General features: G+C 33.2%; 2 protein-coding genes and 1 pseudogene across 4 annotated transcripts; 2 read left to right on the top strand and 1 right to left on the bottom strand.

Moving 5' to 3' along the window:
• Positions 1–28,104: 28,104 nt before the first annotated feature.
• On the top strand, positions 28,105–30,682 carry LOC120067418 (uncharacterized; annotated as a pseudogene). The gene is made up of 8 exons (XR_016525307.1): positions 28,105–28,131; positions 29,304–29,354; positions 29,448–29,510; positions 29,601–29,666; positions 29,811–29,849; positions 29,931–30,052; positions 30,141–30,266; positions 30,359–30,682. The product of XR_016525307.1 is annotated as an uncharacterized LOC120067418 (transcript).
• A 5,571-nt stretch (positions 30,683–36,253) lies between these two features.
• Positions 36,254–40,598, top strand: LOC120068502 (uncharacterized). Its single transcript, XM_039020292.2, has 12 exons — positions 36,254–36,811; positions 37,252–37,336; positions 38,045–38,096; positions 38,179–38,199; positions 38,286–38,339; positions 38,764–38,814; positions 38,905–38,967; positions 39,065–39,130; positions 39,272–39,310; positions 39,393–39,515; positions 39,639–39,731; positions 40,282–40,598. The coding sequence occupies exons 1-12, from the start codon at positions 36,718–36,720 to the stop codon at positions 40,486–40,488; spliced, it is 948 nt and encodes a 315-aa protein (XP_038876220.1). The 5' UTR covers positions 36,254–36,717; the 3' UTR covers positions 40,489–40,598.
• Positions 40,599–53,206: 12,608 nt separating this feature from the next.
• LOC120092679 (chromogranin (DUF1639)) lies at positions 53,207–54,988 on the bottom strand. 2 transcript variants are annotated; one of them, XR_005486118.2, is made up of 4 exons: positions 53,975–54,988; positions 53,797–53,868; positions 53,566–53,653; positions 53,207–53,261 (listed from the first exon to the last, which is right to left on the bottom strand). XR_005486118.2 is itself a non-coding variant. In XM_039050830.2 (3 exons), the coding sequence occupies exons 1-3, from the start codon at positions 54,635–54,637 to the stop codon at positions 53,648–53,650; spliced, it is 741 nt and encodes a 246-aa protein (XP_038906758.1). In that variant the 5' UTR covers positions 54,638–54,988; the 3' UTR covers positions 53,509–53,647. The 2 variants fall into 2 exon arrangements, 1 of the variants encoding a protein (XP_038906758.1); XM_039050830.2 differs by lacking the exon at positions 53,207–53,261 and having other exon boundaries at positions 53,509–53,653.
• Between the last annotated feature and the right edge of the window lie 17,101 nt (positions 54,989–72,089).

Genomic DNA, 72,089 nt, shown 5'->3' with positions numbered 1-72,089 from the left:
CAATCACCACAAAGCCTTGCAGTAATGCTACGCTCGACCTATGATTTCTTATGATCGCTCTTCTCGACTTGCGTCAACGCAAATTCTGCATAAAAATACAAAAATCAACTGTTGCGACCGCATTGTTGTAAACTTAATGCTTTTTTGACGCAATCTAATATATTTTATCAACGTAAGCCAACATTGTTTAAGAACTTAGCACTATGATAACATGCATTTCTGCCCGTTATCACACCCCCAAATTTAAACAATGTTTGTCCTCAAGCATAAACTAAAGATTTCCTTTAGCAAGTCGACCGCAATTTTCTTTTCCTAGATTTCTCAAGGGTACTTCATTCAAATCCTATATACCAAAGTTTCCTTAAGTCTTATTCAAGTTTACTCTTAAAATATTTCTAAGACCCAGGGACCGCAAGCTTAACCTTCAAAAGGACTTTACTAAATTCTGGGACATCGCATGATTTATTTCAAAAAGAAAACTTTTCCACTGGGGTGTCAAATGATTTTATCCTTGCATATTTCTTGACATTATTATTTTTTTCTAACGTTGAGCTGATCCAAGTGCCTTGCCTTCGTTTTGGCCTGCCCCCACGTGTGTCATGTGGACATCTAACTACAAGCAATGCGATCTTCCTCAAACTAGACTCATACCTACTTGGCAGCGAAGTTGCAGTCATTTATTTATGTGTTGATCCTGGTGACTTACTTTCGTTTTGGCTTGCCCCTACGTGTGTCATGCGGACAACCAACTACGAGTAAGTGCCCTTCACAACTTAACTCTTATCAACATGGGTTCCCCCATTGCGTTGACAGTGGAATTGTTATTCTCAATTTTTTTTCCCAAAATAGCAAGGTCAAAAATAAATACCTCACCCCCAAATTTAAAATGCGGCAATGTCCTCATTGCCTAAAGATTGAAAGAAGTCATGCGATGTTCTTAGAAAGCTTCGTAAAGAGAGTTTGAAAGAAAGCGAGCGGACCCCTAACTTCTAGAAATATTTCATGAGGTGACTATCTTAAAATTAAATTGACTCTAGTATATACGAAAGGAATAGAAGCATGTTTTTCATCATTAAAATAATAATTGGCAAAGAGACAGCATGCGGCGACTCACTAAATTTATCAATATTAAATGATTGTGGTAATCAAAGAGGATGCGGTGATAAAACTTTTAAAACTAAAATGCGATGCGATGGCACAAAATTTGAAATAAACTGAAGGAAGAATACAACCCCCAAATTTGTGCTGTCGCCCGCATTGTGTATTGATGCATCCTTCTTTGCGGTGATCTATCTTCTTTAGATTGCAGTGATGGAATAAGATAAGTTGCTTCTTCGTGTAACGCCTCCGCAATCCAACGCCTCAATCATTGCAAGAAAAACAGAGAGAGGGTCAAATAAGTTTAAACAAAACAACATTCTTTTACCACAATTTTTTTTTTTTTTAGAATAAGAGTAAGAATAGATAAAGACTGAAAAGATATAGTGAAGTGAAAATTCTGAGTAGTAGAGAAGAATTGAAGATTCCATGATTCCCAAAACTTGCTTCCCTGATGAATTTCGATCGTCTAATAGTGCAGAGACCACCTACTTTCTTCTTTATTCAAAGTTTCTCAGTTCCATGGAGTCAACTTGGCGATGCCAACCTTCTTCGTGATACGCTTTTACTCGCTGCCCATTAACTTTAAATACGTTGGCTCCGTCATCATTTGATAATTCAACCACGCCATGCGGAAATATATATCTAACTATGAATGGTCCAGACCAACGTGACTTTAGCTTCCCGGGGAAGAGCCGTAGACATGAGTTGAATAGTAAGACCCTCTGCCCGACTTGGAGGTTCTTACCGCATATGTGTTTGTCGTGCCAGCGCTTAGTGCGCTCCTTGTAAATTTTTGCATTCTCATATGCGTTAATCCTCCATTCTTCTAGCTCGACCAGTTGAATTTTTCGCGCTTCTCCTGCTTTCTTCAAATCAAAGTTTAGTTTCTTCATCACCCACAATGCCTTGTATTCCAGCTCTAGAGGCAAATGACATGCCTTACCAAATACCAACGCATACGGGGACATACCTATGGGTGTTTTAAATGCAGTCCGTTATGCCCACAACGCATCATCGAGCTTTGTTGCCCAATCTTTTCGCAAAGGCCTTACCACCTTCTCAAGTATTAGTTTGATTTCTCGATTAGACACCTCGGCCTGACCATTCGTCTGCGGATGGTATGTGGTGGCCACTTTGTACAGAATGTTATATTTACGCAGCAGCTCCTTGATAGTATGATTGATAAAGTGGGATCCTTCATCACTGATTATGGCACATGGAGTGCCAAAACGAGTGAAAATGTTATTCTTCAAGAATTGAAAGACTACCGTTGCATCGCTTGCGGCACATGCCACTGCCTCTATCCACTTGGATACATAATCGACGGCTAATAAGATATAATGTTTACCATTCGAAGGAGGGAATGGTCCCATAAAGTCAATACCCCATACGTCGAATAACTCAAGCTCCAAGATGATGTTCATCGGCATTGCATGTTTCCATGAAATGTTGTATGTGCACTGGCACCGATCACACTTCATGACGTAGACCGCTGCATCTTTAAACAATGTCGGCCAAAAGAATCCACTCTATAAAACCTTAGCTACGGTGTGCTGTCCTCCAAAGTGCCCACCATATGGTGAGTCATGGCATTGCAATAATTTGAGCAGCATTCGGTACGCATAGTCGCAGAATCTAGTCTGGCCCCCTTTTGTACAGATTTGGCTCATCGTAGAAATATGATCTACATTCATGATTGAGCCTCCTCTGTTGGTGGTAGGTATAATCTTCTAAAAATTGTTCGCAAACCAGATAGTATAATCTTCTGAAAATTGTTCGCAAACCAGATAGTTAACTATGTCAGCATACCAAGGCAATTCTTCAATATGGAACAGCTGCTCATCCGGGAACACCGCACTCACCTCTGATTCATTGCGGTCAATTTCTGGGTTTTCTAATCTAGACAAGTGATCCATAACTTGGTTTCTCCGTCCCCTTTCGATCAATTATTTCTATGTCAAATTCTTAAAGGAGAAGAACCCATCTGATCAACCTCGGCTTTGCGTCCTCTTTTGTCATTAAGTACTTTATCACCGAATGATCATTATGGATGAATACCTTTGTTCCCAGCAGATATGCTCGAAATTTTTCCAACGCAAAAATTACCGCAAGTAGTTCTTTCTCTGTAGTGGTATAATTGGTCTGAGCAGGATTTAGCGTCTTACTCGCATATGCGATGGGATGTAAGATTGTTTTTCTCTTTTGTGCCAAAGCTACTCTCATCGCATACCCGCTTGCATCGCACATTATTTCAAAAGAAAGTGTCTAGTCAGGTGCAATCAACACGGATGCGGTAATCAGCGCATTCTTCAAAATTTTGAATGCGTTGAGGCAATTGTCATCAAAATCAAATTTTCTGTCAACCTTCAACAACGCACTCAGTGGTCGTGCTATTTTCGAAAAGTCTTTGAAAAAGTGTCTGTAGAATCCAACATGCCTCAAGAAACTTCGTACAGCCTTTATGCTTGTTGGAGGTGGAAGTTTTTCAATTGCTTCTATTTTTGCTTTATCCACCTCCAACCCGCCCCAGGAAACCTTGTGCCCCAACACGATACCCTCCTTAACCACAAAATGGCATTTTTCCCAGTTAAGAACCAGATTTGTTTATAACTTGTAGAAATACAAGTTATTTATACTGCTTTATTTATATATTACGGCCAAAAGAAAGGAAAGTTGCGTCAATTGTAGAGAAATTAGCTAAGAAATGCAAGAATTATAAATTGTCATCAATACACCAATTGCGATGGTAGAAAAGAATATTTCAATTCTGTTTTGTAGGAAATCAAGTCACCGCATGCGTTCATGGCTCAAGGTAATCTGAACAATGCATCTACGTCGCATTGCGCCAATCATTCAGAAATGAATAGACGATCAACGCAATGACGGCGCATGCGACAATCGATCATGAGCTAAGCGATCAACGCAACTTCAACCACATGCGATAATAAAAAAAACAACACCGCATGTGGGCAAACAATCAAAGATGCAAAAGAGCAACGCAATTGCGGAGATCCTGACACGTGTACAGCTGGCCGTTGTGCATTTCTGACAGGATTGATCGCATAACAGAAGGAATATTCACTCCACCATTTCCGGAATTGCCATAACAATAAAGTGGGGTCCACACTGTAGAGAGTCAAAGCTGAGCCTATAAATAGCCTCTGAAATTCTATGAGAAGATATACTTAATACGGGCATATTTTGATATTTGTATATTGAGAGAGAGACTGGTCTGAAGAGCCTGATCGGAGAAGATCTGGGAAGATTTAAGAGACAAGGCCAAGAGGTGAGTCTCAGGCAAATCCTTTTTATCCCCGTCGTGAAGCTCTATACCAAGGTCACTCTTACTGGACGAGCAAGCCTGAGAGGGAAGCTCTTCCTTCCATTCACTCCATAGACAAGAAACGTTGATATTGTACCTCTTCATTCTTTTTCTTTCTTAGTCTCTGCGGGAAAGGTGGTAACTGCACTCTCACGGTCCCCTTCTCTGTTGGCTTTGAGGTCGACGCAACTTCTGGCTTTATTGCTTCTTTTTCTCCTTCTTCTTCTTGTGTCACTGCAATTTCAGGTTCCACCACAATGGGAGCAATCTAGCTAGGCTCCTTTCTTTCTCCCTCCACAGTTTTTCCACTTCGCAATGTCACAACCTGACATTGCTCTTTACCTAATCCCCCCGGGTTGCGTGGGAGTTCTATTGAACATGACAGAGCCCCTTGCGGTCTGTTCTTCAGCTCGCTCGCAATCTGACCCATCTGAAATTCTAGATTGCAGATGGACGTAGCCTAACTTTGAAGCACAGTTTCGTTTTTCTCTATATACTACTTCAATAGGCTCTCCAAGGAGGAAGATTGTGGCGGTTGCGAGCTACTGGCGTGATTGCTTGTCTGACCGTTATTGCGTGGGAAGAATCCAAGTGGCCCTTCTTTCTGTGCCACAGGTTGGAAATTCTGCTGCTGATTCTTCCATTTAAAATTGGGGAGGTTCTCGATCCGGGGTTGTAGGTATTCAAAAAGGGATTATTTTTCACAAAGTAAATAGACTGTGGATTCTTTGGGAATTCTTCCATTGCGTGCCCATCACCGCAAGTCGCACATCTTGCGGTGTTTTGACTAATTGTGTTGATTTGCCCATTTTGTGGTGTTGGGCTGCTAATCGCAATTCCCTGAATTAAGTTCATCGTTTCGGTCATCTGATTCTATAATGAAGTAATAGCACCATTACTTGCGTCGTTATCCTTGATTCTCTGTCTCTGATCACTCTCTCTCCAATCCTCGTGGTTTTTAGAGATGCGATCCAAGATGTTCTTAGCTTCGTCATACGTTTTTCCAAGCAGACCACCAGTGGCTGTTGCATTGGCAATGGTCTGCGAAGCAGGATTTAAACTATGATAAAAGATTTTTATCTGAAGGCAGTTTAGCAAACCATTGTGTGGACAGTCCCTGGCCAACCTCTTAAACCTCGCCCAGTCATCACTGAGCGATTCTTCCATGTCTTGTTCAAAATTAGTTAAGAGTTTCCTTCATCTAGCATTCTTAGTCGGTGGAAAGTATTTCTTCATGAACTTCTCTACGACCTGTTCCCATGAAGTGATCTCTCCCGGCTCGAGGGAATACACCCATTCTCTTTCTTGATCACAAAAAGAAAATGGGAAAAATTTAGTCGAACTTCTTCGGCAGAGATGTTCGGGAACACAAAAGTATTGCAGATTTCTATAAAGCTACGGAGGTGGGCATGCGGGTCCTCGCCACGCCAACCTTCAAATTATCCCGCAGTATGGATCATCTGCAGCATCACTAGTTTCATTTCGAATCGGCTTCCATCAAGGGCATACCTCATGATTCCTGGGGAGAAATCATAGAGGTTTGGCGATGCATAGTCCCTAATGGGCCTATTGCGATCGTTTGCCAGTAGGATTGGATTCGCCATGACATTTTTTTTGTTTGGTGCTCCGTTTCCAGGTTGCTCCGCCATCTCTTCTTTATCTGACTGTTGTTGTTGGCGGTCTCTTAATCTTCTTCTAAATGTCCTCTCAAACTTCGGGTCTTAATTCACCAGAGATTGAGAGTCTGCAAAGAAATCAGAAAAATACCGTTAGCACACTATTTTGCCGAAGTCCCAAGCAACGGCGCCAAAAACTTGATGCGTTATTTTATGATGTGGAATTATGGATGAAATGCGATGATGAAAATGCATTGAGCACTCAAGTTTTCTCAGTGGAATCCAAGTGTAAACCCCACTGAGTTTCAGGATCGAACTCAGGGACTAGGGAAAATAGGTTGCGGTGGTAATTTTTAGGAAATCCTTGCGGTAACCGGTAACTCAAATAAGTGTTGGTTTTGTTTGTTGTGGTGATGAAAATAAATAAATGCGGTGGAGTTTGAAAAGAGTTGATAAATGGAAGATACGATGAGTATACGGTGAACGGGTTGAGAAAAGTTTCAGCTAACACTTTCTAGGGCGTTCATGCTATGCGATCATGCAACATGCATACAACAGTAAACCACCTCTCGGTGCGAATGTCACGGCTTCTAAGGCTAGAACGCACGCGATATATGCGATAAGTCTATAGGACCTACACATAAGCCTCTATTCTTATTTATGCGATGACAAAAAGACACACACACAAATAAGGCAACCACATAATATCAATCTTATCTCTAGGATGCATGCAATACAGGTTGGCAAATAGAGCTTATCTCTAAGTCCCTGTCTATTGTTTATGCAGTTCTAATCTTACTCTCTCGAGTCTAGATTCTAACCTAGCTCTCTCGAGTCTTAGGTTCTTTCTTTAGACTCTCTCTCGATTAGCTCTAAAGGGATATTTGGCTCAGCATAACACAAGATAATCGCAAGCAATGAACATCCTAGGTCATGTTAGCTTAGTTCTTCTTAACCCATTCGACAAGTTTAGCTAATCATGCGTGCTAAGAGAGTGAACAGATGTAGAATAAGAATTTCCATTGTATAAATATAAATATGAAGCACAAAATAACAATGCAATAATAGAATAAAGAGCCTAGTAGCAATCTCTTGCTACCCAGGCTTTTACCCTATCTTTCTACTCGTGTTCAAAAGATAATCTCGCTCTCGCAAGAGTCGGCCCACTCTCTGCTTTTACGCCTCTGGGTTCTCTCTCGAGTTTCCTTGAGCGATCTTCCAGTTCCTCTAGTCTTCCCTTGCTCCACCTTAAAAATGAAAAAAAAACTATGGACAAGCCTAAAGCTCCTAATTGGTGAACAGGTGAATTCGCTAACTTGTGGTACCCCTTTTTTGAAGAATGCCTCTAATATTTATAGAGCTTCGGGGTGAAAGCGGCTTCTCTCTTCTGATTACACAAATGGGATGGCTTTAATTCCCTGACTGATGCGTCAAATATTTGTCACTGAAAAGCTAAATGTACTTGTTATCGTTAACGACTGTTAGCTTAATTCGAATTTGACCGTCATCAGCTTTCTGTCCCATTGTGATTAATTATACCTTTCACCCAGATGCGCCCACCAAGTTGCGTCAACTCTATTCGGCAATCCTTCTTGAGCAGATGCAAACACAATCACCACAAAGCCTTGCGGTAATGCTGCGCTCGACCTATGATTTCTTATGATCGCTCTTCTCACCTTGCGTCAACGCAAATTCTGCATAAAAATACAAAAATCAATTGTTTCTATGCGATGAACGCATGCGACCGCAATGTTGTAAACTTAATGCTTTTTGGATGCAATCTAACATATTTTATCAACGCAAGCCAACATTGTTTAAGAACTTAGCACTATGATAATATGCATTTTTGCCCATTATCAAATATCAAGGTGGATGGAGAGAATGTTCATAGTAAGTGGGAGCGGGACATGCAGCAGCATATCCCACAGTCTCTCTCGTTAGGTTGGATAAAGTTTCTGTGCATCACCTCGAGCACCCTAGGAGTGTCCTCCTATAGGATGTTAGTTTTGCACGTTTCTTTATATGATCTCCTGTATAGGATAAGGTCGCTTAGTCTCTTGTCCTAATATGCTTTTTCCCTACGGTGGGCGTATTAGGGCGGGACTCTGGGGCCGAAAACGAGGAGTTACACTTATGCGAAATTGTTAAGGGTTGACAGTTCTGAACCGAATGAATGGTGATTGTTAGGTGCAGTTCTAAGAGTTGATTCTACCTAATGGTTGAGAGTGTCTCATCCCAGTGAAGGGGCATCTAATCACCCCACCAGTGACGTTTGTCGTGCCTCGCTGGGGCATCATTGCAAAATAGAAGTCTTTTTACATAGGATACTTGGTAACTATTTTGCTAAAACTTGGTGTTAAAATGTGGTTTAGCATAGACTTATAAAAGTTTGTTCTATTTTCAGCAACGTTTTTCTAAATGGCTACAGCCACAATTACCCTACTTAAAGCCAATAAGCTAATTGGTGAGAATTACTCTAGTTGGAAACACATGATCACAACTATGCTTATCATCGAGGATCTCATTTTCGTCCTTTCGGAGGAGCATCCTCCTATTCCACCTTCTATTGCCGCTTAAAATGTTCGGGAGGCTTACGAGCGTTGGACACGAGCAAACGAGAAGGTCCGAGCCTATATCTTGGTCAGTCTTAACGACGTGTTAGCAAAGAAGCATGAGCCTATGGTCTTAACGCATGAGATCATGGAGTTCCTGCGGGGGATGTTCGGACAACCATCTGGACAGCTCAAGCACAAGGCTCTGAAATGCATCTTCAACTCCAAAATGGAGGAAGGCACCTCTATTCATGAACACGTGCTTAATGTGATGGTCCACTTCAATGTGACGGAGATGAATTAGACTAGGATCGATGAGGGTAGCCAGGTTAGCATAATCCTGCATTCGTTGCCGGATAGCTTCCTTCCCTTTGTTAGCAATGTGATTCTTAACAAAGTGGACTATACCCTTACAACTATCCTCAACGAGTTGTAGACATTCCAATTCTTACTGAAAAGTAATGAGAAGAAAGGAGGTGAGGCAAATGTTGTCTCGTCTTCAAAGCAGTTACATCGAGGTTCGACCTCAGGAACGAAGTCTGCACCTTCTACTCCTTACATTGGAAAATGGAAGAAAAAGAAGGGTAGTAAGGGAAAGGTGCTTGCTAACCCACCACCTGTCACCCAGCGGAATAGGCGTCCGACACCCGTTGACAAGGGAAAGTGTTTCCACTGCAACCAAGACAGACACTGGAAGAGGAATTGTCCTCGCTTGCTTAAGGAGAAGAAGGCGACCAAGGCTAGGTCAAAACAAGGTAAATGTGATTTATTAGTTTTGGAAACTTACTTTGTGGAGAATGACGATTCTGCCTGGATTATTGATTCGAGCGCCACTAATCAAGTTTATTCTTCTTTTCAAGAGATTAGATCCTGGTTGCAGCTGGAGGCTGGTCAGATGATGATGCGAGTAAGCACCAGGCACGCCGTCTTAGCTGTGGCAATGGGAGGGATCCAGTTGACTTTACAGAAGAAATTTATTATTTTATAAGATGTATTTGTAGTTCCTGAGTTGAAAAGGAACTTAATTCTGTAAATTGCTTGTTGCAGTGTAAATATACTCTTGAATTTAATGTGAATAAAGTGTTTATTCATAAGGATGGAGTTGAGATCTGTACAGCAAAACTAGAAAATAACTTATATGTGCTAAGGTCATTAGCATTAAGTTCCCTCCATAACATAGAGATGTTTAAAACTTCTGTAACTCAAAATAAACATCAACGGTTTTCTCCAAAAGAAAATGCCCAACTTTGGCACCTTCGATTAGGGCACATCAATCTCAATAGGATTGAGAGGTTGGTGAAGAATGGCTTTCTAAGTGAGTTAGAGGAAAATTCTTTACCGGTGTGTGAATCTTGCCTTGAGGGTAAGATGACTAAAAGACATTTTACTAGAAAAGGTTATCGAGCCAAAGAGCCTCTAGAGTTAGTGCATTCTTACCTCTGTGGTCCTATGAATGTGCAAGCCAGGGGAGGCTATGAGTATTTCATCAGTTTTACTGATGATTACTCTAGGTATGGGTATGTTTATTTGATGCAACGGAAGTCTGAATCCTTTGAAAAGTTCAGAGAGTTCAAGGCTAAAGTTGAAAATGCATTGAATAGATGGATTAAGACACTTCAATCGGATTGAGGTAGGGAGTTTTTGGATTCGAGGTTCCAGAACTATTTGATAGAACATGGAATCGTTTCCCAACTCTCAACGCCGAGTACACCTCAGGAGAATGGTGTAGTGGAGAGGAGAAACAGAACCTTGTTGGACATGGTTCGTTCGATGATGAGTTATGCCTCCTTATCAGACTCGTTTTGGAGTTTTGCAGTGGAGACTGAAGTGTATATACTCAACTGTGTTCCTTCCAAGAATGTTGCGAGAACACCTCTGGAGTTGTGGAACGGGCATAAAGCTAGTTTACGTCACTTCTGCATATGGGGTTGCCCAGCACATGTGCTTGAGGCTAATCTAAAGAAATTGGAACCACGATCGAGGTTGTGCCTCTTTGTAGGCTACCCTAAAGTTACATGAGGGGGTAAATTTTATGATCCATTGGAAAACAGAGTATTTATTTCTATGAACGCTACCTTCCTAGAGGATGATCATATTAGAGAGCATAATCCACGTAGTAAGATGATGTTACGTGAGCTTTCCAACGAAACTACTGAAACTTCAACAAAAGTTGTTGAAAGGCCTGCTTCAGCAGCAAGAGTTGTTGATGATAGTTCATCTGGTAGGTCAGTTCCACCTCAGGAATTGAGGGAACCTTGATGTAATGGGATGGTTGCGAACCCACTTATTCGCTATATGGGTTTCACGAAAATTCTGGCTACGGTAGCCGATGGAATCATTGAGGATCTGTTGTCTTATCAGAAGGCAATGGAAGATGTTGACTGTGATGAATGGGTCAAAGCCATGGATCTCAAGATGAAGTCGATGTACTTCAACTCAGTGTGGGATCTTGTAGATTAGCCTGATGGGGTGAAACCTATAGGTTGCAAATGAATCTACAAGAGGAAATAGAGTGGCGATAGGAAGGTGTAAACCTTCAAGGCTAAACTTGTGGCAAAGGGTTATACCCAGGTGGAGGGAGCCGACTACGAGGAGACTTTCTCTCTTGTTGCCATGTTGACGTCTATTTGCATCCTTCTATCCATTGCCGCACTTTATAATTATGAGATATGAAAAATGGACGTCAAGACTGCCTTTCTGAATGGTAATCTTGAGGAGACCATTTATATGGTGCAACCCAAGGGATTCATAGCCCAAGGTCAAGAGCAAAAAGTTTACAAACTGAATCGGTCCATTTATAGGTTGAAACAGGCGTCTCGATCTTGGAACATTCAGTTTGATACTGCGATTAAATCATGCAGCTTTGACCAAAACGTTGATGAGCCTTGTGTCTATAAGAAAATCATCAACAGTTTAGTAGTTTTCCTAGTGTTATATGGGACTACTGACTACAATTAAAAACTGGCTAGTGACCCAATTCCAAATGAAAGATTTGGGAGAGGCTCAGTTTGTTCTTGGTATTCAGATCTTTCAGGATCGAAAGAACAAAGTGCTAGCATTGTCTCAGGCATTGTACAATTATAAGATGTTGCTCAAGTACTCGATATAGAACTCCAAAAGAGGCTTACTGCCTTTCAAGCATGGAGTTACATTGTGTAAGGAAATATGTCATAAGATGCCTCAAGAGGTTAAGGAGATGAGACGGGTCCCATATGCATCTGTCGTTGGCAATTTGATGTATATGATGTTGTATACTAGACCAAACATCTAGTATGCTATGGGAATAGTTAGTAGGTATCAGTCTAACCTAGGACAGGGTCATTGGACCACAGTCAAGAACATCCTGAAGTATCTTCAAAGAACGAGGACTACATGCTTGTTTATAGAACTAAGGATTTGATCCTTACTGGATACACGGATTCTGACTTTCAGACTGATAAGAATTCTTGAAAATCCACTTCAGGGTCAATTTTCACTCTTAACGGAGGAGCAGTAGTGTGGCGAAGCACTAAGTAAGGGTGCATCGCCGACTCCATGATGAAAGCCGAGTATGTAGCGGCTTGTAAAGGTATTAAGGAGGTCGTTTGGCTCAGGAAGTTCCTGATTGATCTAGAAGTTATTCCAGACATGTCTAGGCCCATCACCCTCTATTATGACAATAGTGGTGATGTGGCAAACTCCAAGGAGTCCAGGAGTCACAAGCGCAGCAAACATATAGAACAGAAGTATCATCTCATCCGCGAGATAGTGCATCGAGAGGATGTGATAGTCACGAAGATCACTTCGGAGCACAACATTGCTGACCCGTTTACGAAGGCTCTCACGGCTACATTTTTTTGGGTCACCTTCAAAGCATGGGTCTACGAACCGCTCGCGGCTGGACTAGGGCAAGTGGGAGATTTTTGTATTAGGCCTTAGTGGCCTAGTTTATTGTTTTGTACTTGTTGTAATGTATACCCCACTAGCTTTAGGACAAGTGAGAGATTGTTGGGACTGATGCCCTAAACTCTCATTGGGTCATGTAGCTTGTAAACACTGTATTGAACAAACGCTTGTGATGTAATAATATATGATATTTTCTTCACTGTTGTCTATGAAACATTGGATGTTTTAATTGCTTTACCACAAACCAATAAACTAAGATCCCTAGTTGTCATTATACTTAAGCATGTAAGTGGAGACATACAGGTAGATCATGCCTTAAGTGATAACCAAAATGGTCTGTAATATATGGATATAGGAGGGAAACCTTCCTGGTAATGCTACGGATGCGGCCCGCTTTGTAAAATAGTTATAAGTGTTGTGACTTGCTCCAGATGGTCTAATCCTGATCATTCATATGGAGAAATGCGAGCAGAGGCATCCTATACAAAGGAGTTTGTATAAGACCGGACCACGAAGTGCTATAGTCTTGTTATATAACGTCATTCATGACAGAGACTTCACTTCATTAGGATGACCATAGGTAACATGACCCCAATCTTGAGTGAGTTGGGAACTCTTGCCTTTGAGGGCAGCCCTTTGATTTTCATGGGTGCGAGTGGCCAGATTGCTGACTCAAACCTACCACTTTAGGGTTCGTCTGATGGAATTCAAACTTACCACTCAACTACACAAGATGGAATTCACTCCTTCCATGAAGCAGTGGTAAGTAGATAGATTACTCCCTTAAGGGTTGATTCCGGGGCTTGAACAATGTGGCACCACACACCTTCTCATGGCCTGAGAGGTGTCCACACATAGTAGGACTATGTTGTATTTTTCATTAGAGGGATCAGTGGTACTTAAGAAGTTAGATGTAACTACAGGGGTAAAACGATAAATTGGCATAGTTGTACTTACGAGCATCTGTGAAGGGTTATCGTACTGTTGATTGGTTATATTCGATGGACACATAAATATATTTGTGGTGAGAAGAGTGCACTTGTTGATCTTTAGTGGAATGTCTAGTAGTTAACGGATGGTGGATCTTGTGGCTAAAGAGTTTAAACAGCTATTCACGTACCGTTGGAGCGTCAAGCCACAGGTCCATAAGGTTCCCTTGGTAGCTTAATGGATTCAAGTTTAGAATCAATTTTTGGGTCATTTTGAAGTGTCCAATTGACAAGAGGGAGTTTGATTATATATGATAAGATTAAACTGGTCAATTATATATGATATAGTTGACATGATGTATGAGATACATTAATTGGAGGAAAAGAATATAAATATAATTTATATCTAGTAAAGGAGAAAAAGACTATAGTTTATATGTCGCATATGATGTGATATTAAACTTTAGGTTATAAATATAATATAATTATATTTATTTTAATTAAACAATTATGAGATAATTGTTGGTGGTTTTTCCTCCATAACCGTATGAGATAGCAGGAGGTTGCCATTAATTTTCGTAACTGAAGGATAAAATGAAAATAGTTTTTATTTTGCAAAAAGATCGGATAATCGTTTCATGATTAGTACACTGCCCATCATCTAGTAAACAAGAGTATACACGATAGCTCAAGTTTTCTGAAACGATCGTGTACACGCGCATATTTCCTAATGATCGTACAGTCTTTTCTAAGCGATCGTGCGCTTGAGCGATTTACCTAAACAATCAGCCACGTTTTACTAAACAATCGTGCACCTTTTGCTAAATGATCAAGCATTTGTCTATGTGATAGACTCCATATCTATCCCACTTGCTTGGTCGTTGTAAACGATCGTTGTTTCCTCTTCCCCTCTACCAAATCCAATAGAGCCCACACCTCCTAGATTCTCACTTCGAGAATACTGAGGTTACTGAGTGGTGGTGTCCTCTTTGCTTCTTTGTTCGTGTAGAAGACCATTCGGTGGTGAGTGATAGCGAGATTTGGTGGACGATAGACTTGGCGATCACAGCGACTGCGTGAGTTTCCGATCCTAACGAGAGTGAGAGTTCAAGGGAAGAAAAGTTATTCAAGAGGTATGTCTCTCGTTCCTTTGCATTTAAGTTTGAAAAGTATGTCGTAATTTCTTTGTAAATGCATATCTGGTATGTTTGTTTGTGAATGCGGTATTTTCGTCACAATGAATTTGGAACAATCTTGCTTCCACTCATAGGTACTCTTTGATAAGAGTTCCTTCACTTTGTTCTTCATATATTTCGAAACAAAATCAATTTAGAAGTGGGTTTAATATTCTGCATTTTGGAATGTTTGAATGTCAGTTTGCAAAATTGGATGTTTTCAATTTTGGCACTTGATTACTTTTAATTTGATTAAATTGTAAGGGTCTATTGTATTTTTTAGGCGTTTTAATTCTTGTTTCGAGTCTGTAAGTCCATGTCGATCAAAAAAGCAACAGTTGCTGAAGAGATCGGGAAGAAACAGAGATATTCGGGGCAAGTTCGAAGCCGAAAATGTGCAAACATGAGTGTTCTGTCGATCAGCGTGGCAACGCTGCTATCGCAGCATTGCAATGCTGAAAGGTAGAAGAAAGGCGCAGCAGTCACAACATTGTAACATTGCCCTCAGCATTGCAATGCTCCAAGGATTGACAGGAAGCAAGTGGCGCGCGCGAGACCTATGGATGCAGTAGTGTTTTAATCTAATTCCTATGTAATGTTTAATTATTATTTAATTAATTAATTTAATATAATAGTCATATTAATTTAATCAATTAATTTTGCTTTAGGGTGCTAAAATCGGTCCAATTTTTGCTGTATAAATTAATTTATTTATGCATTGACTAGATGTTTTAAATTAATATGTTGAATTCATATTACATATTTTATGTCATAAAGATTCAAAAATACCCATCTTAGGATAAACATGTACATGCATCATAATTAAATATAAGGGTTGTATTTTATAGATGCATGATTAGGTTGAGCATGCTTTAAAAAAAAAAAATACAGAAAAAGGGAAAGAACCTTACTTTCGTCTGAAGACTCTAATGAAAATCACCAATTCTCCTTTGTGATTTCTTAAACACCACCAAATTGGTAACTTTCCATCCTCTGACAATTGGGGTGTAGTTTGTGGGAACCAAAAATTATATGGAAAGAGAAGGAGAACTTTTGGAGAGAGAGTTTGTTTATAGAACAGTTCTATGTATTCAAATTGCAATCACCTTACGTTCTCCAATTTTGCAGGTTGCTCAACCAATGGAGAAAGTGTGACAGAGTGGGTACGTGGGATAGCCCACGTTTCACATAACTCCCCTATGTGGGAGTTTTCTAGTTTATTTATTTATTTAATTAATTAATAATTCATTTAATTTAATTTAATTAATGATTTCATTTAAATCATATTAAATGAAACATCTTTCACATAACCTATAGTTTTGATTCAATTAATTTAATTAAATCAAATTGAACTAAATTAAATTAAATTAAATAATTATTTAATTCTTCAATTAAATAATTATCAAATTAAATATCAAATATTTAATTTAGCCTACATTTGAGTTATATTCAATTGTATTTCTCTCATAACCTATTGTCTTAATCTGCATTTAATACATATTAATTTTAACCTATAGTTTTAATATGAATCCAATTCATATTAAATTAATATTTGAACTCCTTCAAATATTTAATTTTTCCATAAATTAATTTTGAATAATATCCAAAATTAAATTTATATTATAAAGTTTAATTAAAATATAAACTGTATATAATAATGTATCATTATACATTATACTATTTCGCTAAGTGAATTTGAACATTTCAAACTCAATTCAAGATATAATTACCTCAATTCCCTTTACAAGCTAGGAAGTGGATCTCGTGGATCTATAAATCAGAAGCTTCAACGATATGAGATTAATTGTATAACATCCCGAATTTTTCATGTAATTTCCATTAAATTGTCGTGAAATATTTGGGTATTATTTTGATAAATTGAGGCTAAAAATTAATTTGGAGGCAACATAATTAATTTAAAAGATATTTGTAAAAAAATAAGAATTTTAATTCAATTTAATGAAAATTTGGATATATTTACTTGGGGAAAAGTGTGATTTTAAATTCATTAAATATTTGGAAGTATTTAATTTATCTCTGGATTGTATATACCCTTTAATTTTGGTTTGGAGCCAAAATTAAGTTAATTGGAGAAGTTAATTGGTTTGAGATTAATTTGAAAAGAGATTTGAAATTTTTGGATTATTTTGGATAAAGATTTGAAAAAAATTTTTTAAAAAAAAAAAGAAAGAAAAGATTTGATAAGAGATTTGGAATTTTTGGATTGTTTTGGAATTTCAATTCTAGATAGGTGTCTTTCTGCTAGTTTGCCTTCGAACCAGTCGCCCCAACCATTTAGACTGTTTACTTAAGACTACTTGGACTGTTTCTTGAGACTGTTAAGACTGATTTGACTGGTTATTCTAGACTGAATGGAATGTTACTCTACACTGCTTGGACTGTTAATCCTTTTGACTGATTGAACTGCATAATATAATGATATTAACTGAATGGACTATTTTGACCATGATGTTATGTAAATATGACTAAGGTTATTTTGGAAATTTTACCCCTAAGATAAATGATTGTATGTATAACAAATAAGTTATATACAAATTGATGCATGCAAAGTTATAGGGTTCATGTTTGCTTCTCTTATCTGGGCAAATGTATACATTTGACTGTATATGTGCACATTATGACTGATTTGTGGACCTTCGATTACACACTATGACTGTTCCTTCGGGGTCATGTTTACAACCGATTTGTGGACCTTCGGGTTACACACTATGATTAACATGTGCTCTCTCGGGACACACCTACGACTGATTTGTGTACCTTCGGGATACACATTATGACTTATGCGTGTTTCTTCGGGATCGCGTTTATGATTGATAGGTAACTCCTTTGGGATCCCTACGACTGATATGATATGGGTGTACATTGATGTCTAGATAAACTAGTTAACAGATAACCTAGAAGGCTCAGTAGCAGGTCATTTACTGGGTAATGTTATACTCATCCTTCATTTCTTTGTGTTTTTCAGGCAATGACAGAAAAAGGTCGACGAGTGACAGACGGGACCCATGATAGAGCCATATGAGGACAAGAGAAATCACTTTTTGTCATTTTAATGCTTTGAATATTTTCTTTGTAAATGTTTTTAAGGGACCTTGAATAAAGGTTTTATTTATTTGTTAATTTATTAAATTTATAAGTTGTTTTGAAAGTTCTCTCTATCGTTTTATTAAATTTTTGTTCAAAACATTTTGACCATTGAAGTAAAAATACATTAAAACAATAGAGACAACTTTATCCAAATATTTTCATATGAATCATATTCATATAATTGATATTTGAATCATATTCAAATATATTTATTTTTCTCATTAAAACTTTATATTATAATGTATTATATACATTATATTAATCATATCACATATAATTAATTCCCTTTAATCAATTTGAACAATTCAAATTAACCCAAAATTAATTAATTCTAATTAACCCTAATTGCGCTAACGGATAGACCTAAGGGACCTATAGATTGAAGCTCCAATGATACTTGATTAATTAATTAAACTTTTTAATTAAATTAATCAACCTTCATTAATTGTCGGTCATTCCACTAAAGACCGACAGCTACACTCTTTACATTATAGATATGTTTATGTGTCCATTGGATATAACCAATCAACAGTGCATTGACCCTTCACAAATTGTTCGTAAGTACAGCTGGGCCAAAATTATCATTTTTCCCCTATAGTTACATATAACTTCTTAAGTACCATTGATCCTTCTAATGAAAAATTAATTATAGTCAGACTATAATCGAACCCTTCTCGAGTCAGGAGAGGGTGTGGCATCACATTTTTCAAGCCCTAGAATCAACTTTTAAGGGAGCAATTTCTCTACTTACCCTAACAGAAGGGAAGGAGTGAATCCTTCTTGTATAGCTGCGTTCCCAGCTCCCCAATCAAACGAATCCCTAAAATGGTAGACTTATTGAGTCGGTGAATCTTGCCATTCTCACCCATACAAATCAAATGGCTGACCTCATAGGCAAGAATTCATAACTCACTCAAGATTTAGGTCAAGTCACCTATGGTCATCCTGGTGAAAGGTAAGTCTTTTCTAGCAACGGTGTTATGAAGAAAGACTATTCATTTTACGGTTTGGTCTTATACAAAATATTTACATAGGATACCCCCGCTCGCATGTGTCCACATGAATGATCAGGATCAAATCATCTGTAGCACTTTATAACAATTGTAACAACTACAAAGAGGGTCATATCCGTAGAGTCACCAGACGAAGGTACCCAGCCTTAACCATTTACTACAAACTATTCAGGTTATCACTTAGACATTATCTATATGTATGTTTTTACCTACATGTTTAAGTTATAGTAGATAACCTTGGATCTTAGTTTATTGGTTTTTGGATTAATGCAACTAAATGTCGAATAAAATACCTCTTATTTTATTAAATAAATAAAATGTTTGTATAAATACAATTACAAACTATAAGACCACGAGATTTAGGACATCAACCCTAACAAATACTCCAAAAACTAGACGATAGTCTCTAATCGAGCCACAAGGGCAAAGGTCTCATCAAAGTCAATACCTTCCATCTAAGTATATCCTAGGCGACAAGTTGAGCCTTATTATGAGTAATAGTTCCAAGTTCATCAAATAAGATCCAATTTATTCCAATAATATTTGCAGACTGTGGTGGAGGAACTAATTCTCATATCTCACTTTGTTAAAACTGACTTAACTCTTCTTGCATAGCATTCGTCCAGAACTTGACTTTCAGAGTCTCGTTAACATTCTTTGGCACGATAGGGAAGGTGAAACAAATGTTCCCGATCAATTGGAGATAGTCCACTTTCTCCCTTTTATAAGTACAAACGCCTATATTTAATTCACCAATTATGTTACTAAGAGAATGATTCTTTTGTGCATGACTGGAAACAGGAACCAACTCGTTCTTGGCACCAACCGATTCAATATTATTAGTTTCACGCACATTGCTACATGATGGAATGGGAGAACTAATGTCTCTGGCATCAGGGACAACATAAGGAGTAAGGTCATGATCTTCATCTTCTTTACAGGGATGCTCAGTATCTTGCAAGTCATCAACAAGAACATTGATGGATTCCATAACATTTCGAGTGCACTTGTTAAAAGACACAATAAGCACGACTATTAGACGAGTACCCAAGAAAGATACCTTCATCAACTTTGGTGTCCCATTTTTTAGAATCTTGATCTGAGAGAATATAGCAAGTACTTCTAAACACATGAAAGTACTTAACATTTGGTTTTCGACCTTTCCAAATTTCATAGTTTGTGCTTAGAGTGCCAGGTCGAATAGAGCTTCAGTTGTGAATATGACAAACTATATTCAAGGCTTCAACCCAAAAGTGTAGAGGCACACATTTTGCATGTAACATAGTTCTTGCCATTTCCTTGAGGGTGCGATTTTTTCTTTCAACAATACCATTATGTTGAGGGGTTATAAGAGAAGAAACTCATTTTGAATACCTTCTAAGTTATAAGAGATTTCAAATCGAGCGTTTTTTAATTCTTTACCATGATCAGTCTTTATCCTCACAATTTGTGCCTCTTATTCTCTTTGAAGTTGGAGACATAGTGTCTGATTTTTCTCTAATAAAGCGCACCCACGTGAACCATAAGAAGTCATCAATGCAGACAAATACATATCATTTCCCCCCCTAAGCTTTCCACCTATATTGCCTCGTCAGATCCATGTGAAATAATTCCAACACTCGTTAGTAGTATGCATGAGAACTTTCTTATGGGCAACTCTGACTTGTCTTCCGGCTTGATAGTCACGACATACAGTATCTCCATCTCTAGATAAAGAGGGTATCATGAGAATAGCATTTTCAGACATAACCCTCTTGGTAGGGTGGAGATTAACATGTCCTAACCGCTTATGCCAAAGAGTAGCATCATTATTTCAAGCTATGTGACAAACATCATAACAAGCATTAAAAGTCTAAAGATAACAGTTATCGAATGAGCGCATACCTGACATGATAGCCACATTTTCTGCATTAGTCACAAGGCATTTTTCTTTAGAGAAATTTTCTGAAAGACCCTAATCACATAGTTGATTTATGCTAATCAAATTAGCAATCAATCCTTCAACAAGAATAACATTTTCAAGAGATGGAAATCTCAGATACGAAAATTGACCCTTACCGAGAACTTTTCTTGTTGCTCCATCTCCAAAAGCAACATGATTGAAACCACAGGGTTGAATATTTTTAATATAATATTTCACACCTATCATGTGTCGTGAGCATCCACTATCGAAGTACAATCCTCTTTTGATGAGGCATGGAGAGAAGTGAAGGAAACACGACAATTATCATTAGATTTAGGAGGACCCTTTTTTACCTGCAACTTCATTTTAGATTTCTGGATATATCTTCCTTGGGTAGGAAACCTGGGATGATTCCATCATAGCATATCACTCATTCTTCTTGTTAATTGATAACAATACGGTCTAGTATGACCTTCCTTCCCACAGCAGTGACAAATACACTTTCTTTTTATTGAAAAATTTTAGGGGATTGATGCTCCTTCACTTGCTTTAGACATCGACTCAGACATCACAGTGTCTTTGGCAAGAACAAACCCTTAAAGTGAGAGGATTCTTCTCTATAGAGACTATTCTTAGACTTGTTGTTGAATCCAATGCTTTATTTATCTGGGACCTTCTTTCTTGAGGATAGAATTTTGTTAAGATTATATGTGCTTGAGTTGAGCATCCAAACAAATTTAGACATAGTTTCAAGGTCAGCCTTGATGACATGTAAATCTTTCTTTAGGTTAGATACAATGTTTAGTAGATGACATTTATCTTCAATCAGATTCACAATTCTCTCCTTTTGAACAACTAAAGCCTTTGAGTCTTCAATATACTTCCTCATAGGACACTTTATCATGAGAGGTAGTAGTTTGTCATACTGGGATTTTGAAATAGAATCATCAAGACTGGAAGTCTTACAGTCTTCAGGATAGGCAAGAGAGAGACTTCCCACAAGAGCATGTACTTCATCATCTGACACACTGCTAGAGTTTGTTTCCTTATTTGATAAGGTAGCTGAGAAGCCTTTTTTCTGCCTTCTAAGAAAGTTAGGACATTCAGCTTGGAAGTGCCCAAAACCTTCACATTCACGATATTTGAAGTTCCTTTCGCAAGGACCTTGACCACTACTGCCTCCTTTGTTGATTTCAATCTTTTTGGCAAGTTGATTTTTCTGTCTTGAAGCATTGTTATTGCTGTTGTTATTCATGTCTTTGTCATGCGGTTAAACATAGGGACCACGAGGGGCTGAGCGTTTATCCCATCCTCTAAGAGCTTTCCTAAACAATTAACCAAGAGGGATATGGATTATGCTAGACTCTCATTAGACTCTTTAACTTTGCCTGATGGTTCACCATCATTCACTGAGGATTTCAAGGCTATTCCTTTGACCTTTCTTTCTGATTTTCCATCAAAGGTCATTTCAAACGTTCGGAGAAAACTGAATAATTCATCAAGATACTAATATCTCGTGCCTCTTCAATAGCAATAACCTTTATATCAAATCTTTTAGGTAAAGATCGTAAAACTTTACGAACCAGTTTCTCTTCTATAATTTTTTTCTCCAAGGGCAAAAGCTTCATTAGCAATATCGAGGAGGCGCACATTGAACTCCGCAATACTCTCATTATTATGCATTTTAAGTGACTCAAATTGGGTTATCAAGAGCTGAAACCTTGACATCTTTACTTTTAAGGATCCTTCATATGCCACTTTAAAGATCTCCCACGCTTCTTTAGCAGTAACACATGTGTTGATTTACTTAAAAATATTTTGATCGACACCATTGAAGATAGCATTTAAAGCTCATGAGTTTCCAAGTGAGGCTTGATCTTCATCTTCAATCCAGTCCTTTTTAGGTTTCAGACTTACAACTTCATCTTTTGTCAGTAATTGTAGGATGTGACCAACCAGTAAGAACTGCCTTTCAAGACTTATTGTCAATAAATTTAAGGAAGATAGACATTCAGGCCTTCCAATAGGAGTAATTCGTCCCATCCAGAACTGATGGTTGTGTAGTGGATCCACCTTCCCTTATCGACTCCATTGAGAACCCAATGAACAAAGTCAACCTGTTCTGATACTAATTGAAAAAGAGTGGATCGTAAGACTACCACAAGCTAGTACAAATGTTAGTGACAAGAGCAAAAACAAAAGAGACAAAAGTAAATAGTAAGAAAGATGCGGACATAGAGTTGTTAATCCAGTTCAGTGAAATCACACCTACGTCTAAGAGGCTTTCTGCCTAGGTGAAAAGAGATTCATTAGAATGATACTTAGTTTTTCATCATACACTTCAACGAAGATTATATAGAGCCATTTTACTCATGTTTGAATATGAGTGAGCAAGTTAGGCTACTCTTAGCACTAATACTACTACGATGCGCCTGCAGATTTAGGCTCCCCCTAAATTTGATGACATAGCAATGACTTCACCTCCTTTTCACCTGCTAATTGAAGGAACGCTCTAAAGGAATGGCAAAGTTCGAATGCGGAAATGGGATCGTCCAAATTTCAATTTTCACATAATGAAAATTTACATAACATAAAACTTATGCATAAAGTAATTCACAGCATGCTAATCGAGGAAGAAGGGAAGAAATAAAATACCTTACCCTTGAAGCCACAAGGTCTTCATGTATTCCCTCGATCCGATCACGAACACTTCGATCTCCAAAAATCCAAATGGCCAACACCACAAGAGAACCTCTTATATTCTCCTTAAGGGATGAGAATAAGTAGGAGTGGTGGGTTTTGCTAAGATTTTGGGAAGAAGGAGAGAATTTTAGAGAGGAGGAGGAAAACAATTTTTCCTTTATGTGTTTTTAGGAGGAAAAAACCAAAGAAAATTTTTTCAATCCATACTACTACATTAAAAGCAAGAGAAAAGAAGATCCACATCTTCAGCCAACCTCCCACAACTCCCCACACACATTTAATTGAGAGATAATTAAGAGGGGGAGTTACATTTAAATTATATTATATTATATATATAGATATAGATATATATAGATAGATAGATATAGATATAGATATAGATATATATAATAACTAACTTATTATATGTATACATAACTATATGTTATGTCAAATATAACATATAACCTATAATTTTAATTTCTCTCAATCATTCATTAGTATAAATCACATTTATACTAAATTCAATTATATGAATCTCATCCATACAATTAGTATTTGAATCACATTCAAACATTTAATTCTTTTCAAAAACAACTTTATATTATAATGTATCAAATACATTATATTAATTATATCACATATAATTAATTTAATTAATTATATAATTATATCATATATAATTAATTCTCTCAATTAATTTGAACAATTCAAATAAATCCAAAATTAATTCTCAATAATCCTTGTTGAGCTACAAAGAAGAGGACCTTAGGGACTTGTAGATTGAAGCTCCAATGGTACTTGAATAATTAATTCAACTTCTTTAATTAAATTATTCAACATCCGTTAACTGTCGATCACTCTACTAAATATCGACAGCTATACTTTTTGCACTATAAATATAGTTTTGTGTCCATTGAATATAACCAGTCAACAGTGCAATGACCCTTCATAAATTGCTCGTAAGTATAGTTGGACTAAAATTACCGTGTCTGCCCTTGTAGTTACATCTAACTCCTTAAGTACCACTGATCCCTCTAATGAACAGTAAGTCATAGTTCAACTATGACCAAATCTCTCTCGGGCCAAGAGAAGGTGTAGTTACATTGTTCAAGCTTCGGAATCAACCCTTAAGGGAGAAATTTATCTACTTACCCTGACATTGGGTGAGGAGTGAATTCTGTCTTGTGTAACTATGTTCCCAGCACCCCAATCAAACGAATCCCCAAAATGGTAGGATATTGAGTCGGTGATCTGACCATTCTCACTCATACAAATTAAATGACCGCCTTCATAGGCAAGAGTTCACAACTCACTCAGGATTCAGGTCATGTCACCTATGCTCATCCTGGTGAAATGTAAGTCTTTACTATTAACGACATTATATAATGAGACTAGTCATTTCGTGGTCCGGTCTTATACAAATTCTTTATGTAGGATACCCTCGCTCACATGTCTCCACATGAATGATTAGAATCAGATCACTTGTAGCACTTTACGACACTTGTAACATTTACAAAGCGGGTTCTGTCCGTAGTGTCACCAGGATAAGGTACCCAGTCTTATCCATCTACTATACCGTTTAGGTTATCATTTAAACATGATCCATCCATATGTCTCTACATACATGTTTAAATTACATAAAATAACCTAGGACCTTGGTTTATTGGATTGAGTGTATGCTCATAAAATAACAATTATTTCAATAATAACAATTTGTTTATATAGAGTTTACAAACTACAAGAATACAAGAGAGATTTAGGACACCAATCCTAACCCGCTCAACCAGCACTCTCTCAGAGAACTATATTAAGTCTACTTGGATAGCCCAAGCTTCAAAGAACAGTCGTGCTCCTTTTTTCTTCAAAGAATAAACAACAACCCGAATGCACGAACCTTTTGCTAGATTACTGTCAATCAGTGCACCTCTTGCAAGAAAAACGGCTTACCCTAAAAACCACGCAAATGGCACAAATAAAAGCAAGCCTCATAAGGCAAGAGATCCACCAACGACAACAACACAAATAAGGAAAATATTACCCCAGCAAATCTGCCACCAATAAGGAAAGAATATTCACACCAAGCCAACAACAAAATATTCAACATAATAAGAGAAAATATTATCTGTCAATCAATACTCTAACAATTCTAAAAACCAAAAGGTCGGTGGTTCAAATCCCTCCACCCCCATTTGTACTAAAAAAATCTCAGTTCTTAAAAAATCATTTCATTTGTTTACAATTGATTTTTTTTCTCTTTTTTTTTTTTTGTACAATAATTATGAGATTAGAAATTGGACCTTCGACTTTCAAGGACCTAACACATGTAAATACTAAGCTCACTTACAATTAACAACGGAATTTTTACAAACTTCTCTCCAACTTTCTAACTCTAGATTGTCCTTAGAAAGATATTTAAGAAAAAAAAACCACATTCCAAGGATTTTTTTTTCTTTGTCTGATATAAATATTATTTTTTTTTTTTTTACTTTTAATTTTGATTCATTTTGATGTTGGTCCTTTCACAATATTCATTTAGTCCATATATTTTAACTTCTATTCCTTTTAATCTTTACACTTTTTTGAAATGTTGATTTAAATCTCAACATTTTCAAAAAGTGACAATTTTGGTTATTTTCATTTCTTTTTTCCTCACATTTTTTCATTTCAAACACCGTGTGCTGGTTAAGAACTTCTGTTGTATATAAAATTTTGTTGATAAGGACTAAAGTTGTCCATTTTTCCAAGTATAAGGATCAAAATAAGCTTCTTTAAATTTTAGAAGTAGAGATGTTTTCTTTATGATAGATGGGAGATGTTTTCTTTAAGATAGATGATAACTCGAATCTATTCTAGAATATTACATCACAAATACATGAGATTATTTGATCAACCTAGTACATGAAGATTAAAATTAGGGGTGTTCATGGGTTGGGTTGAAAGACTTTTTAGACCCAACCCAATTATTCGGTTTGTAAATTTCTTCAACCCAAATAACCCTTATTAAAAAATGAACCCAACCCAACCCATCCATGAAATATTTGGATTGGGTTGGTTCGGGTTAATCGGATCATTTATTTAAAATTTTATTCTAAAAAGAAACAAAATGTAAATATGTAAAAATCTAATTTAATTATTTTCATATATTGAATTAAGATTAACAACTCAATTTTCAATTTATATAATGAAAATTTTCTTTCTAAAGTGCAAAGAAACCACTTTTAAAAGTTGTTGAAGAATAAATTATTCAAAAAATATTGAAATTAAATAAAATTAAAATCAATATATGTATAAATAATTGTGTTATAAGTAACAAAAAAAATATTTTAAAGAGAATAATAAATTCAGGTTGGTTTGGGTTATATTAGGTAAACCCATGAACCAACCGAACCCATAAAATTTCATTTATTTGAACTCAACCCAACCCAAATGATTTGATAACTCAACCCAAACCGTTGGGTTAATCGGTTTTTTCATATTATCAGATTTTTTGAACACCCCTGGTTAAAATGTTTGACTACTAAGCAAGAGTAAGATTGAAACATACTCTATATGGAAGTAGGGAGAGAAGTTAATTTTAATCACTGATTTTCTTCTCTTTCTATAATTTTATTTTTGCATAATTTTTTAAAAGGTATATAATGGATCTTTAAACTTTCAATGTTCTGTCTAATAAGTCCCAAACATATTAGAAATAAAATGATGAATATGATTGAAAAAATTTTCTATTAGACACACAACATTGAAATTTCATAAACCTATTATACACAAAATTGAAAGTGCATTTTTAAAAGTTCAAGAGTTAAATAGACACAATCTATAAAATTGAAAGTCTGGTGACATTTTTTTAAGTTCAAGGACTAAATAGACACCCGTAAAAGTTTTGGATTTAAAGATTTATAAAATAATTTTTAAAATTCATTGACTAAATTGACAAACCTGAAAGGTTATATCACTAAACTTATAATTTAATCTAAAAACTATTAGGTTAAATTTTTTTTAAAAAAATACTCTTAGATTTTATCATTTATTTCAAAAATATCCACTATTTATTTTTTAAAGTTATAATATTATCCATAAACTTTTATAAACGCTTCAAAAATAATATTCTTGAAAAAAAAAATGTTTAGGTCATCGCCACAATTTTAAATTCCGACTTCCGTTTGATATTCTAAAGAATTTTTATAATTGGAGAATAATTTTGAAACTTGAAGGAAAGTCGAGCTACAGTAATAATTGAATTTTTTTTTTTTTTTTTTTTTTTTTTGGGTGAGTTCATCAACCAGGCCCTATAAATGTGTACATATGGGCTCGAAACTCCACCGTCCTGTGATTTCCATTCAATGGCGAAAAACGGATGTTCCCAAAGGCCAACCATTGTTGACGCCCTATCATATGTCACGAGAGTGAGGGAAAGATTTCAGGAAAACCGAGAAAATTATGAACATTTCCTTCGAGTACTCCAAGATTTCAGGGCCCAAAGAATTGATACTATGGAACTCTGCGCAATAATAGCGCACTTGTTTCGAGACCACCCAGATCTTATTTGGGGCTTCATTAATTTCTTGCCCAGAGGATGATCAAGATCCACCTCCATAAATACAAGTAATAGTAGTAATAATTTTGGGGACCAAGGGAAAATTTTGATTGTAATATTTTAGTCTCTCAACAACCAATGTTGTGCGAGGGAACTCTATTATATCGCCTATCTTCTTCTTCTTTCTGCAAATTCCTGTTTCACTCTGCAACTTATGGCGTTTTCTTCACTGCCCATCTTCTTCTTCATCATCTTTGTCTCCATAATTATCCCAATTTCTCATTCCATACCCCTCATTGTACTGCACGGTATGTATCTTCTTCCGCTCTTTTCTTTTAATCTCAAGTATATGTTTTTGTATGTGATGAATCCTTTACGTTTCTTGTCAACTGGGTGTGTTTAGATTCTACTGTTTGAACTTGCTGGATGAAGAAATTGGTTGTTTGGAATGGATGATTGTTGTTTTTGTCAAAAGGGCATTTCCAGGGGATGCGGATGCTTGGATGGTGAAGTTTGTTTTCTGGGAATTACTGTTCTTGGTTGAATTGTTTGGTTGAAATTAGTTCTTGGATGAATCTTTGAGACGCTTTCCCCCTCCCCCGCGTTTTTTAAATGTTTATTGTTAACCTGTAGTCTTTAACTTTTTTTTCCTACTTCTTGATTTGTTTTTCTTTATGGTTTGTCAGTTGATTTCATGAAGTTTGTCCAATTTAAGTTGCAACGATGCTCAGAGTGCAATTGGAGCCATTTCTTGGCTTTTGTACTAGATTTGAAATGGTCTGTTTTTGTGTTCAGAGTTGAGATTTTCTCTCTGTTACAGGCATTGGAGATAAATGCTCAAATAAAGGCATGAGGAAATTTACTAATTACTTGAGTGATAATTCTGGTGCTAAAGGACATTGCATGTATGCCTCTCTATCTGTTTTCTTTACATCATTGTTTGCTTCAACTGTGGTTGTATGACTGGTTTGTCCATCAGTTTTCATGTAAAATGCCCTAGTTTTCATGTAGTAGGTGTGCCTCGAGCTCAACACGATCACTCTTTCGTCTAATCGGAGGGCCTCACCCCTCCATCTGGTAGAGGAGTAAGAGTGGGATGTTATCGAACTTGAGGTGGAATTGCTTCAGTGATGCTTAAAACCACACCTCTTGCCCCAATAATTTGATCAAAACTCAAAAGAACTTTATGTTATAGAATATTTTTTCAGTTCCAGTTCTTAATTTGCACGGTTCACATTTATTTGTCCTGACATACGTTCGTCTTTGTGCTATTTGAAGACATGAAAGGGCACAAAACTCATTTTAAATAGACGGCCAACGTTATTATTTGCCATAAGCAGCAAAGTTTTCCATGATATAAACTAATATTAATTAACATGTTCATATTAACTTGTCATAAGATTGCTCTCATTATTGATTGAGCTCCTTGAGGTCAAACCAAGCTCAGGAAAGTTTCTTATTTAACCCTTTCTTTTAATAGGGTAACTTAATTGGTCGAGCAGTCATGGAGTTTTGCAATGGAGCTCCTCCTGTGAGAACCACTTTGATTTGATTTATGTTTATCAGAATGGTTGGCTTTTTCATAATTGACTCTAATTTGTTACTTTTCTGCAAATGGAAATAGGTTCAGAATTTCATTTCTTTAGGCGGTCCTCGTGCTGGCATAGCCTCTTTTCCACTTTGTGGTGTAAGAATTGTTCTTGCGTTTCCATCTTTCATCTTTTCAGATATGGATGGTTATATTTTCTTTTATTGAAGGCCTTGAATATATTTGCAGTCTGGTATTTGGTGCCTACTTGCAGACAACCTGATGAAGTTGGCTATCTAATCGGATATTGTACAAGTATGTCGCCATCTCCAGGCTTCCTTAAACTTTATGGTTTTATGTAAACTGTCAACAGATCAGAGTCCGCTTCGTTGTTCTGTATAGTTTGGTTGTTTTAATCATTCATAATCGACATGCTCTTCTCTTATTATGGTCTTGCAGAATTCTTTGGCTCCCAATGGTTATATTAAACTACCAAATGTGAGTGGCTTTTATTTCCAATCAAGATATGATTCATTACATTTCCGATTTCACAAGGATCCTTCTTTTTTCTTTTTCCAGGATATTCCGACTATTTGGAGCACCTTAAATTTCTCCCAAAACTCAATAACGAGCGGCCCGATGCCAGAAACTCGACTTACAAGGAGCGTTTTAGCAGCTTAAAGAACTTGGTACTAATCATGGTCAGTTTGACATATTTACAGAGTTATTGTTTTCCATTTATTATGTATACATTACTGCATCCTGACAATGAAACTTATCGAAAAATAGGGAGAGTTTGATTCGTTGAACTGTCCAAATCAATTTTTGGGAGGTTCGAGTTCCTTGAAGACCTCAAGACTTCTGCTAACAAACTTTCCTTTTAACCTTTCTTTTCTGTGGAACGAGATCGTATGAGTATGGATTAACGTTGACTGTCGTTTGTTTTCAAGTGTCCTGCTGTATGAGGGTGACTCGTCTTGACATTGTCTCGACTTATTTTCGTGCAGACAAAGCTTTACATGGAGGATTGGATTGGAATGAGAAGCTTAGATGAAGGTGGAAGAGTGAAATATATAAAAGTTGCAGGAGGCCATCTTGGAATATCTTATAGTGATGCAAAAAAGTACATTGTGCCTTACTTGGAAGAGGAACATCAGCCTCCTCATTTTTATTTACAAATTAAAACAAACAATGTTTCTTTGAGTTTAGCTTAGAGAGGGAGAGAGTAATTTCAAAGCTGCAATCAAATAACCCTCAACCCTTCTTTCTGTTTGTATGTTCAAATACTATACTTTTATACAATAATAGACTATTTTTTCAATCTGTTTTCTTGTTAGATCACTCCATTTGTAAGAATTTTGAATTCTATTAATAAATCCATATTTCCATAAAATCAAGATCTCGATATTTCACTTGTTCATTTTATATATAAAATAATTGAATATGATTTGCAGAAGTTTAGAATAAATTTAATAAAAGTGGTTCATAAGATGAAAGATTTTAGATAAGTAATTGAAGTTAGAATAATGAAAAAATGAGGGGGTGCAATGCAATTTCATAATATATATATCATATAACCCATGAAGGAAGATCAAGTAGGGTTTTAAACTAAAGCTGGTCAAAGTCTTTGAGGGATTATTTTTAGGTTTAATTGCACATGCTTCTATTTGAAACTAAATTACAATGAACTGAACAATGTCAACCATTCAAAGATACTATTAAAATATATATAACATTGTGACTGATCAATAGGGGCTTTGTAATATACATAAATAACTCTTTTTTCAGACAACATAAATAACATTTTGTAAAGGTACATCATCAAGTCTTAGGCTAAATTTAACCTTAGTCTTGACTTAAATTATATGGTAAAATATCAATTCATACCTTTAAATTTTTGGTTTTATCAAATTAAAACTCCAAATTAATATTTATAATAATTTAAATCCTAATTTAATTTCGTAAGTGAATCAATTTGTACTATTTGTTAGTGATGTTAGGGAAATAACTAGGTAGGAATGATTGAAAAGGGAAAAGGGATATTAGCCTAGTGATCAAATTGAAACAAAATTCAAATCTCAATGGTAAATCTGTAACATTTTTGAAACTTAGGGACTTAATTATAATTAGACTCAAAACTTAAGGACTAAAACTATTTTTTTTTAGTTTCGATAACTTGTGATAATGTCTATTAATTAATTTAGAATAAATATGAAGTGAAATTTTAAAATTAATTTTAATAATGATGAAAAAATAGTGAAACTTAATTGATTGTAATTATTTTAATTCTTTTAAATTAATTGTAGATGTTTACACTAGATACTAAAAGTAAGAAGATATGATGAATTCTTAACCAAAAACAAAAAACTACTTGCATCTTTCTTAAATATAATCGTTGAATTCTTAACCAAAAACAAAAAAAATAACATTTTGAAAGCTATTTTTTTTAGTTCTCAAAATTTGGCTTGGTTTTTTAAACCATAGGTAAAAGGTAGATAACAAAAGAATAAATTTGGATGTAGAAATAATATCCATAGGTTTAATTTTCAAAAACAAAATGATTACCAAATAGGGCCTAAATAATCTATTCGACAATTTTCTATATATAAATATGGAATTTAACGTAACCAAAATACTATTATTTATACAATCAACAACCCTACAACATACTTTAAATGTCATCGGTCTTATAATAAGTCGGAGGTAGTTGTTGAAGTTGATTATTGAAGAGGATTTTCACCAAAGTTTATAGTCGGAGATGATTGTTGGAACCCGAAGTTGGTTACTTGAAGGTAGTATTGGAGTTGGTCGTACGAAGGTGGTCTGGTCGTCGAAGTTGATCATTGAATATGATTTTTGTTGGAGTTTGTAGTCGGAGGTGGTTGTCAGAGTCCGATGTGGGTCGTACAAAGGTGGTATTGGAGTTGGTCATTAGAGTTCGCCGTCGAAGATAGTTGTCGAAGCCCAGAACTGGTCAACGAAGTTGGACATCAAAGTTGATCATTAAAAATGAATTTTGTCTGAGTTTGTAGTCGGAGGTGGTTGTTGGATCCCAAAATTGGCTGCATGAAAGTGGTATTGGAGTTGGTCGATAAAGTTTTTCGTTGGAGGTAGTTGTTAGAGCCTAGAGTTTCATCGGAGTTGATTGGGTGAAGGTGGTCGTCGAAGTTAATCATCGAGTGTGATTTTTATCGAAGTTTGTAATCGAAGGTGGTTGTAGGTGTTGGAGTTGATGCTCTAAATCTCGTGAGTTTCATAGTTTGTAAATTATTTGTATACGAATTATTTATTTGATAAAATAAGATGTTATTTTATTTTACATTTAGTTTACATTAATCCAACTCCAATAAACTGATCATAGGTTATTTGATGTAGTTTAAATATGTATATGGTGACATACAAGTGGATCATGTATAAGTAATAACATAAATGATCTGTAGTAGATAAGGTTGGGTACCTTATCCTAGTGACACTACAAATACGACCCATTTTATAATTATTACAATTATTGTAAAGTATTACAAATGATCTGATTTTGATCATTCATGGAGAGACATGTGAGTACGGGTATCATAAACAAAGAGTTTATATAAGATCGGACCACGAAATTATTAGTCTCTCTTTATAACACCATTACTTAAAAGACTTACATTTCGCTAGAATGACCATAGATAACTTGACCTTAATCCTAAATGAGTTATGAACTTCTGCCTATGAGGGCGGTCTTTTGATCTATATAGGTGAGAATGATCAATTTTATCGACTCAATGTGTCTTTCCGTTGTTAGGGTAAGTAGATGAACTTCTGCCTACGGAGTTGGGAACACAACTACACAAGATGGAATTCACTTCTTTCCGTTATTAGGGTAAGTAGATGAATTGCTCCTTAGAGGTTGATTTCGGGTCTTAAACAATGAGGCGTCTTACCCTCTCACTGATCATAGAGGGGTCTCGTTATAGTTGGACTATGACTAATTATTCATTAGAGAAATCAGTGGTACTTAACGAGTTAGATGTAACTACAGGAGTAAAACGACAATTTTGACCCAACTATAGTCACGAACAACTTGTGAAGGGTCAACTTACTGTTGATTGGTTATATCCAATTGACAAAGAAATATATTTATAGTGCAAAGAGTGTAGTATTCGGTTTTTACTAGGGTGACTGACAATTAATGAATGTTGATTAATTTAATTAAAGAGTTTAATTAATTAATCTCGTATCATTAAAGCTTCTAATATGTAGGTCTATAAAGTCCTTGCTAGCTCAATAAGGGTTAAATAAGAATCAATTAATTTTGGATTAATTCGAATTGTTCAAATTAATTAAATGGAACTAATTGTATGAGATGCAATTAATAAAATGTATATGGTTACGTTAATATAAAGTTTAATGAGGGAGATAAATATTTGAATATGATTCAAATATTAATTATATGAATGAGATTCATATAAAACTATAGGTTAAAATTAATATGAATATAATTCCTATTAAAACTGTAGCTTATATGAGAGAATATAAAGTTAGGTTATATTTTATATAAGAGAATATAAATTTAGGTTATATTATATATGATATAATATAATATGAAATATGATATAAAGTTTATATAATTATATTATTTTAATATAATTAAAATGTGATGAAGAGAGTTATGAAAAATAACTCCCATCATCTCTCTCATATGCAGGTTTACATAGGGAATTTATGGTGGAAGGATGCGTGTAATACATAGTGAATTCTTTCTGCAATAATTTCTTCTCTTCTCCTTCACCAAAATTAACAAGACAAGCCCACAACTCTGCCTTAATTCTCACCTTGAGAATAGTGAGAAAGTCGCTTATGGTTGTATCAAACAGTCCCTGTGACCTTTGCTGTATTCGTGAGAAGTAGATGAATTTGTAATTCTAGGAAAGAAAAACATGAAGACAGATTTTCTTCAAGGGCAAGTTTTCTTATCTTCCCTTCCTCTCTGTTAATTTAGACCACATGCTTAGACAAAATATTGTTTATCCTCCTTCTGTATTATTTTCTCTGGTTTTATGTTTTGTTCCAAAAAGAAATCACTCACACAAGGCAATCAATCGCTTCCGTATCGGGAATTTGGATCCTTCAGAACTTAGAGTTGGTCACATAAATGTGGTTGTCAGAGTTAGTCGTTGGAATTTGTTGACAGAAGTGTTTGACGGAGCCTGGAATTAGCCGTCGAAGTTGGTCATCGTATTGTTATCGAAGGTGGTTATCGAAGTCCAGAGTTGATTCAAAGAGTGTTGCCGCGACACCCATCAATAGTGGTCGATGGGTGGAACGATTGAAAACATCGAAAGGAGGGAGAGTTGAGGTGAGTTGGTAAAATATATCAACTCGACTCCACCAACATTTAAAGTTTGTGGGCCAAACATTGAATTAGTATATTTTGCCAACTCAACTTAACTCATGTTGGTGAGTCAAACAAGTTCTTAGGGACTTAACTGAAATTAAATTCAAAACTTAAGGACTAAAAGTGTGATATTTTGAAATCTAAGAACCAAATTGAAACTATACCCAAAACCTAGGTTTTTTTTCCTCTCTTGATTTAATTTAAAATTTTTATTTATTAAGTAAGGTTGTATTTCGCAAACTTAAAAATAGATTTAGTCCATGCACATTTAATTTTTTTACTTTAAAAAAAGTTTAAAAAGTCTTAACTTTAATTTTTGTGTCTAGAAGGTTAGTCAACTTAAAAAATTGTCTACTGAGTCTTTAAATATATGGTCTAATAAATTTCAAACATATTTGAAAGTAAAACTTAAATTAAGAAAACATATTGAAAGTAACTAAGACCTATTTGGTAGGAAATTTAAAAATAAGGAATTTAATGAAAACCTAATTGTATTTCATGTTTTCATAAATTTGTTTGGTAGCAAATCCAGAAATTGGATTCTAAAACAAGTATTTAAAAAATGTTAGATACTAATTTATAAATCGTAAAAGTAGTTATAATTATTTACTAAATATTAATTGACAATAAGCTTTAATTAATTTATTTTTAAATATGCTTTAGGTTAAAAAAAATTGTATAATTATTATTTTGTAATATTACATAATTTATAATACATTACATAGTTTATAACACGATATATTGTATTTCCAAATATTTTTATCTTTATTTAATATAATTCTGGACTTTAAATTCTAAAAATTCAAAATTTGGATACAATGAAAAACATCGAGAAATAGAATTTGGATTGTCATCAAACACATATTTGTTGAACACAATAGCTTTTGAAAAATGAGTATGGGATAAGTTGATTTGAGAGAAGCACTTGAAATCAACTTTTACAAACAAAAAAAAAATGATTTTTCAGTATTTAATTGTTAATCTCTCCCTAATTTGTATAATACTTAAAATTACCAAAATACCCTCACTGGTCCAATACCTTATTTCCACCATAGTTGCCGCTGCTACCACTGCCCTCCATCGGCCACCTCCAACGACCACCATCGGCAACCTACTCCAGTAACAAACCCCAATGGTCATCATAGGAATATGTCTACCAACGAGTGTGATATGGTAGGTTCGACCTAGTGAGAGGAGTTGAAATGAGAAGATAACTCTAAAACCATAAAGAAAATGTTAGATCAGAGAATTTTATAAATAGAATGCGAATACCCCAAAGGAAGTAAGTCCAATAAAATTAAATTGAGAAATCAAGGGACTCATCTTAAAATCGAACCATGTTATCTAATAATAAATACCTAAATTTTGTAGTTTCTGTTTAATAAGTCCTTGAATCAAAAGATAAAATACAATCTGAATGGACAACCAAATAAAATATTTGAGATATATATATATTTTGATAGAATAATCAAGGACCTAACACAAAACTGAAAACTTAATTTATATTGGCTTCAAACTCGAGCATCCTGTGATTTCCATTCAATGGCGGAAGAAGGAAGTTCTCAGAATTTAACCACCAAGGATTCGCTATCATATCTCAAGAGAGTGAGGGAAACATTTCAAAACGAAAGAGAAAAGTATGAACGTTTCCTGCGATTAATTCAAGATTTCAAGGCCCAAAGAATTGATACTGCGGAACTCTTTGCAACAGTAATGGACTTGTTTCAAGACCACCCACATCTTATTTTGGGCTTCAACATTTTCTTGCCCAAAAACTGTGAGATCATTCTTGCACCCCAGGACCAGGAGGATGATCAAGATCAAGATCCACCTCCACAAAACAAATAATAGTTGTAATAATTTTAGGGACGAAGAAAAAATTTTGATTGTGATTTTTTAATCTCTCGACAACCAATGTTGTGCGAGGGAACTCCATAATATCACCTATCTTCTTCTTTCTGCAAATTCCTGTTTCCCCTGCAACTTATGGCGTTTTCCTCACTGCCCATCTTCTTCTTCTTCATTTTCGTCTCCATAATTATCCCAATTTCTCATTCCATACCGTTCATAGTACTCCACGGTATGTATCTGTTTCCTCTCTTTTTTTTTTCTTCAATCTCAAGTATATGTTTTTGTATCTGATGAATCCTTTACGTTTCTTGTCAACTGGGTGTGTTTAGATTTACTGCTTGAACTTGTTGGATGAAGAAATTGATTGTTTGGTATGGATGATTGTTGTTTTTGTCAAAAGGGCATTTCCAGAGGATGTTTGTTTTTTCTGGGAATTACTGTTCTTTGTTGAATTGTTTGGTTGAAATTAGTTATTGGAGGAATCTTTGAGACGCTTTACCCACTTCTTGATTTGTTTTTCTTTATAGTTTATTCAGCTGATTTCATGGAGTTTGTTCAAGTGAAGTTGTAATGATGATCAGGGTTCAATTGGAGCCATTTCTTGGCTTTTAGACTAGATTTAAAGTGGTTTATTGTTGTGTTCTGAGTTGATATTTTTCTCTGTTGCAGGCATTGGAGATAAATGCTCAAATAAAGGCATGAGGAAATTTACTAAGTACTTGAGTGATAATTCTGGTGCTAAAGGATATTGCATGTATGCCTCTCTAAATACCTGTATCCATTTTCTTTACGCCATTGTTTGCTTCTACTGTAGTTGTATGACTGGTTTGTCCATCGGTTTTCATGTAAAATGCCCTGGTTTGCAGAATTGTTGTAGGTGTACCTCGAGCTCAACGAGACCACTTACGATTGCTCTTTCGTCTAATGGAAGGGCCACACCCCTCCGTCTGGTAGAGGAGCAAAAGTGGGATGTCTAGTTGAACTTGACGTTGAATTGCTTCAGTGATGCTTAAAACCACATCTCTCGCATCATTAATTTGATCAAAACTCAAAAGAACTTTATGTTATATAATCTTTTTTCAGTTTCAATTCTTATTTTGCACCATTCATATTCATTTTCCTAGCATACGTTGAATACATTTTCACCTTACATGGTAATAATCTTGGTCTTTATGCTGGTTGAAGGAATGAAATGGCATAAAACTCATTTTAAATACATGGCCGGAATTTATTTGCAATAAGCACCAAAGTTTCATTATATAAACTAATCTAAATTAACGTTTTCATATTAACTTGTCATAAGGTTGCTCCTCATGATTGATTGAACTCCTCGAGGTCAAACCAAGCTTGGGAATGTTTTTTGTCATCTGGTTCATTTCTGAATGTCCCTGTTGTTTTCTCAAAGTTGTTTTACCACAGAATCTTTGTGTGCATTGATAGAGCTTAATCCATCTTCCTACAGAGAAATTGGCAATGGGGGGTGGGATTCATGGTTTATGACCCTTGAAGAGCAGGTTAGATAATGTGTAATATGAATCGATCATCATGAGATTAAGATGCGTTTGAGTTGTGACGTGTCTGTTTTCTGTTCTGCAGTCTCAAATTGTTTGCAACAAGGTGGTATAGATCTCCAGCTGGTTTTTGCCCCAATTGGATTTCAACAGCTATGTTAACTTGCAACTAGTTCGTTATTATTACTACAGGTGAAGAAAATGGAAGATCTAAGAGAGGGCTTCAATTTTGTTGGTCTTTCCCAGGTAATCGATTCATGAGGACTTGAGAACTTTACTTGAGAACTTTACTTGAGAACTTTACTTGAGAACTTTAGTTTAACTCTACACTTCAAATCAGTATAGCTTTTTTTCTCATTTTCAATCCATGCACAATGTAATGTGCCTGAATTTCTGAATGAATAATGAAACTTTTAAGCACGAGTGACCAGTAGTTGTTTGGTCAAGAAATTTCAAACTTAATGTTTCTGTGTTCTACTGCTTGCTGTCTTGGAATATTACTGCCTCAAGTTGTTATCCTTGACTGACATTTGTGTCTTTTCCGACTGTTTTACGTTCATTTTTCTCTCTTTAACTTTTCATAAAGCAGTAATGATTAAATCATTCCTTGTTCTCTCTATTTACTAAAATTAAATTCACTCTTGGAGTAAACCTTTGATTGTTTTGATAGGGTAACTTAATCGGCCGGGCAGTTATGGAATTCTGCGATGGAGTGCCTCCTGTGAGAAACACTTATGATTTGTTAGTTTTCGGCATGGTTTCCATTTCCATAACTGACTCTAATTTGTTTCTTCTCTGCACATGGAAATAGGTTCAGAATTTCATCTCTTTAGGCGGTCCTCATGCTGGCATAGCCTCTGTTCCACTTTGTGGTGTAAGAACTGTTCTTGCTTTTCCATCTTTCATCTTTTCAAATATAGATTTTTTTATTTTTTATTTTTATTGAGGGCCTTTAATATATATATTTGCAGTCTGGTATTTGGTGCCTACTCGCAGACGACCTGATGAAGTTAGCTATCTACTCGGATGTTGTACAAGTATGTCGCCATCTCCCAGCTTCCTTAAACTTTATGGTTTTGTGTAAACTGTCAACAGATCGAAGTCTGCTTCGTTGTTCTGTATAGCTTGGTTGTTCTAATCATTCATAATTGACATCTTCTCTTATTATGGTCTTGCAGAATTCTCTGGCTCCCAGTGGCTATATTAAACTACCAAATGTGAGTGGTTTTTATTTCCAATCAAGATATGATTTCATTACATCACCAAGTTCTCAAGGATCCTTCTTTTTTCTTTTTCCAGGATATTCCTGACTATTTGGAGCACTGTAAATTTCTCCCAAAACTCAATAACGAGCGGCCCGATGCCAGAAACTCCACTTACAAGGAACGTTTTAGCAGCTTAAAGAACTTGGTACTAATCATGGTAAGTTTGACGTATATTTACAGAGTCATTGTTTTCCATTTATTATTGGTTCTTCTGTATTCTTTATCTTGCTATCGCACAGAATTACATTAAGGATAGTTACTGTCTTTCACTTTCTAACAGTTTGAGGATGACACTGTTCTGGTCCCAAAGGAAACATCCTGGTTTGGATATTACCCGGATGGAGAGTTTGAACCCGTTTTACCCCCACAACAGGTACTTGTTGACCAAATGAATACTTAGATTTCAGAATATCCTTGAGATTGTACAAGCATTTTTTGGTGCCAAAACACCACATATCTTGGCCACAAAAAGAGGAACACGCACACGTATAAGGCACGGTAACATTGTATTGTCTTTGCAAACACATATGATATAACATCTCTGAATCTCGGCTTCATGACGAAATCCTAAAAGCACTGATGATACTGTTATTTAGATTAGCTATAGCCCTATATAAAGAAATTATGGATGTATTGTTACCAAAGTCCATTTAGGGATATTTAGTATTTTGTGGTTTATATGTTACTGCATCCAGACAATGAAATTTATTGAAAAGTAGGGAGACTTTGATCCGTCAAACTCCCCGAATCAACTTTTGGGAGGTTTGAGTTCCTTGAAAACCTCAAGGCTCCTGCTAACAAACTTTCCTTTTAGCTTTTCTTTTCTGTGGAACGAGATTGTTTGAATATGGATTAACATCGACTGTCGTTCTTTTCAAGTGTATTGATCCGTCTTGAAATTGTCTTGGCTTATTTTCACGCAGACGAAGCTTTACATTGAGGATTGGATTGGATTGAGAAGCTTAGATGAAGGTGGAAGAGTGAAATATATAAAAGTTGCAGGAGGCCATCTTGGAATATCTTATAGTGATGCAAAAAAGTACATTGTGCCTTACTTGGAAGAGGAACATCAGCCTCCTCATTTTTATTTACAAATTAAAACAAACAATGTTTCTTTGAGTTTAGCTTAGAGAGGGAGAGAGTAATTTCAAAGCTGCAATCAAATAACCCTCAACCCTTCTTTCTGTTTGTATGTTAAAATACTATACTTTTTACAATAATAGACTATATATTTTTTCAATATTGGTTGTTATTTCTCTCATTCTGTTTGCTCAAAAGTGACCCCATGTTCTTAATTTACCCAATTTGCATGTGATTTTTTAATTAGTAATCTGTTGTGTCAGTTCAAGAAATTTGTTTTTGGAAATAGATAATTGAAACTTAAATTTGAAGAAATCTACAAACAACGGTTGTCAAATATTGGGATATTCCATGGACATTCTGGGATTAATTATATCATTTTTTGTATTAATTATATGGAGATTCTCGAGTATTCTGGGATATCTTTACTCTCAAGAGTTTTACATTTAATGACATTATTAGTCCATTCTTGAGTTTCTCTTATTCATTCTTTGTCCCTCTGGTCCTTCCTTCTTTTTCCTTTTAACATCAATGATAGTCTGTTTCTTTGTCCCTCTGGTCCTTCCTCTCAGTTTGCTAATCAAACGCGTCATTAACACCATCGATGCCACACTTCAGCAACATTGGAGCTCCAAAACAAAAGGAAGAAGGAGAAATCGAAAACAAGGATGAAGAAGAAAACCAAGGAAAAGAGGAGTCTATCAATAACCATCATAACCAACATGATATGATAGATGCCATAGTTCAGCTGATGTTCCTAGACGAGGCTGTCCATTTCTCTCTTTTTTTTTTTGTTAAGTTGGTTTTTTTACCAACTCATCCCAACTTTTCCTCCAACTCACCCCAAATCTCCCTCCAACTCACTTTAAATGGCTCCACCCATCGGATGAATGAGCTCCAGCAACCACCTTTGAGGAGAACTTTAGTGATCAATTCTAACAACCACTTTCGTACAAGCAATTACTACTACCACCTTCGTGCCACTAACTCCGATGACCAACTCTAGGCTCTGGTAACCACCTTTGACGATGACTCCGACAACCACCTTCATGTGGCCAACTCCAATGACCAACTTGGACTCCATAAACCACCTTCAGCAACCAACTCGAGGCTCTGACAATCACTTTCGACGACAACTCTTACAAAAATCACCTTTGATGATCAACTCCGATAACAACCACCTCTAACAACTTGAAGGGATTGAAATTCCCCGCAGCGGAAGAAATCGTGTCCTAATTTTAATTTTACATAACAATAATTAGAGGACAGAAACACGGGATAAACAAAATTAACTAAACATGCTTTCTACTGTATAAGAAGAAGAAGAAGGGTTAGCATAGCACATACTTATTGAAGATCTATTCTTCACATTCCTCTCCATAACACATCGTCTTCTCCCGATCTCATGAACTCAACATCCACGAACACAGGAACAGACACCACCAATCAGGGACAAGAATCGTGCAGAGTTGTGAACTTACTCAACTTTGGTAAAGGAGGAGAGAGAGCTTGAGAGATCTTTACGAGAAAACCAAATTTTGCAAAATCTCATTTTTCAAAGAGAGAACAAGAGGAAAAGAGGAGTTCAAGAGAGTACACTTTGTATTCTCTCTTTAGTGAGCCCTCCCCTTTAACATATAACCTACTGTTTATATTATATCACATATGATATAACCTATAGATTTTATATAAATCATGTTCATATAATTTAATATTTGAATCACATTCAAATAATAACTCCTCTCATCAAACTATATAAATTTAATATGAATCATATTCATATTAATTTTAACATATAATTTCTATATGAACCATATTCACATCATTAGTATTTGAATCATATTCATATATTTATTTCTCTCATAAATTTAATATGAATCGTATTCACATTAAATTTTTAACATATACGTTTTATATGAATCATATTCAAACATTTATTTCTCTCATAAAACTATATAAATTTAAATGAATCAATTTCGCACTAGATTTTAACATATAGTTTTTATATGAATCATAAATATTTATTTCTCTCATAAAAATGTATCAACATACATTATATTGTATAATGTATCAATATATATTATTTAATTGTATCTTATACAATTAATTCCTTTTAATTAATTTGAACAATTCAAATCACACCAAAATTTATTTCATTCCCATAAGTCCTCATTGAGCTAACGAGGGGACCTTATGGACCTATATATTGAAGTTTCAATTACATGAGATTAATTGGTTAAACTCTTTTAATTAAACCAATTAATCAACATTCATTAACTGTCAGTCACTCCACTAAAAACCGACAGCTAAACTCTTCGTACTATAGATAGATTTACGTGTCCATTGGATATAACCAATCAACGGTGCGTTGACCCTTCACAAATTGCTCATAAGTACAGCTTGGTCAAATTACCGTTTTACCCCTGTAGTTATATCTAACTTCTTAAGTACCATTAATCCCTCTAATGAACAATTAGTCATAGTCCAACTATGACCGAACCCCTTTCGGGCCAGGAGAAGGCGCCTCATTGTTCAAGTCCCAAAATCAGCCCTCAAGGGAGAAATTTATCTTCTTACCTTAACTATAGGGAATGAGTGAAGTTTTTCTTGTATAACTGTGAGAGGGTGAGGCGCCTCATTGTTCAAGTCCCAAAATCAGCCCTCAAGGGAGAAATTTATCTTCTTACCTTAACTATAGGGAATGAGTGAAGTTTTTCTTGTATAACTGTGTTCCCAATGTAACTGTGTTCCCAGCTCTCCAATCAAACGAATCCCCAAAATGGTAGGCTTATTGAGTCGACGAATCTGGCCACTTTCACCCATACAAATCAAAGGATCGCCATCATAGGAAGGAGTTTACAACTCACTCAAGATTAATGTCAAGTCATCTATGGTCATCCTGGTGAAAGTCTCTTCTAGCAACGGCATTATAAATAAAGACTTAACATTTCGTGGTCCAGTCTTTATACAAACTCTTTTGTATAAGATACCCCTACTCACATGACTACACAAGAATAATTAGGATCAGATCATTTGTAGTACTTTACAACAATCGTAACAACAACAAAGCGGGTCGTATCAGTAGTGTAACCAGGATAAGACACCCAACCTTATCAATATACTACAGACCATTTAGATTATCACTTAAACATGATCCACTTGTATGTCTCTACATACATGTTTAAGTTACATCAGATAACCTTAAATCTTAGGTTAATGGGTTATTGCACAAGTAATATAAACTTAATCAACCATTGATTCAACTAATATAAAACTACGAGGCTTTAGGGCATACACCCCAACACAACTAACACTAACAATCATCTCATGTGACCAACTCCGAGGAAGACCACCTTTAATGAGAGCCTTAATGACAACCCTAGTTTTTGTGAACATGTAAATAGACCCTTAAATTTAATGATAACCTTATTTTTTGTGCATGTTCAACTCATACGTTCTACAACCTTTAAAATATATTATAGGGTTGTTGGTTATATAAGTAATAGTATTTTGTATACAATAAATGCAATATTTATATGTGGAATGGCAGTTACTAAAAGAAAGACTATGCTATCCTTTTGTAACTTTCTTGTTTTCCACTTTTGACTTTCATTTTTTACATCCATATAATGGTGCTTACTAAAAGAAAAATCGTAATAGAAAATGTATTTTCCTTCATTTCTTTGATAATAAATTAGTTGTTGCGATGATGTGATTTTATAGGAGTTATTGAACAAGTTGCGTTGATGTGGTTTCTTTTATAATAAATTAGTAATGTTCTGCCTCCATTTTGTCTTGGTATTTCAATCTAATTCATTCAGGACCTTTAAAATTATATTGTACTGTGTTTGATTTTGATTTAGTATGCACTTAGTTTCATTCTAATCTAACTATAGTTTATTATTTTACTTATAAGGCCCAAACTCAATTTCTCCAATGATTAGTTTGAGGTCTATTAGTTCAAAGTTCGGAGTCTACTTTTTATAGTCCAGCTTTTGTTTAGTTGGAGAACAATTTGTGATGTATTGAATGTTGTTCATTGTTATGCATTTTTCTACATGTACATAAACATTTTTGTGGACATTATTATTTCATTTGTAAGTGGCAAATTAGACAACCATAAAAACTAAGTATAAAAATGTTTGAACAAAAAAACGTTTACAAAAAACAAGTTTGCATAAAAAAAAATCATTTTGTTGTATTAGTGTAAAATGTAAAAAATCAAACGTTTTGAACAAAAAAGGAAAAGATCATTAACCATAAAAATTAAAATTCATATTTGAAAAATGGGCAAAAAAAAAGATAAAAATTTGTTTTGTTTTGTTTTTTTTTTAATTAACATTTATGTTTGAGCTAAAATTAATTGAGGGTTAAAAATTGAGGTTTAGAGAAGAGAAAATATTCATTTTATTGGAATATGGCTTCTTTGAGGATATAGATAAAATTGTTATGCAATTGAGTGTTCAAATTGTGTGGTAAAACTATGTTATATTTTTCAAGAAGAAAAACAAAAAGTTGTTCAGCTTTTAAGCTTCTTCAATGTTCATGATTGAGGACTAAGTAGTTGTAAAAAAAAATCATTTATTTGGAATATGTTACCTGTTTAAGAATGGAAAAAGAATACATTATGTAATTGAGTGTTCAAAAATTGAATTCAAAATTTGTGTTAATATATGTTTACTTCGTAGGAATTTGTTATGTATTAAGAATGGGGAGGAAATTAAACATTTTTTAGTATTAAAACATTTAAGAAAATATGTATGTAGTTGGAAATAAAAAAATATATATATAGCAAAAAAATCTAAGACAAAATCAATTTTATTTAGAAAAATTGTACCGTATATCCCAACTTAACTTTGCAATCCAAATATAAACTTTACCCGACTCGATTCGACTCAACTCAACACCCCAAACACAACATTTTAATTCAACTCAACTCAACTCTACACCCCGAACACAGGCGATCTAACTCCACACATAATCTAACTTCTCAGATAACAATTACCAGCTCAATTTAACTCAACTTTGCATGCCAAACATCCTGAGGGGCTGTTTGGTTTAAGGTTTTATAGATGCTTGTAAATAAATGATGCCTAAGAATAGGATACCTGGGAATATAATGTTAAATCGAAGAGGACTGTGTTTGGCTGTCCATGGGAAATGTTATTAGAATTTTATGAAAAACTATGTTTTTATTTAATATATGAAATTAAGCATGAAAATATTTTATAATTTTAATAGACTAATTAATTAAGCAATAGATATAACTCAATATATCGATTAAAAAATTAATTAATTAAGAATCAATAATAATTTTAATTATAAATATGTAGAAATTGAGTAATTTATAATTAAAATTAATTAATTAATATATTTAAGGAGCATCATATTAATTATAACTCAATACTTAATCATTTTTATAATTAATTAAGGTTAATATTAGTAATTTTGAATTTAATTAAATAATATAAAAAAATATATTTTAATAAACAATATATTATATAAAAAGTTAAATAAGATAAAAAAATATATATATATATATATATATATATTTTATATTAATAGAGAATACTAAAAAAAAAGTTTTATAAATATAATATGTTAATAATAAATGAAGTAATATAAATTAATCACAATAAATAATCAAGTAATTATAAATAATCAATAATGATTATATGTTCATAAAGAAAGATAAAATTAAAATTACTCTCAATAAATAATCGATTGATTATTGAAAAAATAAAATAATAAATTATTATTATTTAGAAATGAATTTTGGTACAAACTAAATTTAACTAATCTTAGTTTATTAAATAAATATACTTAAGATATTGTTAATTAATTAATTAATAATTTATGTAAAAAAAATAATTATATTCATTTAATAAATTTTTATTGTAAATATTTTAATGATTCTAGTCGATTTATTCAAATAAATACTCATTAATTTTTTAAAATTAGTATTAATTAATTAACTATATTTCAAATAAAAATATATATATAATGAAAAAAAGAGGGAGGGAGAAAAGAGAAAATCTACGATTTTGAAAGGAATAGAAACCCTAAATATATTTGCAAAAGAACTAAATTATTATACCACAAAATCGGTTCAGAACTCATAGTAGAAAGCAACTTTAAAATGTGGAATAAAATGAGTAATTAAATTGATATGCTAAAATCATAGAATCTTTTGCAATGAAAATATATTTGATTTAATGCATTTTCGAAAATGATAATTGTTTTTTAAATCACGTATAATAAATGAAATAAATTAATAAAATAGGATTGAAATATCACTTTGATCTCTATATTTTGAAGTTTGTCCAATTTTAATTCATGTAGTTTCAATAAATCTTAAGTTTAGTCTCCAATATTAGTTTATTATTGATTTTTTAAAAATTATTTTGTATTTATTAGAATTTTTACTATAAATTTTGAAAATATATTCACACATCATATTTCTTTGCAGGAAAGTTTTTATTATTATTCAATCAATTTCGATAAAAATTAACTTTAAAAGACTAGATTTAAGATTTATTGAAAATATGAGGATTAAAATTAGACCATTAAAAATATATGACTAAAAATTGAACGAACTTCGAAATATAAGATGAAAATGGTGTTGTTTAACCTAAAATCAGTTTGTATTGAATGTGGAGAGTATACTACAAAATAAATCTAATTATGTGAATTGTGAATATTCAAATTTTTTTACATTTTTAAGGGTTAAATTTCAAAAACCACCTTTGAAGTATAGTGATAGTTGCATTTACACTCAAACCTTCAATTGTAAAAATTAAGCATTCAAATTTATACAGAAGTTACTTCAAACTTACATAGTTAGAAATTGGGCCCCAAATATTTAGACTCTGTTTAGTAACCATTTTGTCTTTTTGTTTTAGTTTTTTAAAATTAAGCCTATAAACACTACTTTCACCTCCAAATTTCTTCCTTTGTTATCTATTTTTTACCAATGATTTAAAAAAAGATGCCAAATTTTGAAAACTAAAAAAATAGTTTTTAAAAACTTGCTTTTGTTTTTGGAATTTGACTGAGACTTCAACTATTGTACTTAAAAGATACAAATCATTGTAAAAAATTAGGAGATATCTCATTTATTAACCATTTGGTTTTTTATTTTTAGTATTTTAACATTAAGCCTACAAACCCCCCTTCCACCTCTAGATTTTTTTGTCTTGTTATCAACTTTCTAACCATGTGTTTTAGAAAACCAATCTATTTAAAAACTAAAAAAGTAGTTTCTAAAAACCTTTTTTTGTTTTTAGATTTTAGCTAAGAATTCAACTATTGTAATTAAGAAAGATGCAAACAACGGTAAGAACATGAGAGAATATATTTTCAAAAACTAAAAACGAAAAATGAAATGGTTTATCAAACAAAACCAATTTTTAATTTAATTTTTTGTTACTTATTTTAATAGTTTGAGAAGCTTTAAACTAAGTCCCATTGAACTAAACTTTTGAATCTTCCACGGTGATTGATCTAATTGGTGACTAGAGTTAGTCGTTAGAGTTAGTCATTAGTGGTTGCAATAGATTGATAGAGTTCATCTCGGGAGGTGGTCGTTGTCCGTGTTAGCGGTTAAAGTTGGTTGTCAGAGTTAATCGTCAAAGGTGGGTGACAAAGATAGTTACAAGAGGTTAGTGGTCGAAGGTTATTGAGCTGAGCTGATTGCTAGAGATGATTGGTTGTTGGAGATGGTTGTCCCGGGAGGTGGTGGTGGTCGTAGGTAGTTTCATAAACTCATTTTTTTTTTAGAATTATTTTTTATGGTTTACAAACACAAAACTTTTTCTCAAAATGTTTTTTTTCCAAAAAACAAACCTTCTGAAAGTTAAATGAACACACCCTTTGCTAATTTTGTATCACTCTACCGTCCAATTTCTAGCATTTTCCCAAATATTATGTGATAGGGACAACGACCATCCAACTATCTCCACAATGGTATGATATTGTCCACTTTGCCCGTAAACCTTCACAGCTTTATGTTTTGTTTCACCCCGAAAGGCCTCATACCAATAAAGATAATTGTCTTCACTTATATAGCCATAATCGTCTCCTTATCTAACCAATGTAAGATTTTGATCACATTCCAACCATCTCTCCCTTGTAAAAAAGACCACATAGTCTCCCTTCAAATAGTCCTCCATTCGTCTCTCTTCTCTAGACTCACTCCTCTTCACCAAAGAACTTCGCCTATCCAGTAGAGTTCAACAACAAATCACAACATGACTACTTTCGAGGCTCTACTACATCTCTGTTTAGCACTTGAGAATTCTACCAGCATGGTTAAGTTGAGGGCATGACTCTGATCAACCTAAAATAGACAATATCGTATTATTATGATATAGTTGAAGGATTGTTGTCCCTATCATTATAGATTTCTTTTTTAAAGTAACGAGACGAAACAATTTCCTTATTCCATTTTTTAAAGTCTAATTCGATGGGGGTTTTTAATTTAAATGATGTAATTACACAAATGGAACCATTTGAAAACTCATATTACACAAGTGTCAACTGTCGAGTTTCTACAAAATTGACATTTTGGCCAATGGCCCAACCAGTTGAAACTCAATATGACTTTTCAATGTTGCACATTGAATTAAGATCACATTTTTCCAGTAAAAACGTAATGAATCAATAATAATTGAAAAGTTGACTCCAATGAATTATTTTTGGTGTTGTTTACTAATATCCTACATCCGTACTGACGTTTTGATGTTCATTTCCAAATCCGTAATAAAAAAGACAAAATGATTGATGAGTGAATGGTACTCAAATCAATTGCGTCTTGAACTACATCATATCGTTACCATTACCATTGTTGTTACTATTTCAAAAAGAAAAAATATAAAGTCATCTTTACTGTTACCGTTGAGAAATTTTAATCTGTTAGCATTGAGAAATTTTAATACAAACAAGAAGAAGAAGAAGGAAATGCAAAAATAGGGTTGTATACTAGTGTTAATTAAAGTAATATTAGTAATTGTAATTAATAATAAAATCATCAACCTTTCATGAAACATTTCAATTATGGAAACAAATATATAGAATGAGAAAATTGATACGAGGGTAAAAATGTAAGAAAATATGGGAAAACTTTTAATGTAAAGTTAAAATTGAAAATGTACATAAAAATTGATACTTGAACACTAGCGGTGAATCTAGAAATTTGTATCACCAAGATTAAGGGAAAAGATGTTCGTTTGGTCTCTCGATTTCAAAATATCACATTTTTATCTTTGGATATTAAGTTTTTGTTACCACTTGTTTCTTAAATTTTAAAATTTACACTTTTAAGCTTGATTTTTTTCGCTAAATAGACATTTTATAATTTAAAAGAATTATAATTAACTAATTTTTAGTAATTTTCATCACTATTAAAACTAATTATAAAATTTCTCTTTATAATAATTTTAAATTAATTAACTGAAAACTAATGTCAAAGACCAAAGTGAACATCAACAAAGACTTAGAAGTAAAAGTGCACAATATTGAAGCTTAAGGACCAAATGAATACTCAAAATTTAAGGGTAAAATTGTAACAATTTGAAATCTAAGAACCAAATAGAAATTAAACTCAAAATTTGAAAGTAAAAATGTAAGATTTCAACCTAGAAACCAAATACAAAAGTTTAGAAACTAAATATATATTTTCACGTTTATATAAATAAAATTTTAAGTTTATTGATAAAAGATATTTGGATAATTGGTTTAAATAGTAAAATTGCTTAAAATATTTTCAAGGATAGCAAAATGTCATTGTCTCTCAATGCTAGACTGCAATACACATCTATCACTAATAATAATAGATGTCTATCGTAACCTATTACAGTGACATTTTGCTATATTTATAAATGAGTCGACTCATTTATAATTACAATGACTCATTTTTCCTTATTTGAAAAGAGTTCAAAATATTTTAATTAATATTAATTAAAACAATGATACAACATTAAATACATTGATTTTAATATTGAGGTTAATTTTTTTTTTTTTTTTAAAAAAAAAAAGGTTAAGTAACATTAATTACAAAACAATAATTATCCACCGAGACAAACAATGAAACTTAGTACCATTAATTAATGTGTTGTTAAATAGAAAAGCTTTTTTTCAAGATGTTTTGCAAATACGGTTGTTCAGAACAACCGAATCCAAACAGTAAAAGTTGAATTTTCTTTTGAATTACGTACCTATTGAAATATTTATATGTATATTTGTCTTGGGATTATTATGATGTATTTATTTAAAATTTGTAATAAATATTATGAATATTTTATAATTAACATTTGAATTTTATAAAATTTTAGTTATTAATCATGTTTTATAGATAAATTTAAATATTTAAAATTATAATAATAATAATGTTACAACCCAACCCGAATTTTAAGATTGAGTTAGGTCAGATTAGAGACTATTTTGGATATTTTAGTTTTCAAATTTTAATATCAAACAAATATATTATAAGGATCATTCACTCCACATGTGCTAACCGTACCAAAGAATCAAAGACTAAATTTTAATTCAAACCTTTACATAATAACTCCATTTTACTCGCAAAAAATAACAAAATCTGAATAAATACTTATAATAATATATGAATTAACACCAACACGATAACTACGACATTTATGTAAATTGACCAATCTAATAAATTGCGTTGGTCCATCGAGCATCATAATTTTTTAGCATATTTTATTTTAAAAAAATAGTAATAAAGGGGAAAATACACTATATGATTCTAAACCTACTTTCGTAAGTTTAGGTATTGAACAATAAATGAATGTGGTTAGAGATGGCAATAATTAGATTTGAATTATTAATTTGATCTAAATCGTAGTTTAATTTTTCTAATTTCCTTTTTTAGTTTCATAATTTGAGACATTTTATTTTAGTCTTATGAGTGTGGCACATAAGATTTCTATCCTTTAAAATGCACCATAGAAATTCAACACTGACACACATTTGATAGAAAATCCAAAAGGCAAAATAAAATTTTAAATAAGACTAGGTCTAAATTAAATAGTTTAATAATTCAAATACTTTAACTCAAATTTGACTTCCAACCTAGGAACTTTCCAATCAAAATCCAACAACTACCTGTTAAAAACAACTAGAATCCTTGAATTCAATTATGTACACATTTTTAGGCCAGAAGATAAAAGAAAAATCAATTCATTAAGGCATTATTTGATAACTATTTTGTTTTTTAAAATTAAACCCATCGACACTACTTCCACTTCCATATTTTTTCTTTGTTATCTACTTTGTACCAATGGTTTAAAAAATCAAGCCAAATTTTGAAAATTAAAGAAAGTAGCTTCTAAAAGTTGTTTTTGTTTTTTTTAGTTTGGCTAGAAATTCAACCATTATACATGCAAATCATTGCAATGAATGGAGAGAAAATAGGCTTAATTTTCAAAAATAAAAAACAAAAAATGAAATGATCCAGTAATCATGGTAAGAAGCATATTAAATTGCACTGGTCAATAATGGAGACTTCAGTCATCAGCTAAGAAGAAGATGTGTATTCAAGAAAAGACCAAACTGATCAAAGAGTAAAGAATCACAAAGGCTTGCTTCCAAATCAAAACAATGGCAGTTCAAGATTAGAAATTGAAAACACTACCAACCAACCAACCTACCAACACACACACACACACACACAAAGACTATTTTAGTAGTTAGTAGTTACCCATTCATTCTTCAAGGGTGATGCTCTATGTATTCCCCTGCAGCTAGATCAAAGAAACATTCGACGCATTTTAATTCGATACAGACTGAAATGCAAGTAATGAAGTTGAGAATATTACGAACAAAGTTTGTTTTTTGGAAACTAGATTGCCATGATTCTAAATCATAGTTGGATCCAACTTAAAAGAAAAGAAAAATGAAGCAAATCAGTATCAATTGAAACATGTAACATAATTGTGCTCATTTTTGGAATGACTTTTCAAGTATTAAAAAACTTTTTTTTTGGGCAATTAAAACCACTTTTTTGAGCATTTATGAAGTTTTTCCAAACAGAGCCTTAATCTGTATCGAATAAGTGCTTACGGTTCCTCAAAAAGGAGAAGAACAGACCCAAGCAGAGAAATGTCAGAATCTACAGACAAGGAATATAGAAAACGAATTTATTTTCACCAGACCCACAGATGACCATGTGATTGACAGTCGTGCAAAACTACATGGTGGATTTTGGATTAATGATAAGAAATTGTGTTAACTACGACAAGAACAATCTTGGTGAGGATATTTTCATATACAAAAGTATCCTTGAGTTTTAAGAGAAGGAAATTATCGTATGAAAGCAGCCTAGCCTCTCATAAACTTTCAGAACTAAACAGAATAAAGAACAAGAAGTCATTACTCTCAGACCCAAATTATAGTTACAATAACTACTTACCTCAGATGTTTAAGACAAAAACACATAATTGAGTAATAGGAAAATGGTGGAAGGCAAGTAATGCAAAGGACCTCCAAGAGAAAAATATGAAGATTGAAGACATTCACAAAATTAATGCTTAGATATCCCATAGACCCAAATATTAAAAATGATGCAGAACTAGAAGGTTCATTCAGCATATTACTGACAAGAAAAAGATGAAGCAAAGAACGACAGGAATCATGGAACAATAAGAAGTAAAGATAGGAAAATATCACCATCAACATCAACATCAGCAGTAGCTTGAAGCATGTGAATGAAAGTTCTACCTGAAAAAAGAATGAACTGCTACAAGATATAGATTTTGCAAAAGAAACCAAGCTCTGGATAATCTGCTCCCCAGCAGTCTAGGGAAGCCTGTCAAACATTATGACTGATCAACTAACAAGAATTGTTCACATGAGCAATGAAATTCCATATTATATCACAAAAGGCTTTAATAACAAAACCTTATAATAAGACTCAATTCAACCTACTTGCCTCTACTTTCATGTTACATAATAAAATTACTGAGTCAGAAGACTAACACTAGAACCTGCTCTTGCATTGGACCATAGAGATTATTACAAGGAGAAACAACAGCATAGAAAAATTGGATTTCCTATGTGGTCGATTTGAATCATGGCTTCATTTCTTCTTCCTAGAAGTAAGAACAGTGTACCTCCAACATGGGTCTCAATCAAGGCAGGCGAGGCAAACTATTCCAACTTCAAAGATCAAAAAAAATATTGTCGTGATTGTGTCTATCTCTGCAACAACAAAAATCAAACCATGTGGGAAAACTAAAAATCTATAACGAAATCAAACAAATGTTTACATTAATGCACCGTCGTGTTCGGAATTCAATCGAAATTGCATTTAATTACGAGCTAGAAGAAAGTCTTTAAAGTACCTTGGCCGGAGAATCGGCGAGACGATAGGAATCGGCAGTAACTCCGACCAACCACAGTCCAGGAAACACAGTCTGAAAGATGGCCAAGAAATTAGGAATTAGGAAAGAGAATCACTCAACAATTTCAGTACCACCAAGCAGAAAAGAAATGGCAAGAAAATTTCAGGAAGAATCATACATCGAGTTGCTTCTGAACATTCTTAGGTCTCTTCTTCGGCCGCCGAGAAGGTCTAGATCCAGTCATGATGAATATATCTTCCTCAATCTCATCCCTCGACAGAGCGATCCAGAACTTTCTTTTCTCCTTCTTCTCTATTCTATGGGACTCTGTAAATCCCCGCAACCGGAGCGATTTCGGCTGCGGATTCTCTCCTTGCTGAGACGCACCAGCAGCAGATGAAACTGCCGCGTCCGGTTCTTGCAAGTCTCCTCCATTCTTCAAATCACCGTAACCTCTCAACGACGGCCCCTTCCGCGGTCTGAGATTCCAAGGCTTCTGCACTATTTCCTCCCCCTCAACCTCCTCACCTTCCCGCTTCTGCTCCTTAACAACTTCATCTCCAACCTCACCTTCAGAATGCTTCGCGAATTTATCTCCAAGTGAGCATGGCGAAAACGCGAATCTGTTCCGAGCGGTGCGCGATCCAACTCGAAGTTGAGGCTTGGAGTCTGCTTCAGACTCCGGTTCGGAATGATCAACGGCAGGCGATGAGTCACCGCCACCGCCGCCGATTGTCCGTCGAATGCGGTGATTGTTGTTGGTCTGGTTCTTTCCACCCCATTTCAGAAAAGGCAAAGCGAAGTTGTGCAAAGGCTGAGACTTAACCGGCCCTGTAGCCATTGGAAATCCAACAACCTCCACAATCTTCTGTCTACGAAACGACGTAAGACGCAAAACACTTCTTCTTGGAATCAAGCTTCACAATCTGTATCTACAAAACGTAGTTAAACGAACGTCTGTGGCTTCTAGAGATCAATGAGCTAAGAGAAGAGTAACCACCGGAGCTCGACGGAGCCACCGTGAGCGGAGGAGACGGAGGAAGAGAAGAATGAGAAGAATGAGTTTTCCTTCAGCGTGAAATGTGTAATGGGCTTCCTGCTCGCCTAACTTATATGAGAGATGCAGAGTCGAAGTTCTGCGTCCACGGTTTTACGTCATGCTTATTTACGAATTTGCCCCTAGCTTTTTTGCATTGATAGATAAAGGTGCCTCTGTAATTTATTGAATGAATTGCCACGACGATCCACACCCTTTTCAGTAATTTAACCGCTTTTCTTTTATTGGTTTTTATTAAATTACAAGTTTTTTCTAAAATTTCAAGATACTTGATCTTAAACTCTCTCAAAATGAATAATACTTCTATAAGTATTATAAATATTATGATAATAAATATGTATAAGATGCTAGTGTCTATTAACTATGTGTCATTCTCCTATTTTCTAAAGTATTATCTATGTGTCTCGACATTACTGTTCATGCAATTCACTTGTCAAATTGCCTATAAATAATGATTTTTAAATCCATGAAAATCGGAGAAAATAAAGAATTTAGATAAATTTCTTATTTTATATTTTGCTAATCTATTTTATTTTGTTTATTTATATATTATATTTAATTTATTTTAATATTTATTTATTTTGTTATTATATTATATTTCACTAGTATCCATGTTCTCGTTGTGCTCCTCAAGTTCACAACACATTATAAGCACGAGCTTTTGTTGTTTTTCTTGCTAAAGGTGGGTCCTAAAGGTATATCGGTTTTTCCCTCTTTGGTATAATAAATAAATTTAATGTTATTTTTCATATTTGATATCTATCAAATTTCTAATATAAATATAATATTTTGTAATAGTGTTACTATGAAAATATTATAGAATTTGCAACATTTGATATTAATGGTAATAATTTTTTGTCATTATGCTTGATGTTGCCGGGAATGTCCTAGAACTCGCAATTCATGTTAAACATTCTATTTATCAATAATAATAATAAATTGTTAATTTTGCATTCTATTATGAAAATCCAATAAACATATCCATGGCTATAGTCTGAAAGTGACATAAACAGGATCAAGTAAACAGTATATAGCCTAAATGGTCTAATAAGTATATGGATGAAGTTGGGTATCTCATCCTAGTAACATTATTGGCTGCGGCCCACTTTGTAGTTGTTACAAGAAGTTGTAAAGTGGATGTGATCCACAGATCGTCCATGTTGAGACATGTGAGTTGGGGCATCCTATGCAATGAGTTTGCATATAGATTGGACCACGAAAATAGTCACTTTTCTTTATAACAATCGTTTACTGTTAAAACTGACTATTTCATTTATTAAATAAGCTAGGTTAACTCGATCTTAATCCTGAGCTAGCTATGAACTCCTGTTTGTTCGGGATTATCCTTTGATCTGCAAACGATGAGAGTAACCCAACAAGCCTCCCACTTTGGGGATAAGACCGGATGAATAGCTGGGGACATAACTTTGCAAGATGGAATTCACTCCTACTCGATTTAATATTTGATATCGAGACCCCGTCTTCTCATGATAGATAAAGGACTTGATTCATAGGTGTTATGAATCAAAATTGTTCATTAGAGGGTCAATGGGAACTTAAGGAGCAAGATGTATTCACAGGGTAAAACGGTTATCTTGACCCAGCTGTAATTATAAACAACCTGTGAAAGATCGACTTACTAATTATGGTTATATAAAGTGGACATAATATGTCTACAGTGAGGGGAGTTCAACTATGGGCTATAGTGGAATGACCCATTAGTTAGCGAATGAAGGTTAGATCGGTCTAATGAGTTTAGCCGATTAATCTCGGATCATTGGAACCCATGATCTGTAAGTCCGCGAGGTCCCCCTACTAGCTCGTAAATTGATAAGCTTTGGAGTAGCTTGAGAAATTAATTTGAAACGTTAAATGGTATAGGAGAATATATATTTAAATATGATTTAAATATATGAAGATGGTTTTATGCAAAAAATAATTTAATATTTGATATTAAATTAATTAGTATTATTTAAAATTAAATTTTCAGTTTTAAAATAAAAATTGAATTTTGAAATCGGTTTTGGTTTTAAGAAAAATTAGAAAGTTGAAATACATGCACAAAAATGGAAAATCAAGTATTTCTACTATCATTTTCTTCATGCTCACACAAAACCCATTTCCTCATCTTCATTAACTCCAAGCATAAGCTGCAAGTCATGCAGCATTCTTCTTTGCATGTACACTTGCAATAAATAAAGAAGAATGGAGTAATTTTGAGGCATGCATTCCATTAAAAAATTTAGAGAGAATTTTGGCTGGAAGAAAGGTTCTTCGAGTGGTGTGCTGCTGTGAGCTTCTCCTTGCGTTTTCATTGCTTCAAGCTGTTCTTGGGTCCCACAACTTATTCTAAAGTTCCAAAAGGATAGTAGAGAAGATCTTGAGGTGGTTCACGCTGTTCTTTGGAGAAGACCGTTGCTGTTGATCAAGATCTTGAAGAGTTCTACAAAGGTATGATCACAAACCCTCTTATTTTAGACGAGCATGTTTTAGTTACTACCAAAATTAGTGAATTTGAATGCTTATTGATCCTTGTTACTTTCGTTGCATGTTAATACACTCTAATAGATGCCAAAATACACCTGGATGTCATAAAAATGTGATCATCAAAAAACAATTTTTCTTCTTAAAGCTCATCGTAAATAGATGCACTTGAGGCTCCAAAATTTTAAATCAACATGTTATAGAAGATATTTTTCTACATTTCGGATATGCTCCTGCAGTAGTAATATCGAGAAAAATATTTTAAAAGCATTCTACACTCATCTGATGTCTTCTCGTGGTTGAATGAAATAACGAGTTATTGATTAAAAAAATATGAATCTCAGTCAACTAGAGCAACAACATTTCCTGAAGTGAATGTTGTACATTTTAATAATCATGGACGAAAAATTATGAATCTCGACCAACTAGAACAACAACATTCCCAGAAGTGAATATTGTGAATTTTTAATAATTGTGGTCGAGATCGTGGTCATGGTGAAGGTCGTAACCGTGGAAAATGAAGAAATAATTATTATTTTCATAGTAGTCGTTCTAATCATTCAAATTTCAAAAGAACCACATAAAATGATGATCACAAAAGAAAAGCTCCACAAGATAAGAGTTCAAAAAATGTTGAAAATAAATGCTTATGATGTGGAATGACTAGGCATTGATCACGTACCTGTCATACGTTAAAACACTTATTTGATCTCTATCAAGCATCCCTGAAGAATAAATATAAAAATGTAGAAGCAAATTTTACATATCAGGATAATGACATATTTGACTCATCCTATATGACAAATTTGGATGTGACGGGCTTCTTTAAATCTTTTAAAGAGAAAATTGGCAGAATTGATGGAAAAACAAGTATTTCCTTTGACTTTGAAAATATCTAGACTTACTGTTGTTTTTTTTTTTTTTTAATTTATCTCCATGTTCTTTTTCCTCTTAATAGATATTAACCTTTGTATATTCCAAATTTTGTTTTTCTTATTGTAATTATTGTCTTTTAATGAAGAAAACCTGAATCATTTTCATATGTTGGGTGAATAAAAAATGAGTAAATAAGATCTAATCTAGCAGACAGTGCAACTACACATACGATAATTACAAGTATAAAATATTTTTCAAACCTGACAATGCTGGAAAAAAAAGTCAATATAGTATCAGTTTCTGCAAACCTAAATGAAGTGTTTGGAAAAACAAATATTATTTTACCTAGAGGAACAAAATTTACAATTGAAAATGCATTGTTCTCTAGTCAATCAAAGAGAAATCTACTTAATTTTAAAGATATATGTTGCAATGGTTATCATATTAAAACTGATAGAAAGAATAATACGGAGTATCTTTATATCATATCAACTGTCTCAGATGAAAAACATATACTGGTAGAGTTATCTGCTTTATCTTATGGATTATATTATACTCATATACGAGTAATTGAAACATATGCAACAATAAACCTGAAGTTCGTGAATCCAGACATATTTACAATTTGGCATGACCGATTGGGTCATCCAGGATCTATAATGATGAAAAGAATTATTGAGAATTCAAATGGACATCCATTGAAGAGTCAAAAAAAATTTCAGTCTAATTAATTATTATGTGATGCTTGCTATCAAGGCAAATTAATCATTAGACCATCACCAGTCAAAGTGGGGACTGAATCATCTGCATTTTTAGAATGAATTCATGGTGATATATTTGGACCTACTGTAGGATTGTATCAATAGCAGCGGAAGCACAAGGATCATCCAAGCACTCAAATTCACTAATTTTGGCATAATATAAAGCATGCTTATGCAGAAAAATGAGTTTCAAGACATACCTCTTGTAGAATTTCTTCAAAGCTCCTTCTTCAGCTGCAATCTTCTCCATATCTTGTTGTAGACCACCTCAAAATCTTCCCCACTATTCTCTTGGTGCTCTAGATTGAGTTGTGGGACTCAAAACAAGCTTGAATCAATGGATGAAGGAGAAAAGCTCACTGCAGCAACCTTGTTGAAGAACCATTCTTCAAACTGAATTTTCTCTCAAAATTCTGTAGATTGCATGCCCGATTTTCACTCCAATCTCTTCATTATATTACAGATCAACATGTAAAGAAACGAGTTGCATGAGTTGCAGATCATGCTTGGAGAAGACAAAGGCAAGATGTTGCTTTATGTGTGAGCTACTTCAAAGATGGATAATGAAAAATTCCATTTTTCCATTTTTGTGTTTTAGTTTTCCAATTTTTCAATTTTATCTAAAAATAAAATTTCGATTTAAAAAATCTATTTGATTTTAAAAATGAAAAATTAATTAATTTCATAAATTAATTATTAAATAAAACTTAATTAATTTAATATCAAATATTAAATTAATTTTAACACATATCCATCTTTATATATTTTAATCATATTTAAATATATAAATTATCCTATTCCATTTAATTCTAAAATTAAACATATAATTATATCTCATATAATTACTAATTCCCTTAATTATAATTTGAACGTTTCAAATTAACTTATCACGCTATTCTAGAGCTAGTTCGTTACGAGCTAGTAGGAGGACCTCGCGGACCTACAGATCATGGACTCTAACGATCCGAGATTAATTGGTTAATAGCTGGGTCAAATATCTATTTTACCCTCGAGATTACGTCTTATTCCTCAAGTCCCTACTGATCCTCTAATGAACAACTAGTTTGTGATCCAATCACCAAACCAAACTCTCTCAGCCCAATGAGAGGGCGGGGCCCCTTGTTCAAGACCTGTATTCAGTACTTGAGAGAACAACTTTACTCTTATCCCTAAATCGGGTAGACGTGAACTCCGTCTTGCACCCTATGTCCCCAGCTATCTATCCGGTCTTACTCCTAAAATGGGAGTCTTATTGAGCCGGCGCTGTTGAGCCAACCCTCAACTATGCAAATCTAAGGGCAATCCCGAATAAACAAGAATTCATAGTTAGCTCAGGATTAAGATCGAGTTACCTAGGTCATCTAGGTGAAATAGTCAGTCTTAAACAGTAAACAACGTTATAAAGTAAGAGTGACTTATTTCTTGGTCCTGATCTTATGCAAACTCATTGCATAGGACGCCCTCACTCCCTCACTCCTCATGTCATAACATGTACGAATTAAGATCACATCGTATGTAGTACTTTACAACTCTTTGTAACAACTACAGAGTAGGCCGCATCCAATGGTGTTGCCAGAATAAGGTACCCAACCTCATTCATGTACCATAAATCATTTTGACTATTTACTCGAACCCGATCCACTCTTATGTCTCCATATAAAGTCCAAGTACTCATACAATAGTCATGGGTCTTAGTTTATTGAATTTAGACTTTCATACAATTTATGAGATCAATAACAAGTATATTGATAATAGAAAATGTTTATCATTTTACAAATTATGAGTTTTTAGGACATAAAATCCAACACCTACTAACCTACCAAGTGAACCATTTAGATGTTTTATGGTATTAATAGATGCATCCAACAGATGGTCACATGTGTGTTTATTATCAAGACGAAATCTTACATTTGCAAGATTACTTGCTCAAATAATTAGGTTAAGAGCACAATTTTTGGATTACACAATCAAGACCATTTGTCTTAATAATGTTGGCGAATTTACGTCCCAAACTTTTGATAATTATTGTATGTCAATTGGGATAATTGTTGAACATCATGTAACTCATGTTCATACGCAAAATGGTTTAGCAAAATCATTCATAAAACGTTTGCAGTTAATTGCTTGACTATTGTTTATGAGAGTTAAGTTTCTTGCATATGTACGGAGACATGCTATTTTACATGTAACGTCACTTGTACGCATTAAGCCAATATCTTATCATAATTACTCGCTATTACAATTAGCTTATGATCATGAGCTATATATTTTCCATCTGTATTGTTTGATGTGCAGTATATGTTCCAATTGCTCTACCAAAAGGAACTAAGATGAGTTCTCAAATGAGGTTAGGAATATATCTTGCATATGATTCCCCATTAATTATCAAATATCTTGAACCCCTGACAGGTGATGTATTTACTGCACAATTTGCTAATTGTCATTTTAATGAGACAAAATTTTCAACATTAGGGGGAGAAATTAAGAAATTGGAAAAATAAATTACATGGAATGCATCGTTATTGTCTCATTTAGATCCTCGTACAGATCAATGTGAACTTGAAGTTCAGAAGTTAATTCATTTGCAAAATATAGCAAATCAGTTCTCCGATGCATTTATAGATGTAGAAAAAAAAAAACTAAATCACTTATACCAGCTGCAAATGTTTCATCGAAAATTGATATCCCAATACAGCAAGTTGTCAATAATGAGTTTGGAACATGCAGAAGCATGGTAGACCAATGAGTTCCAAAGATAAAAATCCTAAAAAATAAAAAATAAATTAATAGTAAAAAATACTTGGCTGATGATGTAAATAACCATGAAAAAACCTAGACATGACTGATAGTCGAATTAGTGAAGAAGGTGAATTACCTAAAGATAATAATGAGATTTCAATAACTATGCCGTAACAGGAAAAAGATGGAATCAGACTCATGTAGTCATTGACGGCATTTTTGCGTATAATGTTGCTCTTGATATTATATCTGAAAATGAGGATTATGAATCAAAATTTGTTAAAGACGGTAAACATAGAAAAACTTGGCTTAAGTGGAAATAAGCAATCGAGGCAGAATTAAATTCACTTTCAAAACGTCAAGTTTTTGGTCTAGTAGTCTGAACATAGAAGATGTCAAACCTGTGGGATACAAATGGGTATTTGTGAGGAAAAGAAATGAAAATAATGAGATCACGAGATATAAAGCAAGATAATTGCACAAGGTTTTTTACAAAGACCTGGTATTGATTATGAGGAGACGTGTTTTCTGGTGGTGGATACAATCACACTAAGATATTTAATTAGTCTGGCTATGTAGGAAAATTTGGACATGCATCTTATGGATGTAGTCACAACATATTTATATGGATCTCTTAATAATGATATTTTATGAGATTCTCAAAATGATTTAAGGTACCTGAAACATTTAAACCAAATTCCAGGGAATTGTATTCAATAAAGTTACAGAGGTCATTATATGGATTGAAACAATTAGGACAAATATTGTACAATTGCCTGAGTGGATATTTGTTGAAAAAATGATGTCAAAACAATTCAACATGTTCATGTATTTTTATAAAGAAGTCACAGCCAGGTTTTACTATCATAACTGTATATGTTGATGACTTGAATATAATTGGGACTCCTGAAGAGCTTTCAAAGGCAATAGAATATCTTAAGAAAGAATTTGAGATAAAAGATATCGAAAAAAATAAAATTTTGCTTTGACTTACAAATTGAACATTTAGCAGATGAGATATTTATTCATCAATCAACTTATACAAGAAAGATTTTGAAAAGATTTTATATGGACAAAGCACATCAGGAACGGTGAAGTTCCATTGCATAAGAGGGATCGAACCAATTTTTAATTTTTACACCGAATGAAAATTACATAACAGAATTATGCAATTAACAAATTAATTTTACAACATGCTTGAGAAGGGAGAAAATAGAGTTAGAGTTTATTTACCCTTGAAGAACAATTTCTTCTTGTAAATCTTCCTTTCACCGACGATCACAGTCAATCACGAACAGAGCAATACCAGTAAGGACACCACCACGAATAGTTACCTCTGTATTCTCTTGGGATGAAAATTTCTCAAGAAGTATTGTCTGTGAGATTTTGGAAGAGAGGGAGAGTGTTTGTAGGATATTTTTCTTTTTTTTTAGAGAGAAGAACCGAAACCCCATATAACTCCTCTGTGAAGAAGAAGATCGTAGGATTCTGTTTTTTCCACTCACCATGTAGGTCAAGAGGGAACTAGTGGGAAAGAACTTATTCCCCTCCCTTTAATTTTAAAATAAAAATTAAATTAAAAATTAATTTTTTTTAATTAATTTTAATTTTAATTTATATATATATATATATAAAAATAATAACTAACTTATTATATATATAGAACTATATATATTATGTCATATATAACACATAACCTATAGTTTTATATTGTATCAAATATAATATAACCTATAGTTTTAATTCTCTCATTAATGCATGATATTTAATATAAATCTCATTTATATTAAATTTAATTACATGAATCAAATTCACATAATTAGTATTTGAATCATATTGAAATATTTATTTCCTGTAAAAAAAAAGTTATATTATAATATATCAAATACATTATAGTAATTATATCAATATAATTAAGTTATTAATTATATCACATATAATTTCTAAATTTTATTATGTCCATCAAGTTTCTAAATTTTGCAAGATGTCCAATGCATTTTTTAGCTTTCACTCATGATTTTGTGTCCAATAGATCCATAAATTTTTCAATTTTGTACCCAAGGTCTGAACCTTTTCCATCTTTTTTTTTTAATCACGTATATATTAAACGTAAAATTGAAAATTTAGGACTTGTTTGGTAGGCAACTCAGATTTTGTTTTTTGTTTTCAAATTAAGTGAAATGTGTTTGGTTGGATTTTATTTTCGAAAACTGTTTCTCGATTATGTGATCCAAACAGTATAAATTCTAAAAACATTTTTTTTTTTTTTATATTTTCAGTGTATCTAGATTTTGAATTCAAAATTTTAAAATATAGAATTATATTAAAAGTGATAAAAACAATAACAATTATACCATTTCATGATATAAACTTGAATTTTTGTTAAATTTAAAATATATAATATATTATATGATATTAAAGAATAATAATTATAAAAAAAATTAACATGAAACAAGTTCAGTAATTAGTAATGATTTATATTCAACCTATCTAAATATAATTTCAATAACATTTTGAAATTTTGTTTAAAATGGAATTTAATTTATAAATCTCCTACCAAACACATATCTGAAGACATGAAATACAACTCTATTTTTATTGGATTACTTATTTTCAAATTTTTGTTTTCAGATTGCTTACTAAGCTGACACTTAGGGTTCTATTAGATATAAAATTCTAAAACTTCAATTACTAATTCACTTCTTAAAAAATGAATATATCAAGGACATATTAAATGTAAAATTGAAAGTTTAGAGGTCTATTTGACACCAAATTTAAAGTTTAGGAGCTCATCAAACAAAAAATAATAATAAAAATAAAAAGTTCAATGACCTATTAGATACTTTCAAAAGTTTAGAGACCAAATAAGTACAAAATTAATATATTTGTAGTAAATTTGATATATATACTTTATATTTGATATATAGTCAAATGATATATTTTATATTCGGTATATTAGTTTAAAATATGTTAGTTATATTCATATATCAAAATTATTAACCAACGAATGCATGTTCATTTATTATTATTTACAGGCTTAATTATAATTCATTTGTTTCATAGTATTATTCCTACTCCTAATGGTTAATTTGTCCTATTGACAACCATTTAAAATGAGTATTAATAAGTTTTTGATATACCAATATTACATTTGAAATTAAATTTTGAACGGCATTTAATGCACTACTCATCTGAAGAAATGAATAGTTAACATGCATCGCATGAATGTTATACTTGAAAGAAATTTGAATTAATATTGTGATATTCTACTAATACACTAATGTTCCACTTGAAAATTTATTTAGAATAAAAGTTGATATACTACTAAATTACTAATATACAATAATGATATACATGGAAATTAGTTTTAATTAATATTGATACACTAATATTATATTTTGAATGAAATTTGAATTAGTATTGATAAACTACTAATAATGTACTTGAAATTAAATTTTGAATGATTGATGATACGTTAATGATATACTATTGATATATTTCTTATATTTTGAATGAGTATTGATATATTGTTCATACCTGGATGTTATACTTGAAATGTTGATATATTACTCATACATTAATGATATACTTAAAATGAGTTTTTAATGACTATTGGCATACTATTGATCCACCGATATTATATTTAAAATGGATTTTTAATGAGTGATAATAAGCTACTGATACACTAATTTAGTACTCAGTATTGCATTTTCAATAATATAAAACTGAAATAATAATAATGTAATTAAAATCCATTTTGAATTACTACTTATTTTTCTCTCTCTAAATCTGACGTACCAGTCAACTAATATACGAAATATAAAATATATTGTTGTACAACTAATATATGAAATCATATGTAATTGATATACCATCAAAATCATATTAAAAAAAATCAAAATTATAACAAATTAATTTATAAACTTTATATTTAATATATTAGTTGATACAATTCATGCCATTAAAACACTATTCAAATCATGTAAATTTTTTGAAAACATAATACAACTAACACTAAAATCTATATCATACCATTAAAATTAAACACATCGAATGAAAACAACTTCGTATCAAAACAAAAATAAAATAATATTCCTTATAATCGAACGAACAAAATCTATCACATCACAATTAAGATCATGGTACATCAGTTATATAAATGATAGAATCTATATTTATTATATTAAATCTACCAATCGACAAAAATGATGCTAAAATTAGAATAATGAAAAATATGAACATCAAATTCAACATTTGTGCTATATTTTCAAAGTTTTAGCAAACCATTATTAGATTTGAAAATCACCTATACTTTTTTTTCTAGCATTATAAATTTTCTTTCTTTTTTTAGTAAATAATTTGTTATGTACTTTTTTTCCGAGTCATTTATTTCGTGAGTATCCTAGATTCTTATGAAGTGGACATCTGGATTATCGTGTTTGTTTTGGAGTATTGTGAAATGCTCCAGTATCTGAAGATAAACATGGATTTCCAGAATCCCAAGTTGATGGCATCCTTATTTTACTTTTTTAGTCATTCCTTTTTATTTTATTTTACATATATATTAATCTTCATTTGCATTATATAATTAAAATAAATACTGTCAACTATGTATATCATATATTTTTAGTTATATCGTAATTCTTATTGTTTTTTAGCAATATATTCAAATTTAAATTTAAATTAATATTTATTTTGTAAAAATCTTAAATTGTGATATATTATTTTGTTGAGAAAAATAACACATAAAAATAAAAATAAATTGTATTAATTTTAAAAGAAATTCAAATTGATAAAAATAAATATGTTATATAAGTTTAAGTTATATCAAATTAATTATAAAGTAATAAATAGTTGTAAGAACTTTCTTGAAACTTTATGTAAATTTAAGATATTCTCGAGTAGAAATTTTACAAAACAAACACAGTTATCAAAATATTCTCATATATCTACAAAAATATTCCTACAAACTAAACATGGTAATTTAAAGATGTCAGACATCTATAATTCCTAATATATATAATCCCAGACATCTAAGATTTCGATTATCTACATTCTCAAAAAACAAACGGCCCCTTAAAGTAAAATGAGTTATAGAATTTTGAACCACATACATTTTGATCACTAACACATTTGTATATCAAATGAAGTATAATTTTTGACTCGTTATATACTTCATTCAGCCTATTGACTTAAGAACAAAATTTTAAATATATATTTTTAAACAAAATCAATATTTTTGCAAGCATTCTTGGGAAGATTAATAATTTAAATTGAGATCAGCCTAGCTTCTTATATATTTTTATATAATAAAAAATTAATAATGAATAGAAAACTCTCTATGAAACTTGAACTTTAAAGCCATTTTTTAAGAAATTCTTTAAAGATATATTATAAAAATGACCTTCAAGTGATTAATTGAAAATTTTGAAAATATGTAATAAGAAAAGAAAAGATATTTGTATTTAGTGTATATATTTTAATATAGTGCCATCAAAATTAATTTGTGCTTTAAAATTTTTTTTAATATAAGTTAAAACAATATTTTTAAAATAATAAAAATAAATAAAGTGTTTGACTAGAATGACAAAATTGCTTTTTTTTGTTAAATTAATGAACTACATTATAATTTCAATGAAAGTGGATAGACCATGTTTGCTTTTAACATAAAGTTATCTAATAATGGTTTTTGTATTAGCCATTCTATTAATACTCAAATTTATTCTAACACCTAGTATACTCTAAACATAGTTAACAAATTTATGTATATACTCTTTAATCAATAGATCAATAAGTACAAATCTCTCAACCTTAAATGTTTTTGGGGAAAAAAAAAAGTCAAATACTCACATCTACCATATCTATAAATTTTAAAAGCAATTTAATAAGTGTCTAAATTTTGAATTTTTTTTCAGAAGTGTCATAAGTTCATAAATATTCAATTTTGTATCAAATAAGTTTCAGAATACATGTGTTTGGATATATTTCTAATTTATTTATATTTTTTTCAAAAAAGAATCATGCACATATTAAACACAAATTCAAAATGATCTTAAAAATTGAACAACTAAAGTTGTTATTCAAACCTAACATTTTAATTATGTTTAAAGTTTACTTCTTTTATTTTCAATTTAGTTATGTTGTTTCAAGTTTTAAACTTTAGAAAAGAATTAAATTTTTTTTAGAGGGAGCTTAATTCGTTTTAATCACCGATCAAAACTAAAATTCATCTAAAAATATAACGTGTTTGTTTGGATTGACTTGAGAAAAATGTTTTTCAAGAAGCTCATTTTTATTTAAACAGTTTTTTTTATAAAAATGGATTAAAATACACTTGAAAAACTATTTTAAGTGGTTGTCAAATACTTCGATTTCTTCTAAAATGACTTATTTTGTAAATTAAACACTTAAAAATGTATTCCAAACACACCCAACATCTTTTCAAGTCGAAGTTTCAATCTCTAATTTCCATTATTGTTGTATTAACAAAGTTTTAAATATTCAATCCCGTGAACAACTAATTAGACAAATAAATAAAATATGTATTGATCTCCATAATTGTCCATAATATATATTAAAATGTCAGATTTTTTGAAAAAAAATTTCATACCATATTACCCTTGATCAAAATTTAGTTTTCTTGGGTAACAATTTGATTTTTGTTTTTTAATTTTTGAAAGTTAAGCTTATAAACATCTTTTTCACCTCTAAATTTTTCGGTTCACTAGGAGAACCATAGGAAACATGACCATAGTCTCGTTATATAATGTTGTTCATGACAGAGACTTCACTTCACTAGGAGGACCATAGGTAACATGACCTCAATCCTGAGTGAGTTGGGAACTTCTGTCTTTGAGGGTGATCCTTTGATTTATATGGATGCGAGTGGCCAGATCGCCGACTCAAATAAACCACTTTGGGGATTTGGGAGCTGAGAACTCAGCTACACAAGATAGAATTCACTCATTCCCCGAAGTAGGGGTAAGTAGATAGATTGCTCCTTTAAGAGCTGATTTCGGGGTTTGAACAATGTAGCACCAAACACCTTCTCATGGCCCGAGAGGTACCCACACATAGTAGGACTATATTGTATTGTTCATTAGAGGGATTAGTGGTAATTAAAGAGTTAGATGTAACTATAGGGGCAAAATGGTAAATTTGGCCCAACTATACTTACGAGCATCTGTAAAGGGTTATCGTACTGTTGATTGGTTATATCTGATGGACACAGAAATATATCTGTGGTAAGAAGAGTGCAACTGTCGGTCTTTAGTGGAATGTCTGGCAGTTAACAGATGGTGGATCTCGTGGATAAAGAGTTTAGTTAGCTATTCACGTACCGTTAGAACTTCGAGCCATAGGTTCATAAGGTCCCCTTGGTAGCTCAATGGATTCAAATTGAGAATCAGTTTTTGGGTCAGTTTGAAGTGTTCAAATTAACAAGACAGAGTTTGATTATATATGATATAATTAAACGGGTCAGTTATATATGATATACTTGATGTATGAGATACATTAATTGGAGGAAAATGATATAAATATGATTTATATCTAGTGGAGGAGAAAAGAACTATGGTTCATTGTTACATATAATGTAATATTAAACCATAGGTTATAAATATAATGAGATTATATTTATTTTTTTAATTTAATAATTATGGGATAATTCTGGTGGTTTTTTCTCCGTAACCGAATGAGTTAGTGGGAGGTTGTATTCAGTTTTCGTAAGTGAAGGATAAAATGAAAATGGTTTTCATTTTGCAAATAATCAAACATTCGTTCACCGATTGTGTATACTGCCTATCGCGTAGCAAACCGAGAGCATAAACGACAGCTCAAAGTTTCTAAACGATCGTGTACATGCGCAATTTTACTAAACGATCACATAGAATTACCTAAACGATCGTCTAGCTTTTTCTAAATGATCGCGTGCCCGAGCGTTTTATTAAACGATTGTCTATACAATCAAGCCCTTTTCATTATACGGTCGTGTACCTTTACCTAAATGATCAAGCACTCATCTATATGATAGACTCCTGATATCTTTCACTTGCTTGGTCGTAGTAAACGACCGTTCTGTCCTCCTTCCCTCTACCAAATCCAACAAAACCCACTTCTCCTGGATTCTCTCTCCGAGAATACCGAGGGTTTCGAGTGATGATGTCTTCTTTGCTGCCTTATTCGTGAGGAGTCTGTTCGTGGATAGACGGCAGCGAGATTTGGTAGACGATTGCCTGGACGATCTTAATGACAGCGAGATTGGCTTCCTTGACGAAAACGAGATTTCTGTGGAGAAGAGTTCTTCAACTGGTATGTATCTTGTTCTCTTTGTTGTTTAAAGTTCGAAGCATGCTGTAATTTGTTGTTAAATGCATAACTAGTCTGTTTGATTGTGAATGCGGTAATTCTGTCACAATGAGTTTGGAACGATCTTGCTTCCGCTCACAGGTACTCTTTGATAAGAGTTCCTTCATATAAATCATAGTTATTTTTTATCTATTTTATGGCATATAATATAAATCATATTTATATTAAATTTAATAACAATGAATCTTATTCATAGAAAATATATTTGAATCATATTCAAATATTTAGTTCCTCCAATTAAATAATAATGTATCAAATACATTATATCAATTATATCATATATAATTAATTTAATTTAATTATATCATATATAATCAAATTCTTTCTTATTAATTTGAACATTTCAAATTAATCCAAAAACTGATTCTCAACTTAAATCCATTGAGCTACCAAGGGGACCTTATGGACCTGTAGCTTGAAGCTCCAACTGTACGTGAATAACTGATTAAACTCTTTAATCACATTATCCACCATCCGTTAACCGTCGGACACTTCACTAAAGATCGACAGTTGCACTCTTTGCACTATTGATATATTTCTATTTCGATTGGATTTAACCAATCAACAGTACGCTGACTCTTCACAACCGCTCGCAAATACAACTGGGCTAAATTACCGTTTAGCCCCTGCATCTAACTCCTTAAGTACCATTGATCCCTCTAATGAACAATAGATCATAGTCCCACTATGATTAAACCCCTCTCGGACCAAGAGAGGGTGTGGTACCACATTGTTCAAGACCCGGAATCAGCCCTTAAGAGAGCAATTTATCTACTTACCCCTACTTTGGGGAAAGAGTAAATTTCATCTTGTGTAGCTGAATTCCCAACTCCCCAATCAGACAAATTCCCAAAATGATAAGCTTGTTGAGTCAGTGATCTGGCCACTTTCACCCATGCAAATAAAAGGATCGCCTCATAGGTAAGAGTTCACAACGCACTCAGGATTAAGCTCATGTTACCTATTGTCATCCTAGTAAAATGAAAGTCTCCATTATGAACGACGTTATATAACGAGATTAAACATTTCATGGTCCGGTCTTATACAAACTCCTTTGTATAGAATATTTCCGCTCGCATGTCTTATACATGAATGATCAGGATCAGATCATTTGTAGCACTTTACAACATTTGTAACACCTACAAAGCGGGTCATACTCATAGTGTCACTAGGATAAGGTACCCAATCTTATCCATATACTACAGACTATTTAGGTTATCACTTAAAACATGACCCACTTGTATGTCTCCATATACATGTTTAAGTTACAACGATAACCATGGATCTTAGTTTATTGGTTTGTGGTTAATGCAACTAAAATATCATATATTTCCTAGACAATGTGAATAAAATATCATATATTATAAATCAGAGAATGTTTATTCATACAAGTGTTTACAAACTACAAGACCCTACGAGATTTAGGGCATCAACCCCAACACCCCCTCCCCCCTTCTTTTCTCTTTTTTTTCATATGTGAGAAAGAAGTTTTTGGGAGGAGTGGTTTTCTTGATCTTCTTAACAGTAGAATTACAGAAAACTATTGATTACTCTGTATTACTTTTCCAAGTGTTTTCCTCTCCTGCTCTCAGTCTCACTCCCTTACCCAAAATACTGCAAAGCCCACATCACTTTCAGATTCTCTTCCCTTACAGAGAATACAAAGAAAACAATTTTGGTGGTGGCCATTAGGGCTTCGAGTTCGTGGCATTGTTTTCTAGAAACCCTAAGTCCTCTCTAATCCTTTTCTTAATTTTTAAGGCATGCTGTAATTTTTAACTTGACTGCATAATTTGCTTCTGTAATTTGTGTTTTTTAAAAAACAAAAAATTAGGACGATCCATGTTTCCGCTCAAGGCCTTCACAGGTTCCTTCGCAAAACACTTATTCCACTGTTTAGTGTTGGAATGTATCAGCAAGCAGTGGAAGCAACAAGGATCGATAATCACTCTAATTCATTAATTTTGGCAGTAACTAAAGCATGCTTACATATTAACAAGTGGGTTTCA

The sequence above is a fragment of the Benincasa hispida genome, chromosome 12 (genome assembly GCF_027475165.1).
Source record: "Benincasa hispida cultivar pf3 chromosome 12, pf3_genome.v1.1, whole genome shotgun sequence".
Classification (NCBI taxonomy): domain Eukaryota; kingdom Viridiplantae; phylum Streptophyta; class Magnoliopsida; order Cucurbitales; family Cucurbitaceae; genus Benincasa; species Benincasa hispida.
Note: the sequence above shows the minus strand (reverse complement) of the source record. Positions and strands in the feature narration are given on the sequence as shown.

Excerpts from the sequence above, each read along its gene's own strand:
- LOC120068502 (XM_039020292.2), top strand. The coding sequence starts at position 36,718 with ATGGCGTTTTCCTCACTGCCCATCTTCTTCTTCTTCATTTTCGTCTCC. Across the intron at positions 38,340-38,763 it reads ATTTTGTTGGTCTTTCCCAG|GGTAACTTAATCGGCCGGGC; the intron begins GTAATCGATTCA and ends TTGTTTTGATAG. Across the intron at positions 39,311-39,392 it reads GCTATATTAAACTACCAAAT|GATATTCCTGACTATTTGGA; the intron begins GTGAGTGGTTTT and ends TTCTTTTTCCAG.
- LOC120092679 (XM_039050830.2), bottom strand. The coding sequence starts at position 54,637 with ATGGCTACAGGGCCGGTTAAGTCTCAGCCTTTGCACAACTTCGCTTTG. Across the intron at positions 53,869-53,974 it reads ATGTTCAGAAGCAACTCGAT|ACTGTGTTTCCTGGACTGTG; the intron begins GTATGATTCTTC and ends GCCATCTTTCAG.